At 43.0% G+C, this 70,430-nt stretch overlaps 1 protein-coding gene across 2 annotated transcripts; it reads left to right on the top strand.

The window, feature by feature from the left end:
* Window positions 1-10,718: 10,718 nt before the first annotated feature.
* On the top strand, window positions 10,719-65,988 carry ALDH1A2 (aldehyde dehydrogenase 1 family member A2). 2 transcript variants are annotated; one of them, XM_009948582.2, is made up of 13 exons: window positions 10,719-10,835; window positions 34,418-34,522; window positions 34,708-34,848; window positions 36,446-36,575; window positions 42,402-42,463; window positions 45,200-45,328; window positions 45,461-45,574; window positions 55,612-55,714; window positions 58,673-58,857; window positions 59,595-59,759; window positions 60,200-60,357; window positions 61,170-61,244; window positions 65,916-65,988. In XM_009948582.2, exons 1-13 carry the CDS (start codon window positions 10,719-10,721, stop codon window positions 65,986-65,988), a joined length of 1,557 nt encoding a protein of 518 aa, XP_009946884.1. The 2 variants fall into 2 exon arrangements, with proteins under 2 accessions (XP_009946884.1, XP_009946890.1); XM_009948588.2 differs by lacking the exon at window positions 45,461-45,574.
* The last annotated feature ends 4,442 nt before the right edge of the window (window positions 65,989-70,430 follow it).

The following is a 70,430-nucleotide window of genomic DNA, read 5'->3' as shown; positions in this document are numbered from 1 at the left end:
GCAGATACCTTTTAGTTTAGTCTCATAACAGGTATGAAGGCATTAATGATATTTTTTCAGCTAACAACAGGGCAGTAATATGTCAGACAGAGAAACCTCTACTCATTTGTCCAGATTACGTTGCCCGCCTTTATAACAATTTTCTCTCTTTACAGGGTGGAGAACTGACACAAATATGTATATTTTATATTTGCTTTCTTCAGATTTTTTTCAATACTTCATGGAAATCATACGATTTAACTCCATTAATAAGAACTAATGGAGTTCTTATAAGTTATACCAAAGGTCCTCCTCAACTCCATAACCCAGACTCAAGCAGATGCTCTAAGCAAGTACAGAAGAACAGAGTACATAGGGGATGATTGCTCCCTTAGTAAATCATTCCGGCTTTTGACAATTGGCAATTGCTACATTTTGGAATAATTTTCAAACAGAAAAGGGTGCAGCACAGGATATTTGAATTAAGTTTCTCCTTTTATTATATTCAGAAAGAGGCTCTAAAGACATTTCCTGAATCTAACAAATAGGTACGTACCATTACAAGACAGACAAGTAAAATGTAAAGATAAACACTGTGAAAGCTTTGATGTAAATTACTAACCCATGTAATCCATGCTCTGTGTTACTGCCTTTTAGCGACATGCAGTGGACCACCTGGTTGAACACAGGAAAGAAAATACACTGTGATTACTGTTCTCTGCTGATCTCCTTCACCTGGGCCCTGCTCCCAGAGTCATAATGGGAAGGATACTGGCAGTGCCACCCATAAATACCAACAGCTGTATTGCCTGAGGTAAGAAAATGCAGGCATCCTTCAAAAATGGAGGTTGTATACCAGCAAGAAGCATAGGAAGAGCACAAACTCTGTCACATTAAATGCAGAACCAGGGCTGACCAAAAAGATTTTAAGGTTTTGGTAAGAATGTGGAAGTAATAATGTGAAGTTTTTCAAATTCTATCACCAGAGGAGTCCTGCAAGAGAGTAAGTAAAGCTATAGAGGATAAAAGTGTAGAAGTAGTATTCAAGGTGGTTAACACCACAGCTAAAAATCTAAAAGAATTATTTGCCTTGCTAAAGAAGTGGTGGGCTGAGCGTGAGAAACTGTCCCAAAATGAATTTTTGTTAGGAAAGTCTTCAAGAGAAATTGGTAAATTCAACAGTAACTGATTGCTGGAGCTGTGCAGTATTTCTGCCAAGGGATTCAAATGTTTAGCTACTGAAGTGCTAGTGCCAGTGTTTTTCGCTGAACCTGATCCTAATGCCAGCAAAACAGAACATAGGAAATGTACCGCTGATCCACTGCCCTTTCAAAAGGGTCCTCCAAGGCTGATCATGGGAACTACAAAACTGTCAATGTGACTTCTGTGCCAGGGAAATGAGATGAACTGTTGTAAAGAATAAAATCAATAGACACACAGATCAAGCTGATACTCTGTAGAAGCCTCAAATGGATTCTTTTAAGGGAGGTTATGCCTCACAAATCTATTGGCGTTCTTTAAAGACATCAAAAAGCACGTTGATATTATTGTTCATGCTTGAACGTGTGATCAGTGTAACCTCAGATTTCAAGACTGAGACCCTTGGGACCCTTATCCTAAGGCACTCTGGACTGAAATATTTCTTCCCTTCACCAGGATTCAAGCAGAGCAGGAATTCACACAGTGTATATAACCTAACCATTTTTATAGCAATCTTCACTCCTATAGAAATAGCAAAGTAAAGAATAATACGCATAGCCCACACAGTTTAAATCCCATGGGTAACAGTATGTACTATACTGAATGTTTAATAGTACATTATTCAGAGTATCACATAAATTGTTATTACTGATGTAATAAAACCTAAACTAACACAGCTGGAGAGACCAAGCCTATAAATACACCATATATTTTTTTGCATTGTAATAATATGGGCCACATTATTTTTAAGTCTAAATCTCCTGATTTTAGTTGAATTAGACAAAGTCTGAATGTGTGCATCTACTATGTACCCTGGTCAAATGTCCTTGCCTAGTTTATATTTATGTTTTCATACAGAAACTGCCGTATGGTCCAAAAAGGACGTTCTCTGTTTTATGGAGTGATCCTGCTGCTGGAGAACTCAAATACAAAAGCTGAGGTGAGGAAGATCTGAACACACCGTAACCCAGCAGTCTAAGCTCTCTGAGTACGTGAAACTCCCGTTTCTTTAGTTCTTGTGTTTTCTGATCAGCCCTCTGTCTCTGCTGTAGTCCCTAGTGAAAAAGTTCTCACAGGGGCAAACCTCTGCAACTGGTAGCTCAGGCCTGGCTGAGCCCGCCTTGGAGGGGGGCAGGGCACACATGGTGACCCCTTGAGAATTTTTCTGTTCTTTCTTCTCTGTTTCAGTGTTCAGATAAAACATTTCAGTCCAGATCATAAATATGCGATCAAAACCACACCAGGGATGGGTGTTTCAGGCTTTTTGCCAGTAATCCTTAAGGCCCAGTTCAAAGCTTGTTGAAGTCTACTGTTGCTGGCACTGATTGCAGGGAGAATTAGGTTGGACTTTCTGTAAAGCAGGAGCCAAAGCTTTTCTTTGGTCTCGACTGGCTGGGCACGCCATCACGGCTCAGTGCGTAACTGATGACGCTGTACGTTTATGTATTACACGTACTCAGGTCGCTGAGCGTAGTAAACGTGAAGATTTGTCGTACGGACACATCTGTGTCTGACACAGGCCCTGAGAGTTCCCGAGCCAGCTTGATCTCTGCGGTAGCGGGGCCCAGGCAGCGTTCCCCACCGCAGGGCTCTGCGACAGGCCTGCCTGTGCTGGCGAAGTGGGAACGGGGTTGGGGGAACGCTGGGCGGCTGGTTACGTGCACCAGTGCTCCCTGCCAAGCCGGGCCGCGCTTCCTCCTGCGTGTGCTGGGCAGGGTTCTAGGGTGAGCTTAGCCGGTGGGTTATAGCGTGGGCAGGTCTGACTTTCTGAGTGCAGCTGGAAAAAAGCTGTTTCAGGACAAGAAGAATTTTGCTTTTAAGGAATGGATCAATTTAGTACAGACAAATGCTTTGTGGCAGCCAATTCCCTGCTCTTTTTTTTTTTTTTTTTTTTGCATATTCCTATTTCTCTAACATTTCACGTACACAAGAAGTAAATGTAAGGGAAGACTGCTGACAGTACCTTTTTAAAATAACTTTTGTTTTCCAAATTCTTTACAAAAAGCCCTCAAAATGGAGATCAAAATTTTAGATTCAGCTTTGCTATTAAAAACAAAAGCTATCTTGGTAAATATATCTGTGCAGCACAAAGAAAACCTCAAAGTATATCCAGTGGGCTTTGCAGTGATCTAGTGATCAAAGTACATCCTGTGATCTTTGCAGTCTTCTGAATCCGAACAGCTTACATTGTCAAAACCTTTCATCTTCCTGCAGGGCACAGATTCCTTATGGCAACAGACACCCTGAGGCTGATGGTACCTACAGGGTTGTGAAGGGCAGGAGATCTGAGCCTGCCTAATTAATAAGAGAGACTGAACGTGAAAGCCAAAGGTAATGACAGATTTGAGTGCAGTGACACACGAAGGCCAGGTAGTGTGTTCGCAAACAGATAGACGTAGCTCAACGGGACAGCCAGTTCATGGTTCTGAAGCCCAACTGGGAAGGTGACAGCGTCTCCTGCGTCTGCCTCGCCCGCCCACCTACCTTCAGCTGTCTCCCACCCGACCTGGAGCCCCGAGGATGCTCTCCAGCCACGTTTTGACTCCCTGTTGGAGAAGTATTTTCTGTAAGAGCTGCTGTTCCTGGTGCCTTGTCCCCTCTCTCCTGCAGCAAGAGTCTGTGTTTGTTTTGCCTCCGTGCTCCACTCATCCCTTGTCCTTTAGTAGTGAGGTGCCAGTCTGCCTGGTTTTGGTTCTTTTAACTCCCTTTCACTCAGAATGTTTCACATTTGAATGTTTAAATCCTTCTGGGATTCCTTTTACACATTAAAAACTAACAATAGAGGTGATCAGTTTATCTTGGGCTCCTGTATAAGAATATTGGAGTGCCAGGCCCAGTTCCTTTGGAACTCCCCAGTCAAGATTTTTTAATTGAAAAAAATTGTTCTGAGGTTCATAGCAGATCCTTTGCAGGGAGTAGTTAGGAGCAGACCCAGGCAGCAATCTTTTGTTACTTCTGTGCAGTATCTATGGTCATTAAGGTAATGAAGCTATTAATTGAATATGTAAGTTCAGGTAATTAAATGTAAGACTTATTTCTTTAGTTTAAAGGGTAATAATAAAAAATTTAAACTTGCAAACTAGATCACACATTTAGTGATGATAAATGTGATCTGGAAAGTGCAGTATTCCAATATGAATTAGTTAATTGCATCCATTCATTAGGCGATATACATTAGCAGAAGGTCAATCCATTTGAGGCTTGATGTGCTTTACAAATAATAAATTCAAACAGGTAAATTGAAGAGAAATTCAAAATAGAAAGGGTTTTTTATATATTTAAGTTCAGAACAGAGTCCCTACAACTTCACACTTCACGGCACGTGTTCTTTACAGCCCGCTCCCGAGGCACTGTCACTCCCTGCCACGTCTGCTCTGCGGGAGGAGATGGGGGCTGTTTTACAGAGACTGGGCTAAACCCACCTGGTGGCTGTGGGCTGCCGTGGGTCGCTGTGCACGGGGTGGTGGCCAGCTGAGGAGCAGCTGGGAGCGGGGTGGTCTTGGGGTGGCTTCGGGCTCAAGGAGCAGCGCCTCGGGCTCACCCTGTGACTGGCAGAACCAGCCTCCTGCACAGCGGCCTAGTGAGGGACGTGCTACGGTTCAACTGCCGACTTAAACTGAAATACTCATTTTTGAAACTGGCCCCGTTATAAAGGGAGTCAAACACTGACAGTCTTTGCAAGCGTATTCTGTTTTATCGCTGTTACTGAATTACCTGTGGCTTGCTTAAATCCTTAAATTCAAGTTTCAATCTAGGACTGAATTTACCACAGCAGCAATTAACAGTTCTACTGGGTATAAAATGGCCAGTACCACAGGTGAGAAAACTGATCTGGTTTGCTCATTTTTAGCAAAAATTGTGTTAAATCAAGTTTTTTTCATTCCTGGACTTTCAGTAACAAAAATGGTTGTGCTTGATATCAGCACTTACTTTATTTTTTACATTAATGGTAATGCGGAAATAAGGAAAATAAAAGTAGATTTTCTTTTGTTTCTTTAGAACTTAAAATATATCAAGGCTCATTCTTAAACAATTATTAATAAGATTTATAAAATTAAGACAATTCACTGGGATATTTGAAAAATTTCTGAAACAGCATTTTATAGGATCATCACAGTGCTGTGGGTGTTGCTTTACAGACAATATTGTTTATGTATATAATAATATTTTTACCTTATATATGTATAAAATATCTTTGTCTGGAGCAAGGACTGACACCATCCTGCACACAATTCAAGGGCCATAATTCTTAAAGAGATCTTGAACAGTGAACCTCTTTCAAATGATCAGGCTCAGAGACATTTAGAGAATTGATTCAATTAACCTAGAGGAAAAAAAGTGCTATAATGTGTGATTTATGTTTGCAGATAAATTAAAATACAAGTATCTCCTGAAGAGCATTTGCTGCCATCATGGTCAGTAATGAAAATAGCAGGCAATTAAAACAGGACACCTGAGGCTGAAGCTTTTACTGTATGTATCAGAAAATGAAGTTCAGATTTCCTAAGTGGAAACCTGAGCTGGAAAATAACTTAGTGGAAGTTTCTTTTCAGTCCCTATTTTTCTTCTAAAAGTGATTTCTAAAGGACATAAGGAATGGGAAGGGACATTTACTGAGGCAGGAGGCAAAGGGTACAGAGGAGTAGGCTCTCTCAATCAATGCTGAATTTGTATGAGGAACCAGGGATGTCCTTGCTAAATGGCAGTGGGACAGCTGAGAGAAATAGATATAAAAAAAGAACTTACGGGTCAAATTGAAATAATTTTGGGGCAGGTTTTGAAGTTGATCCTGAAAGGGAAGTGCCTGACAGAACGATGTGGTCCAGGTCCTCCATGGGCGTGACAAAGTGCTCCGAGCCTGGAGCTCGCTAAGGAGCGTGAGAAACCCTCACCGACTGGCAGCAGTACGAGCGAAGAGCTCCGGGTTGTTGGCGCTGCTGTAGCCGCTGCCCCTTCCAGTGGTGTATCAGGATGTGCTTTGGTACAGCTGCTCTGCCCAAAAGAGGTAGCTGAGCTGCAAGTAGTTTCCCCCAGTCCTCTAGTTTTATGATTTCCTTTAGGCAATGGGGGCACAGTAGTAAAGAGCAGAAAAATACCAGTACTCTGACTGAGCAACCCAGGAATGCCTTAATTACATCTGTATTGTCTTCAACAGCGCAGCTCCGGCTTTGCACCCTCTCTAGCTACTTCTCTTTCCGCCAGGTGGTGTTTGTGTAAGCCGTGTCTATGTCCTTGCCTGTAAATAATACCAGTTGCTGGGCGAGGGTGGAGAAATTTAGCCTTCTAAATGAAACAAAGGTATTTCTTCAAATTATACATTCAGATTGATCTAAATGTAAAAATAAAACTCTTCAGGAATTATTTTGATCTTGGCTATATACTAGCCTAAATTCTAACACTGAAGTGAAAAACAAGAGTCGCTTGGTGGTTCTCCATTTTTTCACTAGTCATTTCTTCACAAAGTGTGAAGACAGTAATATCGTTGTCGTTACAATCTGAAATGGAACATATTTGTTTCCTGATTTGCTGTCTAAGTAGGAGTTTAATTAAAACTCATTCATGTGAGAGAAAATAAGCCAGTCTGACTTAACTGCCAGGTGATTTAGTATTGCTAATTCACAAAAACCCCCAGAAACTACAGGACTGCAGTAAGAATAAGTGGTTTCTCTGCCGTACCGAGGTGTTTAGGGACTGCAGAACTGGGGCTGAACCTGGGGTATTGTTTTTGTTCTTTCTCTTCTTGGCAATTGTTGGACTCGCTTTTTCCCTTTTGCAGATTAATTAGTTTACTTCTGTCTTCGTTGTTATTGCTGAGTTACTGTCCTAATGTCCAAGGCAATAAGGGTAGTAATGCCTTCCACAAAGAATGTACGCTCATATTAAATATTCACTTGCAGGATTGGAAGCCGTGACTCCGTTTGCTCTGGCAGAGTAGCCACTGTAGCGCTGAATCATCGCAGTGGCTCACCAAGCGGGATTCATCAGCGTCTCCAGCCCAGCGTCACAGACCTTGCTCCTAAGCCTGGTCAGCAAAGCTGCTGCTGGACTTGCTGAGACCTCGGGTGTGGTCCTGGTGCTGAGGCCTTCACCCTTGTCTTCCCAGGTGTGGAAGAGCAGCAGCCGTTGGCCGCTCGCTGTCGGGAAGAGCAACAGCACAGGTCCACCGTGTCCTTCTGGGCAGCCCCCGAGGCTGGCTGCAGACCAGCAGCCTGCAGCTAGGTGAGTACAGCGCCGTTCTCCGCTTGGGGAGTGCCAACAAGGCGTAGGGAGCAGTTAATCTAAAGGGGTCGGCTCCAAGTGCTCCTGCAAACTGCATTGCTTTTTGGTGGAAGAGGAATGTGGGTTGTGCAACAAGAAGTTGATGGAGGTTGCTTTAGCAGCTCCAGATTCTGTGGGTTTGAACTGCACCTCCACATGCGCTGGGAATCCCTTCTCACTGAAATCTCCTGAACTTTATTGGCTTGATTTAATAACAAAACTGTTATACAGTTTCCTCATTCCTGAACCTTGTTTAAATGCAGTCCCTTTTTAAAGGAGCACATCCCCACTTTGATTTATTTTAAACCAGCTTTTAGAAGGTGTCGTCCTTATGATGAAGTGTTAGGTCTGTGTTGCCAGTGTGCCATTAAAAATTGAATTTCTGACGTTCAAAGAGTCTCACTCATCCCAAGTGTCACAGTTTGACAGCTCTGCATGTCACATTACAGCACAGTATTATGGATCCACTTCCTGTTGGCGGGGGGGGGGGGGGGATGAAAAATGAGAGAAAGCGAAATCTGCAGTAGTCTTCTTCATTATTGAGCTGGAAATTTTTAGAAATATGCATGTTGACCCTGAAATGACTTAAATGGCACTCTGTGTCTTGTGCTGCCTGTCTGTGCAAAAGCAACCTTTTTTTCTGTGCTCCTGTACAAACACTAAGAGAATGCTGGGACAGCCTTTTCATTTGTCCACAAACTTGTGAAACATGAAGCAAGGAATATCTATGGAACCAACAAGCAGATATGGCAAGAAAATCAAGACATGGCCAGATCCTGTTTATTCTTGAGTAGGTCAATAGAAAGGTCATGGGGTATATTTCTTGCTGCTTTGTTTTGCCACCTTTAGACAGCTGTAGCTTTGGTGTCCTTTCCCTGTTTATTTATCTGCAATGTGGTAACTTCAAAACATGACATTTGATTGGTTTCAAAAGGTTGGGAGTGTTTGCATCAGCAAGCATAACTTTATTGATTTTGCCTAAAGTCACAAAAATGGTCTGGGCTTCATATGTTTTCTGTCCCTGTTTTTGACCAGGGAGAGTATAGGGCTTTGACCACAGATTTCTGATGTCCCTCAGCCCAGCCAGGACGCAAGCTCAAGCCGTCCGCTGTGTCCTCCAGCAAGCTAGGATAGGTGTCCACCACGCGTGTCCTGCTGGCTGCACACACACGATGAGTCTGAGGCAGTGAGTGGCGGATCTGGCTCTATTTATTTGGCCGCTGACTTCCCGGTAACCCACTGTACAGCACGCCCAACTTCTGCAGGATGTGGCCTCCCACTAAGAAGGCTCCCCAAAAACTAATAGCTGGGAACAGGTAGCTGTCGCTTGAACACATTATTCTTCCCTTTAGGCCTCTTCGCTTTGCAAAGAACTTTCAAGAAAAGAGGAAGCCCCAGCTGGCCTGCGGGACTTGCCCTCGCAGTGAGCACCTGCTCTTCCTGGCCGCTTGCTTGCTTCAGTTTGGAAACAGAGGTGCCCCTGGGTGCCCTCGCTGCGCGACTCCCAAGCCTCTGGGCTCCCGCACAGGCTGTCCATGCCCGCAGCGGCTGCAGAGCCCGCGGCCGTGCGCCATGGCGGCGGGAGCGGCTGCGGGGCAGTGCCCCAGCGCTGGAAGATGGAGGCTGCGGCGCAGGCCGGAGGGAAGGCGGGACGGCCCAGCCCGTACCGAAGGGAGGAAGCGCGGGACCTCGCCAGGGGATGCGAGGAACGGCGTGCGGCGCTTCCCCGTGCGGGGAGAAAGGGACGCCCCGGACAAGCACGAACTCCGCTTTGCGGGGCCGGCCCGCACGGACCGAGGGGAAGGGCGCCTCCAGCCCCACGGCGGCGCGGGCCCGAGGGCAGCGGGACAAGGAGCGCGCCCAGCGCTGCCGGCCTGGAGCGGAGCGGGGAGCTCGGCGCTGGACGGGGCCCGAGCGGCCTGCGCGGGAACGCCGGGGGCGGCGGCGGCGGCCCCGGAGCGAGGTGAGGGGAGCGCGGCGAGGGGAGCGCGGCGAGGGGAGCGCGGCGGCGGGCGGCGGGGGCCCCCTGCCGTGGCTGCGGACGGCGGCGGGAGCGCGGCCGGCAGGGGGCAGCAGGCGGACGGGGATGGCTCCGCCGGGGCGGCAGGTAGGCTCGGGGCGGTGCAGGGGGGGCTGTTTTCCGCGCATCCATCACTGCCGCCGGGGACGCGAGGCACTTTGATGTCAGTCGCGGCAAAAAATAAAAGCGAGGCGGTCCGGGGAGCAGCGGGCACGTTGTGCGAGCGAAGCCGGCGCGGACGGGCGCTCCGTCGAGCGCCCGGTGGCTGCGAGGGAGCGCGGGTCCGGTGGCGGGAGCGGGGGAGGGCAGCAGCGCGGCCGCCAGGTGCTGCGCGGGGGCCCCCGGCCGGGAGAGCGGGCGGCGCAGGGAAGGGAGCGGGCGGCGGGTGGTGGCTGGGCCGCGGGGACAGGCACCCTGCCCCGGCGGCGGAGGCTTCCCCCGCCGGCCAGCGGCAGCGCTGCGGGGAGGCCCGTGACCTCGCCGCGCCGCGGCCCGTGACCTCGCCGCGCCGCGGCCTGAGACCCGTGAGGGGCCGCCGGCCCCGCCACGCCTGCCCGCCCCCGCCCCGCCGGCTGCGGGCGGCTCCGCGCCCCGGGGGACAGCCGGCCGCCCGGGGCCGCGCTGCCAGGCGATGCCGCCGGCGGGTGGCCGGCCCGGCCCGGCCCTCCCCGCCCCGCCAAGGGTTCTCCGAGTGCGGCCCGGCCTCCCGCCGGCGCTGGCCCCCTCCCGCCGCGGCCGGGGCTCCCCAGGCGGTGGCGGGCCGGGGCTGCCAGGGCTCCCCACGGGATGCCCCGGGCGGGGCGGCGCGGCGTGGGGCCGGGGCTGGCCTCTCCCGGGCGCGGCACCTCCCTGGCCGGCACGGGGGAGCCCGGGGGGAAGACGGCAGTTTTAGCGACCCCCGCTCCCCCGCCGGCGCTGGCCCGGTTCCCCAGTCCCGCTCCTGCGGGGTGGCGGGGGAATCCCCGGGACGGGACGGGACGGGACGGGACGGGGGGGCCCGGCGGGGGCCTGCGGGGCGCCGCCGCTGCGCCGCGCGAGTGAGCGGGGCTGCGCCGCTCCCGGCCTAGGTAGGACGGACCTGCCCCCCTGCCTCTGCCCCCATGTCCAATAAGAAGAGACCCGGCTTGACACCTGCCTATATACAGAGGACGAGAGCGACGTCTTCAGCGCCGGTCTGTGGAGGGGGGGGGGACACCAACCCAAAACACACCGTCAGGTCAGAGCGGGGGGCTCGGTGGCGCTATAAAACCCCCCCAAGACTATGACTTCCAGTAAAATTGAGATGCCAGGGGAGGTGAAGGCAGATCCTGCAGCTCTGATGGCATCTCTGCATCTGCTGCCTTCTCCCGCTCTCAACCTTGAAATCAAATACACCAAGGTAAGTTGTGTTCGTTTGTTCCGGCGGGGAAATTCACGGCTTTCCCTCCAAAGGAGGGATTTTGCTTAAATCGGTTTCATTCTGCCCAAACCAACTTGAGAGTAGAAATAAAAAAACGCTAGAAGGCTGCCTTGAATCTGTAGTAAAGGAAACAGATTTTTACCCTGTAATCAGCTGGAAAACCACAGGATAATAGAAAAGCAAATTAGATCTGTTGGAACTGTCTTTGCCACTTCTCTTTAAATGTATTTTCTACAGAGCTGTCGGGGTTTATTTTCAGTACAAAATCTGTCGTTCTTAAATATGTTTCAGTTGCTTGTGATGCACTTCAGAGGAAGTCCCTGTACATACCTGTGTATCTCAATCAGAAAATAAAAATGTTTTCTTTCTTGAGTTACCCTGTGTGCCCAGGGGACTCTCTTACAATTCCTGGAGGACTCTTAATACTACCAGGCTGTTACAGCCCTGGAACAGGTCTCACCACTAACTTCTGTGATACTTGAATACACCCCTGAACAATATTGCAAGAGGGCATATTTCTTCCTCCTAACCTTTAAGGCTAATTTTCATAAAGAGAGCATTGCAAACAAACCCATTCAGTCCATGTAGAAAAATCTGCTGGTTTTTTATGGTGTATTATGGGACTAAATCGTTTTTGTCGATTAAAATGGGCTTTAAGAACAGTCATTTGTTTGTAAATGCAATTTGAATTTTTAAATTCGTTTATATATTTTGAATTTTTGCATCTTTAGTTAAAGTATCTTAGTATCTTCAGTTAAAGAATGTTTTCATTTCTGTTGGAGAAGTTTCAAATGTATTGTATAAACAGATTACAATGTGTCAGACTTTGTTTCTAATTACTGAGTAACTTAATAGGAAAATGAGCACATCAGCACTGGAAAAAAGGTGATAACATTTTTATCTACTGGAAATACAACTTCAGGAGCTTTAAAGCTGATAGGAAACTCATTTTGGCCGATGTAGTGTAATTTTTTCCTCCATATCATCACTTTAAAAGCATCTCATCTTTTCTCTTTTTTTAAGTGGGTGCCAAAACTAATTTGTCCTGTAATTTGTTGCAGCAATTCCATGTTTCAGAGGAATGTTTCAGAGGAAAGTAAACTGCTTTAGAGTTCATTACATTTTAACGCAAACTGTAGTATGCAAATTAAAAGATGTATATGGTTTCTTGCGTATTATTTCTCTGAAAGTAGCTTAAGTAAATAAGGAGAGTAGTTATTTGATGTGGTGTGGTGTTACACTTTGGGAGCAATCGTACTGTACAAATAGTATTTGGCATGATTTTTGTTTATTGCTGGTTTCAGTGTGAAATATGCTTCCTGAGCGTTTGATGGGTAGTACTTGAGAGTAGTATCACAGTCAGTTTGCATAATAAGTGTACTTGCATTTCTCTGTTCTCAAACTAGAGAATTGGTTCCAAAAATCTTTGAAAGAGGTAACAGCCATCGGCAATCATTTCTTCCTATCTGTGAGAACGTGAGCTGGATAGTAACCTTTAATAATTCAGAATATATGGTGCCATCATCTCAGAAATATGCAAGATGTTACACTTTTCATACTAATGGAACAAGTAAAAGAAAGTTATTTCAATATTAAGCCAAAACCAACGGCAACATGTTTCTTCTAAGCTTGGTTTTGAGATACCGGGTAATTCCTGGTTGCTTTTCAGAGAAATTTGGTTTAGGACAGGTATCGAATATTTCACTTGGCATATCCTCTGTCTCTGTTTTTCTGTCTGCCTCGCTCTTCCCTCCTTTTTCCGTGCAGGAAATACAAGTGATTTATAGATAATTGGAGTCTTCAGCTTGGAGTTTTGTCTTGGGCAGGACTTTTATCCAGGATCCACTTTCCCACCTATTACAAAGAAAAACAATCAGAAATTAAATAATGGATGGTAACTTGATTCTTTCTTTTGAGGGAGTGGTCACTTCATGTCTTAAATGACAAACAACTTCCATAAACAATAAATAACATTAGACTAAAGCACTTTAGCAAAAAAAACCCCAAAACCTCAAACCTTGTAAAGTCAGACATCTGTGAGCATTCCTAGCAGCCTCTCTCTTGCTTGTTAGCTGAGAATTTTAAATACACAACCAAGACGCAGAATTCTTGAACTCTTTATTGCAGCTGTCTCTGAATGTAAAATCTTACCCATTTGGGAGTTAATTCTTTATGAAAAATAGAGGTACCTGTGAACACTTAAGTGAAGTAACTTTAAAATACGTTTTGCCAATTAAATGCCGTTTCTGGAATGCTAAAATTGGCAAATAGACAATTTTGTTAGGATAGAACATGTTAAAATTCCAGGGATCCCTAAACGAGATTTGATAAACATTTGTAATATGTACCAGAGAAAAGTAAATTTATTATTCACTAATCTTTAAAACACTGCATTATCCTTGGAATTACTGTGAAAGCTCCTTCCAGGAATATAAACAAAACAAATGTGATTTTCATGTATTCGATTATTTAGCAGAATTGTTGAAATTTCTGACATAGTCCTCTGGTAGGTTTACTGAAGTGAGCAGAAAACCGTGTGTCAAGTCCTTCGAATCTGTACACCTGATGTAGCACTCAGAGGCAATGTAGTTTTTCATTGGCCAGAAAAAATACATTTAGTGGTAAAAATTACATGATGCCTTGTTTTTATCCAAGATGAGCAGCAGTATCTGTTGTGACTTCAATATTGGGAGTCAGCCTCTGCTTCTTTAAAAAGCCCAGCCATTAGAAATATTTTTCCCAGCTTTTTAATACCTTGGCATGGTCTCTGTGAAAAACAAAGTGGTTTAGATGTGTGCAGTAAGAACTGGTGAATAGGATGTGAACCAGACCTGAAGATGAGGGTTCAAGCACACAGGGTTAAGTTTTTCTGTGTGGCTGGCAAGCACTGAAACTGCTACGTGCACGATTACCTCATTTTCACTGTGATGACTCTAATTCTCTACTTCTGAACGTTAACGTTTGGGGACAGGTTGCATCTACAGAACAGGGGGTCTTCCAGTGCTGCATGGAGGTAGGGGGTTCTGCAGCCCTGTGGCGCAGCAAGCCCCCCTCAGGTCTGTCAGGAGTGCGCTGGCAGTGCTCCCCTCCATCCGTAAGGGAGCACGTAGGTAGGAAGGGGATCCAGCCCTCTGCCTGGCAACAAGTCCTACTCCTACAAATGTCAGCTCTCCCAGAATCGGCTGTTCCACAAATACCAGCCGTGTGAGATAAGCCGTAGCACGACGTCCAGTGAGGACACGTTATTAGCATGTTTTGTAAGGAAGCACGCCCCGGAGTCGGTGGCTCTGAGAGCCCGATGCCTTCTGAGGGCCATTGGAGGGTTCTCAGCTCAGCATTATATTGACACCTCCCTCTTTCACGCTCTCACAGAACTCTGTTCTCCATCCTGAGACTTGAGCGTCTCCCAAGTGTCTGACAGTAGGTGTGGAATGAGCCCAATGGACTGAGCCCTTTGCAGCATTTTCCTCCTGCTCTCTCCGTTTGAGGGGCTAAAGGTGTTTCTGCAGGATGCAGCCGTCCTTCCTTTGTTATCTTTCCCTTCTCAGCCTGCATCATGTCGGGAACACTAATCCAGCTGCATGTTTGACGGTTTGTTTCTTGCTTGCTAACTGATTTAAGTCTGAGAAAGGGTCGAGGAAATTGAGCATAAGGAAGAGTTGAAGAATTGTGGTTTTGAGAGCTTTTTGTAGAGGTGCCCTGAAGTTACAGCGCTGTGGCAGTGAAGAGGTAGAGAATTCTGTAGTAATAGCCTGTGAAGGGGCTGATAACCATATTTTTTTGTCCTGTGTAAAAGGGTTTGCCTCTACTCTTACGCTATGGGCTAAAATCAGGTTGGTTTCTAAACACAGACCAGGTAAACTACCCAGCACTGCAACAGAAAGCTGTACAGCAGTTTGTGTTACGTGTAGGGCACGTTTGTGTTCCCACCTGTCTTTCCCTGAATGAGCTCACTACTTTAATGCCTTTTGAAGTCAGGTTCCGTGACTGGTACTTGAAGAAATCAGCTGGCCTTTTGGGTCAGCACAGTGAGCTCGGTCCAGTTACAAAAGATGGGGCGAGAAAATGAGAGGTGTTTACATGAAGAATAGACAAATAGAACAGCAACTTCTCCCCTTGGTGGAACACTTCAGGATCTGATGCTGACACTAGATATGTCCCTCTGTATCACCATATATGAAGTTTTAGGGTATATACTATATTTAGATTTACTGTTGTTTAAATCTGCAGTTTGAGTTCTCTTCTAGCGTGTTCATGCTTTGTGGTTAGTGTTACAACCCATAGAGTAACTGCAAATTATTTATGCACTTTTTTCCGATTAACAGCCTGAATATAGGATTCTTTCTTTCCTCCCAAACCTTTAAGGTCTTCTGCACAAACCCAATTTACACAGGTTTTGCATGAGGGATCAAGAAACAATTGTTGTCTTATGCATATCCAGTCCCCTGCCTTTGCTTACTGCAACCCAGCTGCTGTAACCATGTTAATTCAAGAGCACTAAAAATACAGAAACTACCAGGCTGAAACTGGCAACGCCGAGATAACTCCTATATTACTGAATAGGTAACTGTTGTAGCAGTGACCTCTTACTGTGCTGAATTTTTAGGGAAAGACCGGATCTTTAAGGAAAATGCAAACCAGTTTAGTGCATCAAGCTGTACAGTATTATATTGCTGGCTAGAGGGAAATTTTCTTCTCTTTGTCGTCTGTAAGGTCAGATGATAAACTCAAAGACAAGAGCTATACAATTAGTGTTTTTCTCGTCTTTGCAAAAATGTTTATGATTTCAAGTATGCCAGTACAGAAGGTGCATGTACTTAAACCAGAAGGTCAGTAACAATCAGAGCCCTTGCCCGAGTTGAAGAGCGGCCGAATTTGTACCCTTGCTCTGAAGCAAACGAAGCAGAAACTTGAATATGGATCTCTGCTTTCTGGTGGTGGATAGGTGCTGATTCTGAACGCTATCCGCCTTTGGCTGTCCTTGGAAAGAGTCTTGCGTTCTCTCCTGTTGGGTAATTCACTTGTAAGTGTTTACGAGGCCTGAGAGATGCCAACTTGATAGCCCGTGGGTAGGACACTCATGGAGGAAAAGTAGGATTCAGGTCTTTGTTCCGAGAATACCCATTATGTTGGACCAAGCAAGGATTTGATCCAAGATCTATGGCTGTCTGGGTGTTGACCCTAACTGTTGGACTATTGAGTTGGGATAATGTGTCTTGAACACGCACTTTCATTCTGACAAAAAAAAAAAATTCCCTCTTCAATCTCCATTCCATTCTGTCCTTCAGAAACGTTTTCCACGGAAGTTTACCAATCCTGGTACGTTTCTGTATTAAATTTCTGTCTTGATGTATCTGTGTTTTCTGATAAATCCCAACAGTCCAAAAATTCTGGATGACCTCTGCTCAGCTTGTCCGTCTCCCTGTCCATGCAAAATCGTTCCCCACAGACCTTAATGGGCTCTGCCAGTTTGAAGTGACTCGCTGCCATAAACTGCTTTGTTCCTGGGAGCACCCCACTGTGGAACCCCTGTATCCGTTTGTCTTCCCTTCGTTACGGTGCACATCAGCAGTTGCCTTCAATAAGCTGTCCCTAGACACTGCAAGTCATTGGGAGCGTATCGTCATCTAAGTCATTTGAACTCCTCCTACCAGCAGGTTTTGCTTTACATTTACTACCTTTGGCAAATTTAATCTACCCTTGAGTTGCCCAAATGACTTCAGCCCTAGTGATACTTTCTTCAGTACTCTGATAGTCTGAACATTTTTATCTGCAAACTATGTACCTTGCTATTAATGTTCTGCAAAAGCAGGTGAACCAAGATATCGATTGGTAGTCACAGTAATGACAGTAATGAAGGGGCATCTTGCTATTAACCTCCTTTCCAGGGAGAATTATCCATTTATTTCCAGTCTTTTTATCTTATCTCTTAACCACTTTTTAATCCATGGCAGGACTTTATCTTTCACCATATGGTTACTAACTTTCCTTAATAGCCTCTTGCTAAGGACTTTATCATCAAAAGCCTTTTTAAAGTCTAAATAAATTATATCCACTGATTCATCTTGGCTCCTCACTTCACTAACTATCTTCCATGAAATCTCACAGGTTTAGAGAGATAAATGACAAAAGATGAGTTCAGTGGTCCATATCATAAATTCTTAGTCAGATCCTGCATAAAGTCACATTCTTCTTTTACAGTTTTGCAGCTATCCTTCCTAAGACTGAACTGCAACATTGTTTAATTCTTTCCACTTCTAAAAAACCACAACTTTTTATCTGTTTGGGTTTTTAAGGAGTAGAACTCACTCTCTGAATCATCACTTTCAGTTCAGCTGAAATAAATGAGAGACAAAAAATGCATTTATACAGAGACAACGTTATAAGGAAGCTATGTAAATACAACATGAGCACAGGTCTGTGAAAAAAAAAAATCTTCAGAAAGTTGCCGTTCTGTGGAGTCTTCTAGTGAGGAATCCTCAGACAAGTGCTGGCATCCCTACTCAAGCACGTGTAAGTGTGTAAATCGCTATGTGAAGACTTACTATTACGTATTATGTGAAGAAAAATGAAGTCTAAAAAGTGATTGCCATCTAAGGGCCTAATCACTCATTACTTTTGTGCTTACTCAAACGAAAAGAGGAATTCCTGTTCAGACTGCATACACCTAATTGGTTTTTCTCCAAAACACACGTTCAATATTTCAGAATTTCTCTAAAACCGTATTTCTGCTGACCAGCATTTTCTGTTGCTTTTAATAGCAATTTACCTTTGCAACAGGAATGCAACACGTGAATTTTAAGTTATGCACTGTAACTGAGCTTTAGGAGCACTTCATTACTACAAGTATGATATGTGAAGCCACATCAAAGCGTTGCTGTGATAGCATTGCTGAAATAGCCTCCAACTGACAAAAGGAAAAAAGGACTTAATTCTTGTTCACTTGAAGTCAGTTCCTTTCCCAGAGAGCCCACTGAACCAGATTTTTACCTTATGACTTGAAACATAATACGTTTCAGCTTTGTTGGACTGAAGTGGGAAAATACTTCAGAGCAGAGACCCATCCACACCAAATTCTGTGACCCAAGTGAAAATGTTTAAGGCCAGCTCAATCTCGGTTGACTTCAGCTGGAGGTTAAAACACAAGGACCACGCTGACCACTAGAGTATATAAACCTTAATCTGTGAGGGATTCCTAGGTAATGAAGACTTTGAACTGAACTTGGAATCTAAAGGGCTGCCGGTGGGACAGCTGTGGAGAGGCCTACAGCAGGTGTCGTGGTTCCAGAAAGGCTATACTGTGCTGAGTTCCGTGTGGATTTCCAGAATGCCCCTGTTTAAAATGAGTGACTTACGAAAATCCATTTGGAAGGTCACAAAGATGTAGGAAGTGTTGCACAGGAGAACAGGCTGCAGCCTCTTTGCTGAATTTGGATGGGAAGAGGATGCCAGGGAGACACTGTCCTCTTGCCATGCTCTGGTCATCTAGCAATGACTACACAAAATCCCTCAGTTTTGACTCAGAAACTTCCAGAAAGTGCCTTTCCTTACAGAAATCCCAGACAGACTTATTTATAAAGGTTAAGGCTTCACTCTAAAGCGAAACTGATTTATTTCCAAAGCAGAGCTATTTACTATTTCAGGTAAATACAGGTATTATTTGACTGTCATATAAAAGCTGATCTTATCCTTTGGTGAATAGGTCAACATGCCTTATATTTGGCCTTAAGTGACTAGAGTGGTCAGAACCTCAGGTCTACATTTCATCTGAAATTGGTCATTCCAACTGGAAGGTCCTTCCAGGTCTGTACTGTGGCATTGTTCTCTCATGCTTCAGTGGGAAAACCACCACTCAGTCCCTCACCATCATCACCGCTGCCACCCCCCTGCTATATCCTTAGTGGCTTTTGGGCAATTCCCGGTGCCTCAGCTTTTGAAAGCTGGAAGAATTGAGACGCATTAGCATTTGGGATTTCTTTAGGAACTTTATCTCAGCACTTTGCAGCACAGTTGGGACTGAAGCACCCTTGTCTAGGACGTGGCCTTTAAATGATCTTCAGTGTACTGCTGTTTGGGGTTTTTTTGGTAAAGATGGTTCCCCACAACAAGTATTTTACCTGTTACCTTCTAGTCTTCAAACTAGTGGCTCTGCTTTTCTGCCCTCAGCCCTGCAATTAGATTTTAGCCAGAAATACAATCTACTTTAGTATAGCCAAATCACGATCCCTCCAAACAAGCAGCCACTTCTGGAAATATCTTCAGTCTCCCTTTTATACCTTTCATAGCCAGGTGGTTGTCGGAATCCACTGACGCTCCCACAGCCTATATTTGCTTATTTATTTAACTTGGGCTTCTCTTGGCTGGTTTATTTCTGTTGCCTTTTTGGTATTTTTCTTCAGAATATTTAGTATCAATTTTCATTTTTTATTTTGTGTTTTGCAGCCTTTTAAAGTTAGCACTTTGTAGGCCAAAAAAGAGAAACATTTCCTCTTGTATCTTCCTGCTTGGCCACCCCATTTATTTTCTTGCTTGTGCTTCCCGTTTTTAGCCTTGGGAATGCAAATCTTCTTTGACTCTTTCACATTCTTAAGCCTCCATGCTGATTCTATGGATTTTAATTTCCTAGCTTCAAGCAGGGAGTTTCTAAGTTACTTCCTCTTTAAAAAAAGTCTGCTTCTTGAAGTTTAGTATCCCAGAGAGTAGGGCTTCTTCATGTGCTTCTCTCCTGCAATGAAGCTGAAATTATTTATGTGGTAACCATTTCTCAGGGGTTCAGATACCATTTTTAGTCCTTGACAGGAGTATCTCAAATGTTGTTTAGATTAGGAGACAGAAGACTCTGTGTTCTCTAGGCACTATCTCAATGCAGCTCTCGCTGAACTAACAGGCAGTTACTTTGGTACCAGTCTTATTGCCTTCATATTCCTCATCCACTTCAGTGCCACTTGAATGTCACTTCAGTCAGTTGCTCTTACCCAGAAGTCAGTATTTCAGTCCTGCTTCATGGTCTGCACTGGCTCTATATCCATGGGTCTGTGTTATGGGTTATGTTTCTCTGCCAAGAAATAGCCACACGATTCCTTGCACAGAGAGCTACTCCCCCCCTCTGCAGCCTGACTTGTCCTCCCCACGTAGCTTACACCGAGAAATTGTGGTATGTTTCTGATAATTCTCATCCTCTTATGCTCAAAAAATACTAGATTTTTTTTTCCTCTTCGTGATACAGTCCAGATCACCCAGTTTCACACTTAGATTTCTTATGCTGGTTTATAGGCACTTGCATTTTTATTTCCTGTCGGATGACCTAGATGAAAATTGTGATCTTATTAGACCCTGTAAAGTCTTTTCAGCTCAACCACTAAAGCACTTCCCATGACGTTACACCTCACTCCTCTTTACCATTCCACTAGTGTAAAAGTCCTTGAAATAGTAATGAGTTTTAAACTGGCTTTAATACTTCTTTACACTGTCAAATTGATTTCAGAAGGCATTTATGTAACTGCCAGTTGGATACAAGGATTTTTTGTCTTCTAAGGAACCACTTCATTTTGTTGTTTGAAACATATTTGGAGTTTATTTTAAATGTTCTTTGCATCCAGGCATGAAAGCACTGTCCTAATTCCACTGGGTATTTTCAAAACTTACCAGTATACCATAACATATGCATTTTACATTTGCTTATGTGTTTTTTTTCAGCTGTAACAGAAATAGTTCAAGTTTATTCTTGAGTAGTTAGAATCTGCCAAGAAAATACCACCTGCCTTTCCAAATCAGGGGTTTTATTTTATTCTCTCCAGTTTCTTCGGTTGTGATGTGTGGTTGCAGCAGGCCTGTACCGGAACGGCCTGCACGGACCTTGTGATTTTTGGGACATCTGGCTAAGCCTTCACCCCCTTTTCCATCAGTGCTCGACATTCCGTTGGTCTTCCTCTTTTTGTCCTTACCGCGCTTTCTTTGCCACAGCTACTTAATGGCCTGTTCTGGCTTCTGTGATGTCTGGGGGATGCCGTTTTCCAGAGAGGTGAGACTCAAGCTCTGCTTTTTCACCTGTCCGCCTGAAATTGTGATATGAGACTAATGAGTTAGCTGTGCTGCTGATGACCTAATCTTGATGGCCCAACCCTTTAACAGTGATTTTAAAATCCATTTGTTACATTACTAAGGACATTTTTAGCTAGCATCACTCAACTGCAAGTGTTAATATTCTGCTTCTTCCATCGAAGCTTTTAGAAAGCATTAATTGATTCAGTCTCACTGTAAAACTGGTGACAAGGCTCCTGCACAGATGGGGGAGTTTAAATTTGTGGGAGTGTAACCATGACTAACTCAGACAGTAGGTCAGTCAGAGGCAGGATCTCTTGCTACACCAGCCAGACTACTAGAAGAGAAAGCCTTCTTTTTTATGTACTACTCTGGGAAGTGGAAATACAGATAAATTTCAGAGCCAGCATTTACACGTGGGTGTACGTCTACACCTCTATTTGGTATTAATTGCACGCTTTTCCGTGCACTCACCTGTACGTGTGCACACCGTATAGATGAAAAGACTCCTTTGTGCTCTTCGCTCTCCTTCCGTGTCCCTTGATCCGGAGTTGTCTTTGTTGTTACTCCCTTGAGTGCTGTCTGGGAGGCAGTGCCCTCCTTGCTGGAAGATCTGCCTAATGAGTTCAAATGAAGCCGGAGCTTGCGGTGCTGCTCCCCTCTGTACCTGTCTGTTGGGGGGAGTATTCCATGGGTGCAGTGCAGTGTCAGCACTGGCAGGCCAGGTGGTTGTCTGTGGTATTGTTTCTGTTCGCTTTCCAAAGGTTCTGTTTCCGTAGGGCCCTCCAAGACGGAGGGAGAAGGAAGGCCCTGCTTCCAACCAGAAGCCCAGTGCCCAGCAACTGGTGCAGCACAGCTCTTCCTGCCGTCAGCCAAGACAATTGCTTTCAATGTTTGGACTCTAGCTGAAACACGAATGTGTTCATGCTCTTGCTTTCTGTCTCAGTTCATTTCTCTCCTTGAGGGAGCAACAGGACAAATCCTCACTAACTTATTTCCTGGTTAGAAGCCTTTACCTGCTTTCCTAGAGTGATTCCCTGTGACTGGGAACCTTTGTAGTCTGCTCTTCCAGCTGTTTGCCTAAATGGTCTTCAGGGAGACTAAAGGCAGTGAACCTGGAATAACAACATTTGACTTCAGCTGGGTCCCATGAGAATTTAGTTATTACTTAATGGATTGAATCGGCGACATACCCTACACCAGCTAACTGCCCAAGGCTGCATGAGATTAACCTTCACAAATGGCGAGTTACTGGCATGCTCCTTGCAGAAAGCTGGGCGTTGGGTGACACGTGTTCACTGTAATTAATACTGGTTTTCATACCTTTACATGCCAATAGTCCAGGTAAACAATTTCTCAGATTCAAGTCCTGATGGTGATTTTAGCCATTTAGTGATCGTGCGTCATTGTGTTCACTACACTGAGCATAAATCCTGTCTCATAAACAGCAGGGAGACTAATGAGGTTTGCCCACATTCTGGTATCATTACAAAGGGTTCCAGCTGAGAAAAAGGGAATTTGGTTAGAAAGGGGAAAAGAAACATGAAGTTTAAAGGAAATGGTGGGGGGAATCTCAGGACTGCATATATGAGCATTTGTTTCTAAGGAAGGCTTTTTATTGACAAGACTTATAACCTACTTTGCTCATTTAAGGGAATCTCTGTATAGATTTTGGTTTGCCTTAGTCCATGTTTTTAATGCTGTATATTTGGCAAAAGTTGAGAGTCATGTTTTTAATTTACACACTCAAAAGTTATTAGTCTGCTTCTATTTAAAGGTAAATAGAAGAGCTCATTTTTCATGCAGGCCTGCACGTCTATATAGAATGGCTTGACAGTCATATATAAAAATGTTAAACTCTATTAAATGTTGTCATTATTTTGCTGTACCCTGAAGTGTTTTATTTGCTTGGGACTGTAATCAGCTCTTGCAAGAATGCTTCACATCCAATTTTAGTCTTAGCACCACAGTATACTTTGGGGTGTAAATTTGTCAGGTATCCAAGCACAGCAGGATACTTTGACGGCTTAAGCCCAGTTCTCCCCAATCAGCCTCATGAATAACAGAAAGTAGAATGGCCTGTTCCAGTTTGGGATATGTAAAGGCAGTGGCTTATCAACAGAAAGAGCTGGAGGAGAAATCAGAACTGAGCTCTGAGGAAAGGAAGCCTAGCTAAAGATTTCTTCTATCCAGAAGAATATTCTAAGGTAAATATATCACCGATTCCCAAGACTTTTTACTGACAAGGATTTCCAGCCTGAGATAGTTCCTTGCAGTATTGAATGAGAGGAGAGGTGTTGGGTTCCTTTGCATCTTCTTGAAGAGCAAAAAGCTTATAAATCAGACTTCTGGGAATTGTTATCTCACAGCTTCTTCTAACAAACACAACAATTTGTTTTAAAGGCTTTCACCAAAGATGTCATGAGTGGTAATCCCTATGTTGTAAGTGGGTACTTAATGTGATTTAACTTAATGCTGACTATGCAAAGCTATTCTCCACCAAAGCCCATTAAGAACATCCAATTTTCTGGTAGACTAACACTCCTGGTTACTATCGTAGAGATAAGTGACTGTTTAACCAGGACAATAAGGAATAGTTTCAAACTAAGGCCACAAAACTGAGTGGACATAGAACTGGTCTTTGTGAAAGTTCAGACTTTGAATGCAAATGTCACAAGCTGGAATTTTTTATTTTTTTTTTAGGAGTAGTTTGAATTTCTGTGTGTACAGATATGTACGTACAGGCACTTTTCAATCACCTTAATGAGCGTCCTGGTGAATATCATTATTTCTGATGTTAGTAAGTATGGTCTAGGTAGAAAAGGGCCAGTGCAAGCCATTTATGAGGATGAAAAAACCTGATAAATACTGAGGTTTATTTCATGTTGCCCTAAAGGGCAGATAATTCTAACAGTTTATCCAAGATAATGCTTCTCATACTGCATGCTTATTTGTTTGTTTGACTTTTGATGGATTCTGTACATGCAGAGCGACATGAAATGGCAGCATTTAGCAAAACATGCTAACAGTAATATTTGAAAATATTTGGGATGCAAAGCAGAAGTGAAAGCAAACTTTCCAGGAGCTTAAGGCTGCTCACTTGGGTCTAATATAGAGTTAGCACTTTGCAGGTCAGTGGCTCTGCTATTTGTCTCTGACCTAACAGATCTGGAGTTCTTCACATCAAAACCAAGTCTTGCTGAGCTGAGATCAAACGTGTTAAGGTAAGGATCTTGCCAGTGATTTATCATGCCAGGGAGGGCGATCAGGCCATAAGGGGCCACTGCAAATGAAGTTGACATTCCAGCAGTTTCTCATGTGTAGTTATAAGGTAATTTTCTCAGATGGAGCTTTTAAGTCAAAATAAATTTGCCCATTGTGTTTTTCTGTGTTGCCTATAGTGAAATTCTAGTAGGAGTATTTATTTATGCAGCATAGCTGATTTCTAAGTAAGTGCTTGCTCCTTGGTGATGAACATTTAAAATGGCTGTTCCTTACAAGTGATGGTCTGCTAGATTCTTTTCAATGGCAGAACATGTTTCCCATGTACAAACAAATAGATTGTGCTATTTTATGTCACAGATGATGCAAAACTCAGGAAAACTGTACAGACCAATACTAGTCTTGTTTGTACAAACCCCCCACAATTTGAAATGAGTGCTTGTGGAAGGGTTTCCAGGATCAAGTTCTCAATAGCCACAACTTCATTAAAGCCCAGTGACAGCCCAGTAGTTGATTCTGTAAACAAATACTCCCTCCTCTCCACTCCTGATTTAGTGGATTTTTAGAAATCTTTCATTATTTCATTTTTTAAGTTGCATTAAGTGACACCAAGGATCATACTCTATAAGTAACACTGCCATCCTTACCCAAATAGTTCAGTGATGGCTTTTCTTTGTTATTAATGGAAATGCAGAGCATACTTAATTTTTAGTCATCCTGGCTTCAGAAGCGATGTTTTCTGATGCAGTTAAGCAAAACAGTGAATGTTCTTCGGCAATTAAAGACAGCACCACAAGTGAAAGGATGAGTAAAGCTTATGAGCTTAGTTTCTTAGCAATATATTAAATATTACCTGAGCTATGGGAAACTGTTATTGCTCCTGTATTGTGCTACTAACAGAAGATAAATTCTTCATTAACTGAAAAAAAAATAAGTAGAAATTACTTTGAGGAAAGCCTTTATGTGCTGTAAGTAAAGTTTCTTCCCACAGGTTTAATAAGGCAGCCAAAAGGAGTAAAATGTTTGTGATGGGTGTAGTTCAACAGACAATACAATCTGAAATTTCTTCTCTTTAGATTAATTTTCTTGAACAACCAGGCGCAAAATAGTCCCTTTAATGAGACTGAATTGAAATAACGGATGCTCTATCAGCATGTGGCACAGTGAGAAACTAGAATAGAAAAGGGTATCATCACAGTTTGGCAGCCTGGGTTTTGTGCACCTTGGGGGGGTGTGTGTGCGAGGAAAGTAAGCATGCTACTGCATGTTGTTAAGACTTATTTAATCTTCTTAACTAATTACTCACACTTCCTAATTCAAAATCATACAAACAAAAACGTTTAGATAAGCTGGGAGTTTTTTCAAACGGGTGCCCCCTACAGCTTAGAAAATAAACATGACAGGTTTCCCCTGTCTGATGTGCTGCCATTTGCAAAAGAACAGACCCGGCTCCCAGAAAGACGGAAGACTAATTAAGACAGGAAGACAGGCAGGTCAAACATTTGGTGTGAGGGATTTGGGACATAGGGGAGAAAAAAAATCATGTTACATTCCACTTTCACAGCAGACTGACAGGAGGCTTCGAGCCCTTTCTCCGATTCCATTTGCTGCTCAGAGACCCTGGGTTCCCCCAGTTTCTCCTCCCAGTCACACCCGTTTCCTAGCATACCGTTCCCCAGACCTATGCTAACTGTGAGCTGGCTCAGCGGGGGATGCTTTAAGCACCTAAACAAGATGTCTAGATGAGTGGGCCAGTGCTACAGCCACTGGAGAGCCAGGCCCTTACGGGGAGGGGGGTGACTGAGCACCTCAGCCGGCGGGTATTGCCCTGAGGGAGTGCTTGTCCCTCTCCTCCCACCCCACTGCGACTGGAAAGAGACAACTTCTACATTCTGCCTTAGATACTGCCATTGGGTACTAGACCATAGGAGTACTCCTCCAGCTTATGTCTGCCACGCTGAAGCCTGACCTCATTTGCACACACTGAAATGTCACTGAGGCTTTGATGTGTTCACCTATTTTAAATACCTGGCTTCTGATCCAAAGTCCACGGATGTCAAGGACTGGTTTTGATTTCAGCAGGCTTGGCTCAGGCCTCGATACTTGGAAGTTACATCCAGAGAAGCTGAACACTTCAGTCTTCTCATCCAGCCGTGTACCCTTGGCACAGGACTCGGGTTGTGTAAACATAATTCCACTAGATTTTGACGTACTGCTGCACTGACGGCGAACCAGAGCAGCCTCATTCACTTCTCGTGCATTTTATTTCCAAATCCACTTTCTTTTGATCCTCCTGCTGTAGTATGTTTGTAAATGTTTAAAATTCCTCAGCCCTCTCGGTACACTCTGAAGTTTGGACTCTAGATTTCTTGAGTGAAATTTCAAGCTTGCGTGTGTGAAGGAAACCCCCCATTTGTGGCAGACCATGTCTAAAAGCCATGACATTATCCCCCTGGCTCAGAGGTCCAAATGAGTTTTAAAAAAGCAAACACCCAAAACACACACAGCTTTAGACAAAAGTTGCTCCTCCTTTTCAAATCTTTTTCTTTCTTTTTTTTTTTTTTTTTTTTTTGGGGGGGGGGGAAGGGTGTGAGGTAAGGAGAGGGAAGGATCCAGGACAACCCAGCAGCCAAAGAAGAAAAAGGAAAAAATCAACATGTTCAGGTTTTGTTTGGCCCTCACAGCCCTCAGGCTCTAGAGCAGGTGTCAAGTTTCCAGTGAAACAGCTTTGTCTCCCAGTACAAACATCCCTCCGGAGGCTGTTGCTGTTCCTTCCTTTTCATCAACGGAGCCTGATTTAGCTCCCACCAAAACCAGTTGGCTTTTTCCTTGTATTTTCCTGTGGGTGGGATTGGACCTCTAGTGGCCGAAAACCGGCTATGTCCGCAGGAGCTCGCGTACCGGCATGAAATTCAGTGCCAAGTTCCCTGTTACCCGTGTCCAGTTCACTGGTACTCTGCTTCAAACAGTGACAGTTCCTCCATGGTTGAAAGGCATCTCATTGCAAGACCCAAACTCTGGACAACTTCCAGAGGACCAAGAGTGCCCTGTGGTGACTATAATGAACGACACCGTGGTAACCGTTCCTGTCGGCACGCTCAAGCCAGCCGGCCTGCCTCGAGGTGTGTAGCTGTATCGATGGAAGGCGCTGCCCAACGAAAGGCTCATTCCTGGATTGCCTTGGGAAGCAGGATTCTGCACTGAGAATATTTGGGTAGTTTGGCCTCAAAGTCTGTAGCCCATGACTCGTGATTTGTGAACTGCCAGCAAGGAGCGGTGACTCTTGCTGTTCACCTGAGCAATCCACCTAAAAAGAAAATAAAATGGCGCTGTTGATCAGCTGCTGGCCAGTCAGCAGCCGGTCTGCTGGGGTTGGCTTGGGCTTTCCTGGTGCCTACTTACAAACCAGGTTTTCCCTGATTCCGTGGCCACCTGTTGGTTCCCAGTCACTCCCCAGAGCGCCCCGCAACACGCTCTGGCTAGAATGTGAGCGATTTGTTGTATCAAGACAGCCATAAAAGTGAAGAAAAACAAAGCTTGAGAAAATAAACAAGCTGCGCCTCTGATTGGCAATCCCTTCTGCTTCATTCCCTTGCAATTGCACTAATCGTTAGGACTCTTGAACTGTTTCCAAAGGAGAGGAAATGAAGTTGCTGAGATGGGAAAGGATATGAAATTTCCTGACCAGACTGAGGCGCAGGTGCCCGGTATCTGTGATGTTATGCAGTATTTACCAAGGGAAATGCTGCTGCTGGATTTTTTGCGTGCCTCTCAAATTGTTGTATGTCCCCACCACCAAAAAAAAAAGTGCCATTATGCATTTCTGAATGCCTCCAGCTATGAGAAGATGCTGAGGGCCGAACAGCTGTGATTCTTTCATAAAGTACTTTGGCATCTGATGCCCCCTCCCCCGTCCTTGCAGATTTAACGTCGAAGGCTCTCTAAGGAGTAAGTCACATATGAAAAAAAGATCTTTGATGGAATGAAACTATAACCAGCTACTAAATCAATTGAGCTAGGAAATTCCCATTCCTGACTCCATTCATCCAGAACCATATCTCCTGTGGGAAGCTATTATTATTTGGATGTTAAAATCCTCTTCCTGTACCAAAAACATTTCTGGAGCTACAACAGCACAAAACCATTGTTTATTAAATCCATGGGAAAATAATTCCACCTCCAAAGAGCTAAATGCTAGGCCACTGTCTGTCCACTGGCTGAAGTTCTTACTTATACAGCTGGGGACCCTGAAGAAAATCTCTGATGACATCATCACTAAGCAATATCGAATTAAAAATGTAGATCATCATTTCACTCACACATCATTTGAGAACATTCTTAAGAAAGGAAATGAAAAGTTATATTGTTGCCACCTGTGTTGATTACTCTTATGAATTAAAGGAGCCCAAATTACTTTTTTCTGTATGTTGTAAGGGAAGACAATACAAAAGAGAGAGCAGTGAGCATGCAGCAATCCCCAGTGGATTTAAAAATCAGTCCCATTTTCCAAATCTGGAGAGCCCTGGGGCTAGCCCCTGGGTGAACGTCAGAGGGAATTTGTAGTGCCACAGACCCAAACCGCGTTCAGCTAGGAGCTGCCAAGGAGGTGTTAGATCTGTGCTGCATGTTAAGTAGTTTTATTTGTACACACCCCCCCAAAGATAGTTGGTTTGTGCGTCTTCAGTGGTAAACGGTGATGAAGACACAAAAGCCAATCCATTTTCTTCCTGCTCTAAATTTTGCTACTACTAGGTTGCAGATTAGACTGTTCAGCCTGGTTTTGTACCCATCCCTTTCTCTTTGAAACCTTACCGCTCCCAATTACCTGCATGGTTTGAAATGAACATGAAGCTGCTAATTACTAGTAAGCCAGCTGGGACAGATGGCTACTTAAACAAGATAGATTATTGTAGTTATTTATTTGCAAAGCTTAATTTGCTTTGCTTTATGCTAGAAACATTTACTCTTGGCTTGATTTCCAAACTGATGAGCATCCAAAAATGCTATTGAACTGAGTGCATAATCCTTCTGAAATACAGGTCTTATGCAAAATGCAATGTATTGGTTCCTTTCAACTATGTGTCAGCAGCGTCTCAAAGGAACTTGAATTTTTTACTTTTCCTTTGTATACTTTTTTTGTATGATTGGTATCTCAAAGGCGCTGAACAGACACATGCCCTGTAGGATGGGTCAGATTGCTTCCTTGATTAGTCCTGAGGAACTGTGTCAGCAGGGCTGTATGTACTTAACCACGGGCAGAATTTGAACCTAGTAAATAGGTGGTGGGACCATTGTCTTGCAAAGTTCTATCAAAAGGACTACGAGAACGTATGTGTGTAACAGGAGGAGTCAGGTTGTTGTCAGCACCAGATGGGATGGGCCTGTTCTAGCAAAATGCTACGTGCTCTCCACCTTTCATTTGGAAAAGAACAGAAATCAAGAGACCTTTACAATGAGATCTCATGAGGATGATGACGCTCCAAGGGCACGTTCACAGGGGCACCCGGGAGCTTCCAACCACCCCTGTTGCACTGTAAGGCCTGTTTGTCCCACACACTTGACACACCTCACCCACCTGCTGCCCCCACTGCTGCCCTCTTCGGCGGGTCGCCTTGGGCAGCGTTGCTGCTGAACAAACCGTATTGATTGTCCTCCTAAGGCCCCCGGACACCAGCTGCAGCCAGATTCCTCACCCGCAAGAGGCAGCGTCTGTTTTGCCAGTTAGGTCTGTGCTTGGCGCCTCACTGTGCTGACAGGGACACCCAAGGAAAAGGGGAAGTTTGCCTTTTCTCTTCCTGCTCTGACATTGCTGCAGTTAGTGGCTCCACTAAGAGTGGATGGCAAACTAAACGTTCATGTGTTCCAAAATCTTTCAAGCGTTCCCTTCTTCCCTTTCCATTTTGGCATAGTTTTGTTGATAGCACCCAACAGGCCCGATTATTTAACTACTCACAATACCACATAGCAAATACGTGACATACTAGATACTTTTCCTTGCTGCAGATCACAAAAGGTAACACCAGGATTCAAACAAAAACAAATTACCTCAGTAACTCCTGGAAAACTCAAGTGGTTAATCAGTTACCTTTTATTTACATATATATGCTTAATGCTGAATTAAGTTGTAAAAACCAAAGGCTGATTTATAGCCCCAGTCAGCCTTAATTAACATTGATTCCAGGGGAATAGTAAACGTGAATGGCCTTCACAATTGAGGTTGAACAATGAACTCACTGGGTGTTGTCCAATTTGTAGCATGATTTACATGGAAGTGAGCCCTTCTTTTTTCTAGGGTTACCCCTTTTTCATCTGGTGTTTAGGATGGGTTATATATAATCCATAGATAGAAACATTTGCTGTCAAATATTCGCCCTGATTTAGAGTTTGCCTTTACCATGGTCACTATAAATAAGGCAGAAAAAACCCAATTTGAGGCTTTGCAGGGATTCCTTGTTCTTGCAATGTGTCATCGCTTGTCCATTTCATGGCATTTTTACGAAGTGGCCATAATGAAAGTCAGATTAAATGTACAGGATATATACGTTTAATCAACAGCCACTGGAGTCAGTAGTGCTGGAAGAGTTATAAAAGCCCCTGTGAATGCAAATTTATTGCAAAAGAATCTGCGTCTTGGTGGTAGGAATATCTGCTGAATGGTACTACCTGACACAGAACACCTAAAACTTTCAAAAGTGAATTATTTAAGTGTAAGGTTTTGCTTGTAAAGCCGCCAGCTGCTGGATTTCAAGACTTGAAACTGTTCCAAAACATGGGACTAGGTACTTTATTTGTGCACTAGAGTAAATACTCTGATTTTACTGCCAATTTAAATCTGCTCAGTTTACAGTAATGAGCTTGTATAGGCAATACCTTGTTTATAGAAAGTGGAACAGGAAGAAACTAACATTAACCATTAACAGTAGCAATTTCTCTTGCCTTCAGCTCTAACTTTATGCCAAATAGATCCTTCCCACGTCCTATCTGAAGTATTTGTTATTACTGTTCTTTTTCTAAATCTGTGGGATACATGAAGCGTTCAATCAAATCATACACCTTGTAGTTCCAGGCAACTTGCATTGCATCTCTTCTGTAATTCCAAGACACCATTTCTTATTCCTATGGTGAAATGGATTTTAAGAACAAATACGTCCTGTGTACTAGCAAACCTGATGATGGGGGTTCATCCCAGCAGAAGGTAGTTAACATTTTCTAATCTTTTTAAAAAAGAACAGACCGCTTCTATAAGGGAAGAGTACTGAATTGAGGTTGCCACCCCTTCGCAGGTTCTTGTACCCAACCTGACTGTTTTATTCTTTCAAGGCAGAGCACATGAGGAACCTATGTGTTTATGTGTGTACTATGACCTCAAACAAACACCCTTACATCTCCTTTGGCCATCTGCTCCTGAAGCTGCAAGCTTTTCTCCCTTCCCCTCCCTCCTCAGTGCACCCACACACACTCTGGGTGGGGAGTTAACTCCCCAAACTCAATGGAAAAGATGACAGTAAAATCCTTCTTCCACACAGGGCTCAGATCTCAGAGTTTCTTTGTTCCACTTACAGGCTAAACAGTGACAATGATACACTGGAGGATTTCGGCTTATAGTGTTAGTCACTAGAGATCCTACTGGGGGTTCTTCCATTGTCTTATGTTGGCTGGGTTAGCTCCAAAATGTCCTAACGGGGACCAGCACTTCAGTTTGCAAAGCAGTGTAGTCACTGAGCAGGAAGGCCCCACCCACGGTCTGAGACAGTCCAAGGGCGTGAACAGGTTCAAGATAAATAGCGTGCAAAGAAAGCGACAGATGGGTAGTGGTGTGGTAGGTCCTGGTTCAGCTGCCTCTGAAAACCAAAACAGAAAGGGGGGAAGTGAAGAAAGGATGGACTCTGAAATGGATGGAAGGGCACACAGCAACGTGGCTGAGGCTAGAGGCACGGGGAAGGTGAGGAACCTCAATGGAAACACATCTCTAACAGCAAAAGTACATGTAATTGTGGGTTTCTGTGCACAGTTGTTACATCACCAGGGTCTTTTCCAGGCAGGCACAGGTTCCTTCTGGCCATGTCCTCCGTCAGCCGGACATGAGTCAGCTCTGAAGCAGAAGCTATGTCACTGCAGTCACTGTGGCACTGCGCCTGAGCTAATAAGCCCTGCTGAGAAGAACACAGCTACATGGCTTCCATTTGGCTTGGGAAATAGGTTGAGCAAACTCATGTCTGGCAACAGAAAACTCCACAGGCGCATCATTGCCTTCATGTGCAAATATGAGTGCGCAATTTCTTTGCTTTCTTTAATATGCCCAGGCACACTGGTGTCCTCACCATGTTCTTTTCTTATAGGGACAATTTATACCCTTTGGTGGTGCAACTCTTCCTCTGGAGCTCTCCCACTGCATTTTCTCTTGGCTGTTTTTTTTTGCTAGAATAGTGTTGGGGTTTTTTTTTCCCCAGCTCAGTTTCTTCTTGTCAATTTATGACTAGCTCTCTACTTGTTTCCTTCCAGATATATTAGAGCTTTGGTGATCCTCTTTCCTTAAACACCCAGCATTTTGACACTGATGCTTTTTTTTTGCTGTCAGACAAGTTGTAAACACTTAAGTTAAAGTAAGTTTTAAACCATGTAGCTGGCAGGCTGCTGTGGCTATCTTCGTGGCACTACTCCAAGCCTAAAAGAATCAGCAGCTGATCTATAATGCTATCACGCTGTTCTTTGACTAGAAAAGACAGGTATTACATCCCATTAATTTCTACATGAAAAACATGTAATTTTTTTCTGCCACATCAAACTTTGCTATAGAGAAAACAAAACCAAAACCAAAAAAGGGACCAACAACATAACACATTTAAGCAAAGTCCTTATGTATGACCTGGCTCCCATTGTCACCCCGAGCTCATCTCGCTGACCCGAGCCACGTACAAAGGTAACAGCTTCTTTAGTGCATGGAAGTAAGACAGCAGAAAGTGCAAGAGTAAAGAGGTGGCAAAGTACCACCCTGGGCAAGCTGTCTGTGATGGTTAGTCTGCCTCATCAGTGGGGCAGACTTTTGTCCCAGCATCTCTGGTGGCTCCGTGAGGAAACTAGAGTGGTGTTTCACAGATCATTCATTCTTGTTTGGTAGCCATGATGTAAAAAGCTAGGCCAGTTTCTACCACCTGAATATCTCTGATTGATTGGAACTGAGAGTCCTGAATCTTTCAAAGGGTCCCTCAGCCTTCTGCTCAGATACAGTGGGAGGATCTGTGTGGGGTATGGGACTTGGCTTTGCTTTAACCAGAGAAAGGTCCCTGTCTCTGTAAACCCAACTTAACCCTCATGCTAAAAAGGGTGGCGAATGTTCCTTCTGTCTAGGGGTGAACTCCTGCCTCCAGTGAAGTCAGTGGTAAAATTCCCATTGATTTCAGTGAGGCCAGAACCTCCCTCTGTGTATTTAAAGCTGTATTTCGTGGAATAAGATGAAAGAACATTGATACCTGACTCCAGGGAACCCACATAGTGCCTGGCCTTTTTGGACACTTTTGTTTTTAGAAAGATTTAGAAAGGACGGGAAGAGTCTGAATACCTGGAAAACCTTTCACTCAGCCATCTTCCTAGAGTGACTTCTTTCATATTTGCTAATAAATAACTGCATCCTGTTCTTGAAAGTCATTCAGTAGAAAATAGCAGGCACGTATGCAGCTACCAGTAAAAATCTACTTTAAATAAACTCATTTGTCATTACCTCTCTCAAGACAGCTGTTGTCAGCACCATTAAAATTCAAATTTGGTTTACCCGTGACAATTACAATTATGTCAACACTGAGAGAATTTAACAATTTCCATTGTTGCAAGCAGATAAGCAAGTTAATTCTGTGCTGCAAGCCATCACTGTAGCCATGTGTATTGAAGAACTGTGATGTTTGAGATTATTCAGCCTTGGCTGGGTTGTATCAGTGACCAAATGTTTACTTACTGAATTGAATGATTACTCCAAATCCTTGTCTCCAGCAGTTTCAAGGCTTTTTCTCTGATACAGGTATTTCTCTTTTTTTAGTTTGCGTGTTACAGTTTTTGAACCGAATTTGAATGTCAGCCACGTTATTTAGAGTTTGAGGTTGCTTCTATAGTAACACTGCCACAGAATACAGAAAGACATCAGGGGCTGACCCTTGGCTTGGGCTCTTAAAACCAGTGGTTTTCACAGGCATAAATAAGTTTCAGCTCTTTTGTATTAGAATCTGCAGCCTTTCACAGGAGTTTGTTGTTAAATACATTGCTGTTTGATCACGTAAGAGGACTGATGACTTTTCTTCCTTTTCTAGATTTTCATCAATAATGAGTGGCAAAATTCTGAAAGTGGAAGAATATTCCCAGTATATAATCCAGCAACAGGAGAGCAGATCTGTGAGATCCAGGAAGCTGACAAGGTAATGCATCCCGTGAATGGGCAGATCAAAGCAACAGGTCCAGAACAGCAGTGTTAGAAGGTCCTTTTATTAATCACAGTTCCAAAACCCATCGTGTGACTAAGGTTATACACCAGCGAATTTCATGAGCCTGGTAATGTTATTTACCTCCTTGCCTTTGTTTTTTTGTTCTTACTCCTTGACAGGTTGATACCGACAAAGCAGTGAGGGCAGCCCGCCTTGCTTTTTCTCTAGGTTCGGTCTGGAGGAGAATGGATGCATCAGAAAGAGGCCATCTTTTGGATAAGCTGGCAGACTTGGTTGAAAGAGACAGGGCAATTCTTGCTGTAAGTGGCACGTGAAAATCAACAGTCAAATCACCTGTTATTCTGAGAGCAAGTTCGTTCATAACTGTGTTAATATGAATTATATTTGAAAGCTACACGCGGCTTGATGGCTAAGATCGCTGTCTACTTAAGACCTGATCCAAAGCTCATAAAAGTCAACAGGAGTCTTCCAGTTGACTCAAATGAGCTTTAAATGGGACATCAGACAGATGAATGGGTGTGTGCACACGTGTACGTCTGTTTTACGTGCTTGTAACTGTTCTGAAATAAAAAATGGAAGAGTGAGTGAAGTGGTTTGTGCAGATGTTAATGAAAAGGCAGGTGAGATGCTCAGTGACGCTCCACTGGTGACATGAATTCTGGGTACTGCGCTGTTTCGCTTGCGTATGAAACCACCTAAACGGTGGCATTGTTAATGTTGTTTTCCGCATGTCAAGTGCTTTGAACTAAGCTGGTGAACATCTTAATTCCAGCTTTGTCAGCACTTAAATCATCTTACTGCCAGCCTATACTGTAAAATCGCCACAGGGAGAAGGAAGTGCACAGCAAATCAAGTTTGCTCTGCCTGTCATTTGATTTTTATTTCTAGAGCCAAATTCTTTACTGAACCGCACTGCAGGCAGTGCCATTAATTGCTCTTGGGGATCTAAGTCAGTGCAGAATTAGGCCTCCATTCTTCTCTATAGAGACTCACTTGATGGTTGGTGCGTTACACGTGGGCGTACTTGCCCATTCTTAACGATTTCTATTAGACAGCTATTGAGAATGAGTTAAGCTACTCAATGTCTTAGGGTATTTTATTGGATTCTTTTTGCTAAATGATCTTAGGAACCTCTAAGAGGATAGCTTATAAGATACTTTTAAAAATAGGAATATTAACTTAAAAATAAGGACATTAGCTTGTTAATTTATGAGCTTCCCTAGAGGAGAGTTTGTTTATTTGATGGCAATAAATAAACTGGCTGTACAGTATAGATATCTCAGACCTCAGCAGGCGTCTTGGCAGCCATATAGAGAAATTTTTATATTCACATCAATTATGTAAAGAGGGATATGTCCATTCTTCTCTTTATGGATTCAGATCATTAATATGGGGTTACAAGGAGCCCCTTCTCAGCTGTTATCATTAACATAACAGAACCTAGTTTGACAGGCATTTTTATCTTGGCTCCTGATTAAAGCAATTTAGCATTTATGTATTTGGACCAAACGCAGTGGCTATTAGGTCCAAAATACACACAGGCACATGGACATGCATGTGGATACACACACAAACCCACAAGACAGACAGGCACGCGCGCGCACACACACACACACACGCATACATTCTTAAAATCACAGTCATTCCAGACTACTCCAGAAGGAACCAGGTTGTTTTTTTTTTAAGGAAAATGCTTTTTGTTCACATTTGCAAAAAGAAATACCAAAGGCCGTCAGAGAGTTGTTCTGAACCTCCTGGGTTAGGACGATGCCAAGGTGTAACTTGTTGGTCTTCATTAAAGTCTTTGTCATGATTGAGGAGCTGTTAAGACAATGAATACTTAAGTACACTAGTCTAAAAATGCTACTTATGTCTCAACTTTTTCTTGTCCTCTAGACTATGGAATCACTGAACAGTGGCAAACCGTTCTTGCAAGCTTTCTATGTAGATCTTCAGGGAGTCATAAAAACCCTGAGGTATTATGCCGGCTGGGCAGACAAAATCCATGGAATGACCATTCCTGTAGGTAAGGGGGATTACAGCACAGGTATGCACCTACACCTTCTCATGGCCAAATGGCTTAAGGGGTTACAGCTTCGTGAAACGTAGAGGACAACCTCGTTTTGGTCTTACAGCGTGCAGTGTGTCGCTGAAGCAGGGGTTTACAAGTCAGCAAGGGCTGCGCTAGGTGACCTGCTGCTGTTCTGCCCTACGTACGCATCCCAAGAGTGTTTTGTTTCTTCTGCCTGTGTCCATCTGAGAAGGAGGTAGCTCGATACCTACCCTTAAGTGTTGTTATAAAAATGGATACGCTATAAGCCTGGCACATGCCTCGGAACCCATGAAAACAGTGTTAGCTGCCCGTTTAAGAAACGGTATGCTTACGTATATAGCGGGTTTATATGTCTTGTTACTGCCTGGGCAGATCACTTTACTTGGGACTAACACTGGATCCAAATTCCTTTATACTTTGTCAAAGTTTATAATGTTGCTATAGAGAACTGCACATATGTGTCAGGTTATTTTGTTACATATGCTTCTTCACATTATTCAGTGGGATGTGGTTTATATTGTATGTACGAGATAAATCTGTATGAGTGCTAGGAAATTGGCTATTCTGCCCTTATTTTTTGCTAAAGACATAAGAAAAGAAAAACTGCTTACCATTAATTTTATTTAACAAGTCTCTTCCTCCTGCCCATCCCTCCCAGCTGTTCAACAGACCCAGGCTGCATTTTCTGTTGCATATATATTCGTTTGCCGTCTGGACTAGATGTACCAACTGGTATAATTATGCAAAATGGCACATGACAGCAAAGAATTATTTAATGCAGGTGCAGTCATAAGATAAATGTACTCATCTTTTACCTGCATAAAATAAATCTTTGGAAAAACAGTAAGGAAAGCCAACATTTATTCCCTGGATTCCTGGCTTCATGGTGCACTCTGTTCGTTGCGCAGACATGTTCATGGCACTGTACTGAAGGAGACCGGGAAGGCGACTCACCAGTAAATGAATTTTGCTGTTGCCTATCTATTTCCATAAAATCACATTCGGTAGCACCACCTCTGCAGAACGCTAGCTTGCCTCCATACAACAAAGCTCAAAACTACCAAAGCTGGGCAAGCAGATAAAGTGAAAAGGCAGCCCCAAAATTTTCAGGAGGAAAACAGATCATGTAACTCTCCTTGCAGCATTACTCATCATGGTGTTGCAGCTTGTTAACACTGCAGTCTGTACTGACTGATGTTTATCAGCACTAGTATATTTTCACCAAAGAAATGACACTATTTCAGGTGTAGACTCTCCTGTAAGGACTCTTGAAGATTTCCACAGTCATTTAGGTAGAGATTCATAAATCCTGGGTTTGCTGCTTGCATTTCACATTTAAACATGCAGAAGTGCAGAGCACACCATAAATTCATATATTCTGCAAATTTCCTGTTCCCTAATCTCTTTCTCCCTGGTCAGTGAATGCCTCCTTCTCATTCGTTAGCCCTGCAGGTACACAGAATTTAGGTCAGTCACCAAAAGGCATGGCCAGGTTAATGAGAATAAATTTTCTCTGCTTATTCTTGTCCTCAAGTAGCATATCAGATGAAAACCTTGATTTTTTTCAGTGGGGTGGGCTATGCTGGCAGAGAGGAAGGCACATTATCGGCATGCCTTCCTAAGTGCAAACTTCAGTGCTAACAAACACAGTTAACCAGCAGTGTAGAATCATAAGTCTATTCACAGGTTTTTCAGGGTATCAGTTAGTTCTTCCTCTTGGTTTAACACTCCTCTGTATTCCTTTAGTTTCACACCATAAATTTGTCAATCTCACAAAGCTATTTTAGAGCAAGGCCAGTGTTAAACAGTGGTGCTCCTTCCGTTCACTTACCGTCAGCTTATCAAAGGAAACCAAACAAGACAACAAAACCAAAATAAAACCCCTATTAAATCTCCTCTTTCTGTTCAGTGTGCTAATAAATCTGAAACCTCCCAATCTTTCATCTGTTTCTGTTGAGGTTTTCTTTTCTTCTAAATAAAAATAGGCAAGTGATAGACAAGTAGAAGAAGAACAATTCATTTTGCAGTCACATTCCTTTTGGTCCCGGAGCTGCTAAACCTTCCGACCGCCCTTTGCTTGCTCCCATGCGTAAAGCCTTGATGAATTAAAACAGAATGAGACTCGACTAGAAACTGTTAAACTAATAAACCGAATGCAAGCAAAAAGCTGTAAATCAATATATGATATGATACAGCTCAAAGAACCAGCTCCGCTCTCCTCACCCACTTGTTTGCCATGTCCTGCTCTATGGGCATGTGACTGTATTATGATAGTTCTGCAAATAAAATACCCAGGATGGAGACTGCTGATGGCAACCTGAGCAAACACATCTGTGGAAGGTATCGGTGTCCCAAAGTGAGGTCGCTGGATAAATGAGGCTTTCCTTCTGATTGAAAAATAAAAATCTTTGGGCCAGGTGCTAAGCAGCTGCAGGTTGATCTGGCTCTATCAGCGAGGACCGAAGAATGCCAGTTTACATCGGCCAATTTACATCAGCTGAGGCTGTTGGAAAAAAACCTTCTGAGACCAATTTTTAGATTGGACGTGGGATCCCTCTCGGGCAATGCTCCTCTGGCTGCCAGCTAACAGAAGGATAAAAGTAACAACCATCAACAATAGCATCTTAGAATAAGTGTCTTTAGCATGACTTGTATAAACTGATCTTAAAACTCTAAAACGTTTTAAAAGTCTCCTGTTTAATTTCTGAGCACAGGGGAGCTTTCTATGCTCACTGTTCAGAAAAAGTGATTCACTTCATCCATCTTGAGTTATATTGCCATGGTAACAGCTTATTTTATGTTATGGACAAGGCGTCTCGCAGGTACATCTTTGGTCTGTCCAGAGGCATTTGAAGCTTCTCAATAACTTCAAGTCACGTATGTTCGCAAAGATGCTGTTAGAAAGCAACCTCAAAAATCCCATCTTACAGTAAGTCTGTGGGTGATGAACTTTGGGAGTAGGTGTCAAAAAGGGCAGCTGTCTAGAGTGTAGTGGAAGAAAGCAGGGCAAGCAGCTCTGCCTGGGAGGTAATGTTCTGCCTACAGTTGGTAGAATGAACCACGATTTGTCTGACTTTTGGCAAGCGGGTTCAGGTTATCTATAACTTTATGTTATGAAGCACGCAGGCATGTGGCAATGATTATGCAGTGACAATCTAAAGTCAGACAGTGCTAACCTAACTGTGTTACTGTTATGTTGTCACCATCCTTCTGGCTGAGAATCCACCTCTCACAGTACTACCGAGTACAAACTGGTATTTTTAACTGACTCCTCTGTGTTCCTCTTGAGCACTTAAGACAGTTTTGCCTGTATATACTTCTCTGTATTTTGACTTCTACTTCGCTTCTGTCTGGTCTGATGATTCTTCCTATGGTCTGTGAACCACTGCTAGCATCCATGAAAGATGACCTAGAAAATCCAGCTGATCAAGTCAACCATTTGTGAAACAAGTATTCTTATCTCCACTGGGAAGTTGTTAAGCATCTAGTGACCAAAACGGTGCAGTGACATTTTGTCAACGCAGAGCAAACTGACTGATCAACTGTTTTCTTCCTCCTTTTCTGATGTGAACTCTCTTCTCTCACTCCCTCTGTATTCCTCTGTTCTTGGTTGCAGGCTGTCGTTACCTTTCTCATAATTGCTCTGTCTCTGGCCCCCAGCTGATGTATTAGCTACTCTAGCTCAGGTTTCTACTGAGCAAATCCTGCAAAGTACAGAAATACACAGACCTGAAAAGAAGTGATTTCCAATCAAATTCAAGTTGAAGTCTTTACTTAAACCCAAGAAACTTTATGGATTAACCCATTTATTGTTGCCAGATGCACAGTACAGGACATTGTAGCAGGTTCCCAAGATGGACGCTCCACTGTGAAGTTAGGTCTTTCCCCGGTGTTGAACCAGGCCGGCTGCAGCTCCGGACTGAATGGGGCAGAGGCCGCAGCCGCCTGCATGCTCTGACACCGTGTGAGGGAAGCACATGCCCCTGCCTTGGGCAGTGTCAAAAGGAGCAGAAGCACTGTAATCTCCCCTCCTCTTACTCCCTTCCCCCAGCTGACCATTCCTATCCCGGTAAATCATCTCCTGGTTTTGAGCCTAGGTAACCTCATCATTCTCATATATTTAGCTGAAATTATGTTTGTAAATAAAGAGATTCAAGTTTTTCTAGTTGCCCAAGCACTACAGGCCAAGGGCCACATTCAGCTCGTGCCTTTAGCATAGCCCTTCCCTCACCTGTAGCTGCACTGAAAAACATTTGACCTCAATTCAGAAGTGGTTTGAGCCTGGGCTGCTTTATACAGCTACAAGACTTAACTGAGGTACAAAAGTGCTGTACAGCTGCTTTGCACGGATGCAGGCCAAGCACGCTAACAAAGCTGATGGTTAGACAGTACCTTAACCGCTCGCCACACAGAGCAGGTCAGTTCCCTGCTCGTTATCAATTGGGAAGAAACCTCCGTGGTACCACAGCATGTATAACCTCAGCGTGTGCGCCCAGACCACAGCCAAGTGCTGAAGCAGCTGCAACCCGGCAGCTCTGTGACACCACGCGAACTGCATCGGCCCCCGTGACAGTCACTTACAGCAGCCGTGCGGAATGAGCCAGCACAGAGACCTGCCGTCCCAAGCAGGCCAGGCCAAGTGAAAGCTCCCCACAGCCCCCCGGCCTGACCCCAAATCACAGGTCTGTTTATCTCGTGACCTGACTCAGGCTGCCCTGAGCTCAACAGTGCTTGGGTTAAGGCCTGCAGAACTAGCGTAGCACTTGCAGTAATGATACCTCTCACCCCTGGAGCTTTTTGCCATTTTTGTTCATCAGGATCTTAAAAATAATTACCAGGTCAGAGAGTTAAATTAAGTCATTCCGTTTAGCCTCGTACCATACACACCTGCTGTTTGTGAATATGCAGTCTGCTTTTCCTGCATCTTTGCTGTTAGGATCAATCTTGGTCCGCGTTCTTATTTCTGTCAAAAGTCCAGTGAGAAATGCCCATGATCTCCAAATTTCCAGTGACTTGGTTCCTTTATTTATTCACCTCCACCTTGCCCAAAAGGTTTGTGAAAACTTTCCTTACTCTCTGCTGTGTTGTTTCCTAGCTGTGTCCAACTTTTCTCCGTCAACTTAAGTTGGCTGTCTGTTTAGCTTGGGGCCACCTCTGATACAGGCCTTGTTCTACAAGTCAGCCGTCGGAGCATGGCTGTATGATGACCCCTTTAGTCTCCCTCGTGTTGTCTTCTGCGGTAAATTATGCTCCATTACACATCAGTCACAGGCTTCCCCTCTTGATTCCACACCTAAAGACTGTGGTGTACCATTCTGTTATTCAAACTGCCTGTGTCTTCGATGGAAGACGAGCAAGATGTCCGTTACTTTATTATCCCCCATCTGCTTGTGTATTGCTTGCTTGGTGTTCCTGTCTTCCAGCCATGCCTTTCAGGAAATTGCCTTTCTCGCCCTTCCTTCACATCTCTCACCCTGAAATCAGCAGAGGCCAGTAAGTGGCTTCCTTGCTCTTGCCCTTTTTTTGTGCGGTACAGCTTGTCCTCCTTCCCAAGGAACAAAGCAGGTTACTTTCTGATGGGATGCCTGCTTCCTTTGTTCTACAGAAAGAACAGTTAGGTTGCTCCTGAACCTAGGTTTCCCATGCTGGCTCATGAAAAAACATTTCCCTGACTTCTTTATTTCTTTTACTGCCATCAAAGGCTGATCCTTAGAGCTTTTTTCCCCCCCTCTCTTTTTTTTTTTTTTTGTTCTGCCAAGTCAAACTGCACTTGAGAGTAACCATGCGCATCTGTTTCAGATGGAGATTATTTTACGTTTACAAGACACGAACCCATCGGAGTGTGTGGACAGATCATCCCTGTGAGTATCTCTACTAGCGCTTTCTATTTATTTTCATTTGAACCAGCTCTCTTTAAAGACACATAAAACATGGTCCTCAGCGATGTGTGTTTTCCATTACGAAAAAAGCTGAGCTCATATTGTTGACATATCTTTAACAGCCTCCCTGCAAATGCTTATTTGAACATGCTAATAGGGTTTAGGCTCTGTTATTAGGAGTTAAGTTCTCAAGTCATAGAATTCTCATGATTAAAACAAGCAAAGCAAAACACAGTGTTAATATGCTGTCAGTGGTTATGGATGTTCACACAACTTATGGAAAATTGATGCTTTGCTGTGGTAGTCTTTTTATTTATTTAGCTTTTACTGTGATTTAACAGGCTCCTCCGTTCCTGGGAGAATGTGATGCATTTTAATTCCATTCTTTCCTGCCGTTTCTTTTACAAGGCTGGAGGAGAAAAGGAAACTCCAGGAGACATATCATCACAATTAACATTGTGTAGCTAATAAAAGATATGAAATGTTTGTTTTATTTGTTGTGAGAGAGAAACACAGCATTTCATCAAATCTAATACTCCCCCTACACCCCAATATACATATTTAATACACTCTTGCTGAACACTGCATGGGAGTGACACTGAAAAGCTAACTTTTTCAGAAGAACCAGTTAATCGGCTTTGGCAGAAATTTCAACGGGAGGCTCACATATAGCTATTAAAATATTGTGTGGAAGCTTTTTTCCTTGACAAAGCGCGGGGGAACTAATCATCAGGACATTCTCTGAAATTTTTGTTGAGGCTGTTTTTCTATTTTGTTGCTATTAAACACAAGCCACTAAACAGCAACATGCAGCAATGCCATTGAAAGAGGAGCAGCGAGACAAGATACCTTTAGCAATGTTAAGCCCTTTTTCCCTACTTATATTTGTTGTTATTTCATGTCTTTGTCAAGGAGAGGCTGTTGTATTTGGTGCTCTGTAGAAACTCAGAGAAACATGCAAACGACTCAGGGAGTCTATGGCTACACCTGTCCTGCAAACACCCACGCACGCTCCCCCCTTGACTCGTGAGTGGTCCTTACACCCGACTGATTCCACAGCCCTGTCCCCAGTCTTCAGACGAGCACATGGATAAGTGTTTGCAAATGACAACTGCACCATCTAACCCCAAAGTTCCTGGGCGCCTCTGAGGCTTGTCCTGTTGCGCTTAACTGACCTGTCTGTTGCAGAAACTTGGCCACAGGCTGCAGCTCGTGACAGAAGCAGGATTTATTTCGTTGAGATTTGTAAACCCCTTTGTTCGGGGTACCCAGCCGTCTACCATACTTGTTCATTCTCCCCCCGAAGTTTGTCCTCCCGAGCTTCAACGTGGCTGTCACACGCGCCTATTCTAACACTGCTGCTAATCTGTTCGGCATTTTCTCCACAGCTATCAGTCACAGAGTACGGCCTCTGGGCCGCTGCATGCACTTAGCCATTACACTAGCAAATACGTTATTACAAAAATCAAATGAAACAGCAAGCCTAACACTAAGCTCCTCATCCTCTGTCACATCCTAGCGTCCATCAAACACATGCTCTTTGGCAGCTCCATAGCATAAACAGGGCCGTATACTACCCTATAAAGCTCGTTAGAGCTCTCCTCGCAATACCATTAGAAGTGCAGGCTGTCAGCACGCTGCTGGCCCTGTAGCTCCCCTCCCAGGTTTATATACTGGAGATGGAATTAAAACATCACTTTGTCTCCAGAGTTTATAAACAACTGAGGGGGTAAAAAATTGGCTGTTCGGTGAGGGACAGACAGTTGTGTATTTTTTCAAGCTAGCCAGGGGCTAGAGAGATGTCCGTGAGAGTGGCAGCTGATATGCATCAGGCAGGAACATGTTCTGGCCAGTGGCTGACTCTTTGTGACTGATATTTTCTGTTTTCTTTCCAAAGGAGATTATTATATGCATTTATAAGAGTGACTGTGCAAATGCAGTTATATTTTATTACTTTGGCATTTCCACTGAAATCAGCGGGACTGTCCACTTAACCTGTTAGGATCAGACCTTGCTGCAGAAAAGCCTGTTGCTCTTATCTTCATCCACAGCATGTTTGTGCATCCAGCTAATATAATTCACTACATCTTCTGCTGCAGTTAAATGAAGTTGAAATTAATGATGATACAAAATTTTGTATCAGCAAAGAGTGTTTCCCAACTTGTTCCGTACTGTTCTTTTAACGTCTTCCATATAAATTGCTCAGTAAGAAGTTTTCAAGAAAATGAAATGCTTTGACCAAGCATTGACATGTTTTTAATTGTAATCCCATCAATTAAAGATTATATAGCTTTGAGTATAAATTTTATATCTTAAGATGTATTCAGGGATAGGAAATTTACATCTTCAACATGAACAAACAGTTCTTTCCAAGCGTATCAGAAGCAGAAACTATTTGTCATGGGGAACTAAAAGTGCCAATTGCAAAACAGTAAATGAAATAAAAAGTTGTGACTAAAAAAATTGCGATAACAGAAGATTCTTTTATGGAGGCTGCGGGTGGGGGCTCTGTTTCTTTGAACAGGAGAGAAAGAACTAAAAGGTCACTGTTGTTGCTTTCTTAATGGCAGTAATTAAAAAAAAAATCCTTGCTTTGTGCTGGGAAAGATTTATGTTGAAGATCAGCCTGAGAAATAAGTGAGGTAGCAGCTTGACATCTTGAAAACAAAACACCACTGCAATATTTTTCCATCTATCAACTTTTATTTTTTCCTACAGTGGAACTTCCCCCTGCTGATGTTTGCATGGAAGATTGCTCCAGCTCTGTGCTGTGGCAATACAGTAGTTATTAAACCAGCAGAACAAACACCACTCAGCGCTCTCTATATGGGAGCCCTCATCAAGGAGGTAAGAATAATTGACAGAAATAATGTCTCTGTCTCTCCTTGTGGGGAAGGAAGTACCAGCACATGCCTGGTTTAACATGCTCTGTCAGTTTTCATAAATCATGCTTCCCTTCATTCATTCCTATTTTGACAGGCTGGCTTTCCACCAGGAGTCGTCAATATTTTGCCAGGATTTGGTCCAATTGTTGGTGCAGCCATAGCATCTCATGTTGGCATTGATAAGATTGCTTTTACTGGATCCACTGAGGTAAGGTGATTCATGGGTATGTGACTGTAAAATGTGAGTAAATACTTTGGGAGATATTACTGAGTTCTTGAGCTCCATTTCTCACTGTCACCGAGTAAAAGAGCTGCATCTAAAACCAGTGTCCTTCCCAGATAAACTGATGTAGCACAGTACTTCCAAAGCAGAAATGTCTCCTTTCCTCCAGCCCCTGCTGTGCTCAGCACCTCAGCACAGGAGATATGCCTGGAAAAATATTGCTGGGATTTCCTGTGGGCTTATGAGGATGTGAATCACATGCAAGTAGGCAGAACATCCCGTATATATTGCAGCACACGTAAATGCTGCTTTAGCATCCATAATTTTTGTATCTTGGTGTACTTGAGGAAAAGGGGAGAGTAAGGGGACAAATTTGGGCAAATGTACTTCAACCTCAATGCCACATTCAAGTATATTGAAGATGAGGAGGAGGTCTAAAGAGGAAGGAGTGCAGGGAGAAAAGGAGATTGGGCACAGTGTCTGTTCGCAAAGTGATGGAAAGAAGCTTGGCCACATGAAGGGAGTGAGTTGTCTCCTGGATGCCAAAATGTCTTGCTATGAGTCTGTGATAGAATCATAGAGTTGTTTTGGTGGGAAGAGACCTTTAAGATCATCGAGTCCAACCAAACCCAGCACTGCCAAGCCCACCACAAAACCATGTCCGTAAGTGCCACATCTACGTGTCTTTTAAACACCTCCAGGGATGGTGACTGTACCACTTCCCTGGGCAGCCTGTTCCAGTGCTTGACAGCCCTTTCAGTGAAGAAATTGAAGAAATTTTTCCTAATATCCAATCTAAACCTCTGCTGGTGCATCTTGAGGCTGTTTCTTCTTGTCCTATTGCTTGTTACTTTGGAGAAGAGACTGACCCCCCCCCGCCTCGATAGAAACTCCTTTCAGGCAGTTGTAGAGAGCAATAAGTCTCCCCTGAGCCTCCCTTTCTCCAGGCTAAACAATCACAGCTCGCTCAGCCGCTCCTCATACGACCTTTCACCAGCTTCGCTGCCCTTCTCTGGACACGCTCCAGCACCTCGATGTCTTTCTCGTGGTGAGGGGCCCAAAACTGCACCCAGCATTCGAGGTGCGGCCAGTACTCACCAGTGCTGGGTACAGGGGCACAATCCCTGCCCTACTCCTGCTGGCCACACTGTTTCTGACACAGGCCAGGATGCTGCTGGCCTTCTTGGCCACCTGGGCACACTGCTGGCTCACGTTCAGCCGGCTGTCAACCAGCACCCCCAGGTCCTTTTCTGCCGGGCACCTTTCCAGTCACTCATCCCCAGCCTGCAGCGCTGCGTGGGGTTGGTGTGACCCAGCTGCAGGACCCGGCATTTAGCCTTGTTGAACCTGATGATGCAGATGTTACAGAGGAAATTGTCTGAAGACAAGGCTGTAATCTACAGAAAGAGTAACGAAGCCCTCAAAACTCAGATCGTGTCTCGCTCTCAAATATGTGCAAAGCTGGCTGTTATCAGGATTGGGGTGGGGATGATAGAAGTACTCCAGACTGAAGTCACAGGAGAAGGGGCCTTATCTCATCGACTGAAGGCAGACAGAAAGGAATCTCAGTGGGAGTTTCAGGGCTGGTTATATTTAGAGAGTGCTAAACCCGTCCCTTTTCAATTCAAAATCTGACAAACTATTGTATGGAGGGAGCTAAACCCCAGGGACCCAGTCTCCCTTTGATATATTGGACTCCCACTCATGGCAGTGGGAGGCTTTATGCATCCCAGGGATACTGCTCTTCACGGTGAGTCAATTTGGTTTTGATTTGAGTCAATAAATTCACTGACCAAGCAGCCCTACTAGGTATGTGTGGGTATCTCCCTGGTGGGCCCAGGGATTGCAGGCACCAGCTCAGTTATTTCAAATAAATTATTCTGGGGGAATTTTCTTGTAATCAAGTTTGGAAGTCACCACACATGAGCCTAAATTGCCAGTAAAATGTAGCTGCAGTAGTGTGGCTAATTTGTACACACAGAGTTGTTTTGCAATTACTATAGGCCTGCACATGAATTTTTTATGGCAATTTTAATTACTACATACACAGGTTACATTCTAAGTCAATGGCAACATCAGATTTCAGATTATTCTGTGGGATTACTATAGTCATTACATCTTCTGTAACCAATTTATATTAGCATCCTGGAATACCGAAAACTTTAATGTGAGCTGATTAACCCCCATAAATTAAGTTGAAACAATTGTTTTCATAAAGATATGTGGTCTCTGTTTAAGATAAATATTCTATTATACAGGATGTTGCACTGTTTGGAGGAGGAAAAATACAGATGGGTTAGGTTTCAAAGTTGTCTTTTGTAGCCAAAATAAATTTTTATTGTAGTTCCAGACAGCTTTAGTTTTAATAGGCGTTTAAACTCAAAAGCTGTGGGTTTTATACTAACTCAGTGCCTACCTTTAAAAGCCTTACTAATAGGAAGTGAAAAGCATTACAGAGATGAAAAAGCAGTTGTCTAAGAACCTAAAGCAAGAACAGATGGAACATTTTAATGCAGAGTTAGTGTAAACTATTCCATATTGTTTCTGATTTCCTGTAACACTGAATTTTTGTACCAGCAAGTCAACATCGTAGCGTTTTAAACACAATGCTGTGATAAGAGCTGTACTACAGAGTCTCTGACTTCTCCAAAACAGATTTCAATTTCTAATGAAATAATAATGGAAATATTTTGTCTCTCTGGTCTTGTCTGAGGCATGTCAACTGTGCACTCCAGTGATGTGGATTTCCGATAGCCATCAGATGTATAAACACCATGGTACTAACTTCCATTCCCCCATGTCATCCAGGCGCTAGGTAAAGCAGTTAATACTTTCAACTTGAGCAAGTTGATGATAAAACCTATCAGTACAAAAGCAAAAATCAAGTTTAGATGTCCAAAGCACAGGTTTTTCTCAAGTTTTCACCATGAGGTTGTCCCGGAAAAAAATATAAATTCTATATCTTTGAAGTATATACTCCCCATTTGCCTGTAAAAATCACAAAACCCAGGCTATTATTATCTATTTCCTGCAAAGTTTTTTTAAAGGCAGAAAACAGACTGGTCTTCCTACGAAAAATTTAATGCTAATGTCTTCTGAAATTTGTGGAACCCAGTCTGTAGAAACATGAGCCAAAAGGCCAAGTTCATGACCTTAACTCAATAAAGCCTGAAAGAGCCAGACCAAAGATCCATCCAGCCTAGCACCTTATCTTGCAGCATGACCAGTAACAGATGCTTACGGAGAACAAGAGCATGTGAGGAGTGATCCTTGCCTTGCTGTAGCCTCCCAGCTTCTGGTAATAACCATTTAAAGACTTTCTGAGCCCAAAGGTGCACGTGGACAATCGCATTTCATAGCGACCAACAGCCTTGTCATCCCTGCATTAGTCCAGTACCTCTTGAAACTCGTGACTATTGCGAGGCCTCAAGCCCACACCTACGCAACGACAACCCATAAATGACTGCTGATTTATGGTACTGATTTCTAATTTATGACACTGATCCAGTTTGCACTCTCTATTTCTTTTCTGTTTCTTAGATTCTCTAGTGCTTTGAAAATGGGTTGTAAGTACTACTATTTACTTTTCACACACCACCCCACCTCCCAAGTAATATGTGAAAAAATCATAAAGAGCTATTTTTCTGTGGTACCATCACTGTTCAATTTCACTCCTCTCCCTCTGTCCTTTTGATCCCTCCTTTTATGGGTCAGCTCATGCACATTAAGAGAGTAGTCTGCCAACTCTTTCATCCCTTAGCCTGCCTACTTCTTACAAAACACCCTCCCATGGATCACCCCCTCTCCCAGTCCCCTAGTGTATGGCTGTCAAAACTCTTCCCTCTACAGCTCACTAAGAAGGGTTCTGCAGACACCCGGCAGGCTATGAATTTCACTTTGACAACTGTCACACTAAAAGAAAGAAAATCATACTGAGTATGGAAGCAAGCCTAAAAATATTGTGCCTTCTAAGATTCCAGCAGCTTTCTTGGCTTCTCTGCTTGCTTTGGTTCATACTCGTCAGCAACTTGTTTGATACGGGCATCTTAACGGAAGTGTTTATTTTTACTGTGTTGTTTTTAGTGAACCAGGGCTAATCCGTGATCCCCCTTAATTACAGCAATCTCCTCTCAGGCTTCACTGACAGGTTTTTTCCTCGTCTTCCACAATCAGATGAAACTTAAACTGCCCAAACCAATCTTTCTTCCAGCCAATCTGACCATGTCAACACTTGCTCCTATCCCTTTCCTACCTTCCCTTGAAGCTCATAATCAATCTAAATATCTCATTTTGTCTTACTGTATTTCTCCTTGATCTTTCTGGTCCCTAGCTGTAGGGTGAAACTCTCACTCACCCAGACCCTGGGAGTCGTTGCTGTAAAGCTCAGCTATCTCCCACACCATCCCAGTTGCCCACTACACATGCCTTTCTGTTTTACGTTGCCCCTCTCTGCCTCAGCTTCTTCACTGTTCAATGGACTCCTGCCTATTTGAATTCCTTTTAGAAAATTACTAGCAACAATTAAAAGAAAACTCGGTCGTTTATGTTTTCTGAGCTTTTCTGACAGCTCAGGCTGTCAGGCTTTACCCATGTGCCTGCTATTGGGCTGCAGAGCTCAGAAGTACAGGAGAGGTTACACAGGTCTCCTCTCTTCCCCAGTTAAATGAACAGTGGACCCTATTTATTTCCAAGACAAGTGCTGATGAGGGGACAATTTTTACACAGATCAGAAACGCAGAGAGGTTCTTCATTTTACCTTCTTATTTTCTGAAAGAACTTCTGCTGAGTGGCAAAGGTGAGAGGCCTTCAAATAGCAGAGAAGAGCAGCCATCAGAAGCTGCTTTAGTCTTTCTTTGCCTTTGTTTCCACTCAAGTCTGTGAATTCAGTTACAGGCTTTGCCCATACAGCCGTTTGGACTGCTGCGAGCTGTCTGGCTGTGTCTGTGTGCTCTAGCTGAACAGGGACTGCACAGCCATTAAGTTCCTGGTGCCCATGGAACAGTTGGGTGCACTATGTTCTGGGCTTGAGCTTAGAGATGATTGTGGAGAGCAGAAGTTATACATTTAAAAATATGTGCATTTAAAGCATTGGCTGGAATAAAAATTGTGTTTTGCTTGTTGCAAAAGTTTAATGAGTTCTAGTAACTTCTGTTCAAAACCAAATGTGCTACCTCCAAACCAGAGTGGCTTACAACTCTCTCCAGTTGTTAAACGCTCTCTAGATGAGAATTATAGATAGCACACAAAACGTTTGAAGCCCTGGCCAACAAGAAATGTATCCCAAGTGGCTGGTTTCCACTTTGTTCAAACTATGACCCATTAAAATGCAGACAGATTAAAGATAGGATTCAGGTCTGTGTTCATGCAGTTCTGTAGGGTAACGCAAATAAATATCCAACAAATTGGTTTGGATGCCTGTGTAAACAAGAGGTCTATAAACAACTGCAATAAACCCCAGCAAAAGAGTCTGCATTTTGCTTGGCAGAATGTTTTCTTTATGCACTTAGATTAACAAACCATGATCTCATCATTAGTCAACAAGATACTAGAGAGACCATCAAAGCAAACTACAGGAGAGTCGAGATTGATTCATGCCAAACAAATGTTTGTAGCTAACAGCTGTATTACCACTGATTCTAATTTACTCAGCAGGATTCTGCTTTCATTTCCGAAGTGAGATGAATGTCACAACGCGTGATGTAGACAGAATGTCTACCTACTGCATGAGCAATGGGTTGTGTCAGCTCTCCTGGATCACACGATCTCTTGCTGCGTTTGGGTACCATGAAGAATTACATCCTGGCGTTTTCTGCTTTAGCTCACCAGGCTACACACATGCCCTGTTCAGCACAGGGAGGGTTTAGGGAGGCTACATGATCATTCATTCCTGCTTCTGCTAAATCTTTTTTTATCATATCTTGGACACCTTGTGCCTCCTGAATGAAAAGTAGTTTCCCTTTTCCTTCCTTGTTTTTTTTTGGTAGAATTTCGGGAGCTGTCTTTGGACAAGTGTTGTGCCTCTTTGCCTGTAAAACGTGCATGTCAAAAGGACTCACCTCCTTAAAACTGAACCAAATAGGGTGGTGTATCAGCCCTGTCAAAGTTAACAGGAGTTTAGCTGTGGTCTTCATGGGGCCAGGTTTTAACACGAGGAACAAATGAGCCATTTATAGCTTAGGATTCTCTCCAGGAAGTTCTATTTGGGATTGCCTTTTTACTTGTGCTGCGCTGTTCACTGTGTTCTTTTCAGGGCTGCTCCTGACACAGGGCATTACACAGTCACATAAAGCTGCTCTTCTTCATGTCAGTATTTCAAAATTCACTTGCCTTTGCTGGAGGCATACCCTGAACATGCCACATGGTCCTAAAATGTTCCTCAGAAAGATTTTGCATACAATGTGGAATTTAAAAAAAATCAGGCAGACTAAGTAAGCAGCAACATGGGTTCGAAGGTTTTGCCAAAACACTGACATTCAGTGCCTCAATAGCTGGAGAGAGAACACTGCAATTCCAGAAAACAGAACGTTTCTGTCTGCTCATACCGTCTCCCCAAAACTTAATCTCTTGTAAGTTAAAACACTTACTGTTCTTCAGATATCCTCTCAGTGTCCCAAGAAAGATATAATAGCAAAGACGAGCAGCCCAGTTGCTTAAAATGCCAAAGTAACCAAAGAGGTACGACTCCTCTGTCAATTTTTGGACTGTTTATGGAATCCTTTAATCTACATAGCTTCCAGTGCAGTCATCTTCACAGCCTTCCCTGTGGCAGTGTGCAAGAAAATTACATGCTGTTCAGCTAAACTGCTATTCCCCTACATTCAGGTGTTCCCCAAGGACTTAACATGCACCTGCGATCGAAGGAAGGTTCAGAGCAGAGGTCTACATTCTGACGGAGCTGTCGAGGAAGTATCACAAACCTTGGAGGTTTGCTTTTGACTCGTGAGATTTCCAGTGCTTTAACAGCAACAGGCAAACCCAGCTGTACCATTTAGAAACATTCATATCTGTCTGAAAACAGAAAATTAAGAGATCGTGAAGGCAACAGGCTTTTTTGAATTTCCGCACAAAGTATTTAAAATGTGGCTGTATAATCCTCCTCTTGAAAGAGGCATTAAACTCCCAAACACAGAAGGCATAAATAAACAACAATTAAATGTTTTATATCATTACACACTCTCAATGCCTAACGTCATACAGGTCACAGTCCAGAAACAGAACCTTCCAGGACTGTTCTTCCAATTGCTTTTTTGCACAGGAGTGCTGCAAAATGCTTCTTTAACTTTGTTTGTTGTTCTGCATAACAAATTGTTTTCTTTGAGATGGGCCAAATTGCATCTGCCTCGCCCTCCATGCAGCTTACAGGGTTACGGTACTTCACAAGCTATCCAGGGATACTCCTGATATCAATCTTGAAGCCTATTCAAAACAAGGATGGGGAGTCAGGGCTTTCTCTGCCAACATTCCTGCTGCATAATCGCTCGGCTCCATTATCTGTGGGGGAGTCCTCTCTTCCAGTGTTCCCTCGCCAGGCTGTACTGCCTGTTGGGAGCTCACAGATCGAGCGGAGAGACGCCGCGGGAAGCATGTACTGAAAGAGCAGCACTATCACTTATCCCTTTCACGCTGTCTTTCTCCACAAAGGGAGGTCACTCACAATAGGCTGCCTTTGTCACTAAATAACCGCAGCGCTGGTGCCTTCCCTAAGCCTTTTCTCAACCTGTAAGTGCACAGGGCACAGTAGGAGCACAGTGAACAAAAGTGCTGAGCAGCATGAGCCCCACCATCCTGATGTCTGTACCAGTTTCTAACGGGAAGGACATAGCGAAGCTGTCTGTTAAGTTTATACTTGGGAACTTGACAACAATCTCCCTGTATTAACAATACTCTGGACCGTACTTTTCCAAAGTAACACCATTGTCTGCAAGCCCTTTGGACTTTAATATTCGCCATGTACATACTATTTGGACTTGCATATTTGCCAGTCGTTTGTTTGCATAGAATCCTTTCAAAACCTTTACTGACATGGACAAAAGAGTTTTGACATTAAAGTGGCAGAATGGAAGGCAGAGAGATGGTAGGCTGGACACGTTGCTGTGGCCTCCTTGGTCTGTTCTGCTCTTTGTGAATTTTTGAGAGGCAATAGGTGGTGGTTGTTCTTTCCAAGAGGGAGGTTCAAGGCGGTGAGGGTGTGACTGGCATTGGCTGGCACTGGCTATAAACACAGCACTCTCACTAGTTCCCAGTGTACATTTTCAGCACAGTTTGAGAGATTGGAATTTCCAGATGACGTGCTCGATGTATGTGGTGGGGGTGGAGGGCAGAAAGGGTCCTTCTTTTTCATGTTCGCTCCTAGCTGTCAGTCAAACATAGCAAAAAAATCAGCTCCAATTAAGGGGATATGCAAGGAATTTCATGATAATGTCAACACTCCATTCCATCAATACAGAGGTAAAGGAAAGAAGCTAATTTTAGATATTGGTATTTTTTATTTTTTTAAGAAATAACCTCAGTCACAGTCGACTGTGGTATCACCAGATAAACAGTTAATCACAACAGTACATGAAGTGGTTGACAATTCCTTCATTATCCTGTGGGGTTTTTGCTTTGTTTTTTCTGTGGGGGCCCTGGTTTCTGTTTCATTTGCTTTCTGATTACTCCAGCGCTGAGTTAACTTTCTCCTGCAGACTGCCTTCAGTTCTCCAAGAGGTTCAGCTTCTCATCCATTAACCCCTTCCTGCAAGGAGTCTCACTCACCTGACCTTAGAAAGAGAAAACAGCTGGAGAGACCAGAGTACTATGTGGAGAAAACAGTCCAGCTCTGGACTCACTCCCATCTCACTTCACATCTGACTTTCTGTGTGACCTTAAAACATGTCCCAGTTAAAAGACAGCAATGGTCTCAAGCTTCTCAGTATTCAATAGAGACTTTTAATCCTGCGTTTTGCCAGGATTACTTCCTTGGCTGCAGAATGGGCATAGTTACACTGCAACAGTATCAAATCTGATCTATTTTGGATTTATTGATCCAGGGAGGGGAGAATTTCCAGGGAGCACAGCTGCCTTTCCAACTGTACTGATGTGGAAACACATCAAATGTGTAGCTGTCAGATTGCTACTCCATTTAATCTACCTCATGTTCCTTGGCGAAATCTGCAGTGTGCGCCTGCTCCAGCCACAGGGCTGCACTCTGCTCCAGCTGACCCCACAGTCCACAAAAGACATTTTGGAGCTGCTTTTGACGTCCTCAACCCATTTGAAGATTATCTGTGGTGCAGCTGAGGGTCAGGTCTGGGATGGTGCTTTTGTAACTTCTTGCCCTCCTTGGTGTTCTGCCATGTGCTGTTAATCCTGCAGGAAAGGCTGATGGTTTCATCAGGATTTGACATATTCTGGATCATGATTTCATGGCCAAATTACTTAAACCTTTGGGCACTGAAAACTGGATTTTGAGGAGAACAACTGCCCTCCTACAAACAGGTCGGGTAGCAGTTTAGTAACTATTAGTAAGAGTGAAATAAATTCTAAAAGCAGTGATCTATGACACCTGGACTATATAAAGCAGTATGATAGCAGTGATTACTAATGAATAGTAATAAGCTTAACACATGCTTAATACATACTCAGATATCAGATCTATTTTTTCCCCACTAAAAATTATATAACTAAACCTCTAATCTAGTTACTAATCTAAAACCTTGTGAATGTGCCAGTAGTTTCGATGGGAGGAATTCTAGTTCCACCAATTTCAGAGTTTTAATTCAGCCCTCCTAAAGCACCCTACCAGAAATCCCCGAGCCGTTTTAGCATGGATACAAATGGGTGAAGGGTACAAACACTGTGCATTATCCCCTCTTGATTTCTAGAAAAAAACCTGGAAAGCTGTCCACTGCTGACGAGAATCTGTTTGGATTGAAGAACCTGCTGGATTATTTAAAGCTCTGTTCCAGTGACAGCCAGCGTTGGCTGTTGAAGTGAACTGTATGACTACATTCCCTGTAAAATGTATCTCCATTTCCTTTCAGGTTGGGAAGCTGATCCAAGAAGCAGCTGGAAGGAGTAATTTGAAGAGAGTTACACTGGAGCTGGGTGGGAAAAGCCCAAACATTATTTTTGCAGATGCTGATTGTAAGTCAGCACTTCCATATTTTTCTTAAAAACATGTTTGTGTGGTGTCTTTTTTTCTTTTTTTTTCCATTTTAGGGTATATATTTCATACAAAGTGAAATGGACCAATATAGCTGTATCTAATTGCACTTTTTAATCTTACAGAAGCAGCCTAAGGTGTGGTAGTTTTTATAAAAAGGCATTTGCACCCACAGATCCATAGACAGTAAGAAAACAGAAAAAGTTATAACCAAGCATATAGAAACAGTGTTATTCACAGTCATGGTCCCATACACATCTGTCATCCTAAATTCTGCAGCAAGGTCATTTAGTGCTTTAATTCTGGGAATTCTGTGATTTATTTTTTGCTTCACAGCAATGATAAAAAGGGAGGGCTTTAATTTACACTTGAGTTGCTAATCTAGTCAGTGCAGTATTCCTTTTTAAGCTGCTTTGGTAGTACCTATAAATGAAGATTATTCAATTTTTTAAATTTTCACAACTGAAGAATTGTGTATTGAAATATTCTCATTGCCACTGTCAGCAGGGAGCTCAAGAGTTTGGCAGCTGGATGATGTTATGCAGCTGAGATTTTTGGCACCTGAGAAGGTACAGGACAGCTGTTTAGGATAGGATAAAAACATAGCCTGGAAGTTTCTGCTTAAATGATTATCAATGAAATAGTTAAAAATGTTGATATTTAAATTGTCAGCAGGAGGTTTTGAAGTTAACACCCTATTAAGATCAATGGGACAGTTCACACCTTGCTTTGAGCTATCCTTTCAGGCTGTGTGCAGGCACACTGTACTCAATACATTTTCTGAGACCTCTGTAACCCAAATAAATGGACACATAAGGATTTGGTCTTTTAATTTAAAAGGGGAAAGCGAATAGCAGAATGATTTTGAATAGCATGAATTGCAAGAGTTGGTTACAATCCTATATTGTTTTCAAAACTTACTAACGTCTGAAGGACTAGGGAAAGCTTGAGAACTTTCAGCAGCTTTTCTACATAGAAATATTTTACCAAGTTGGGGGTCTAAATTACAGCCGCAGTCATCCCGATAAGCTAAAAAGACTCCTGTCAACCGGAGCCAGATGCAGATGTTGCAGCCATCTGTAGTTACTCATCTCTATCTCCCACCAGCAATCACTAGATCTCAAATGTCCCCCTAACCTACTAACTCAGACTGGATCACCCAGACACTTCTGGTAGAGGGATACGAGATGGAGGCAGGTCTGTGGTATGGCCTTCCACGGGGGAAGGACGAGTGCTCCCAGCTGCCACACAGAGCTGTAGTTTGTCTGTGATCTGCGCTATCTGCCAAATAAGGCTGAGGACCCGGGGAGAAGTCACAGGCAGTAAGGGAATCACAGGGCACGGAGGAGAGCACAGTCTTGTTCAGGACTGTCTGTTCCACAGTGTATCATCCCAAAGCTCTCTGGTCTTCCCGTAATTACAACCACCAGCACTTGACCTGAGATTTGGACTTCAAAGCTCTGATTATTGAAGAACAGCGGACGGTTTGCTCACCATTCCAAAGAAGCTGTTTGTTCTGTTTGAGGAACGCTGTGTGCCAAAAGTTAGCAGAAAGCAGGACAAAGTTATTGAAAGTTTAGTGCACCAAAAAAACAGGGAAGAATGGTGCACCCTCATGGTGAAAAAAAGGTGTTAACAATAGAGGAAGAAATATCAGTGAATCAGTTCATCAGTTCTATCCCCTAGTGTTTTCAATCTCCATGAAGCTGTCTGGGAAAATTTGAATGTGGTCCAGGGAACACCCTATATATTTTTTTTTAAAGACCACACTGAGGGCAGAATAAGACCTTTCTGTTAGCTGGAGTTGTCTAGGACATGCTGAAAGTAAAGCACCACTGCTTTGTTTATTCCATAAAAGATTATACTTTAAGCAATGTTCCAAAGTGCTACAGCTGATAACAGAGTTATTACAGTGCTGTAGGGCATCACTGTTTAAGGATTAATTCAACATTTTTCTCTAGTCAGCTATTGCACCCAATGGGAGAATTTAGCTCTGAATGCCTAAATATGACTGGATCCTCTCTCCTGCTTGGACAGCGGATGTATTAGTTGTACATCCAAGGAAGTTAGAGTAGAAATCAAGGGTTGATTGTTCTAAATTGACCTATATTTTTTAAGCCTTACCCAGTCACCTCTATAAGCCAATAAGATGTTTCTGTCTTGCAGAAAAGTAATGTGGCTTTTTGGGAAGTGTAGGTCTTGCCATGACCAAAGTCAAAGTGTCCCAAGTACTTGGTTGCCTGTAACTCTCCCATATGCAGTATTAAACCCAGTGCAAACTTGGCACCACAGACAAATTTTCCCCACCTATACTCACCCCAGTCAGACAGACTTCTATAATGCGGGACACAATCTGCTTCCTAGGGTCTCCTAAGAGTTTTAGTTGATAAATCACATGTTGCTGGCATGCAAGACATCGGTGAAGTGGTTCTTTCATACCCTACTCCTATAGACTGCTCAAGTGCTGTCTTGATTCAATTTTTGCAGTGGGATATTAAGCAATATTTTGTGGCTTGTGTCACAAGATGGCATGTGGAATATATTACCCATGGACCCTCCTTTACCTAGACAATGCCTGAAGTCCCAAGTGGTCCCTTGCAATCTAGTGTTTCTGAAACAGTTGCAGTGCTCCTAATATCCCTCCAGTATAGCTGTGTCCAGGGTGGAATAAATGTGGAAAAAAAATCAGCTTTAGACATGTCTAAAAACTCGGTATTTTCACAGGGATTGTGACACAAAATGAAATGAATCTTCTTCCTATATGACCTGACACAACAGTAGTATGTTTTGATTTGGTCACTATTTTGTTTTTTTTAACCAAATCCTACTTCTGCTCTGAAGTTTTGGAAATGTGGCACTATGTAATACCTATGACACTGGTGCAATAGCAGATGTGTCAATGCTGTTTCAGAGCAACATATGCTGTCTTGGTTTTTTAGTGGACTATGCTGTGGAACAAGCTCACCAAGGGGTCTTCTTCAATCAAGGTCAATGCTGCACTGCAGGCTCACGGATTTATGTGGAAGAATCAATCTATGAAGAGTTTGTTAGAAGAAGCGTGGAACGTGCAAAGAGGAGAGTTGTGGGGAGTCCTTTTGACCCAACTACGGAACAAGGTCCACAGGTAAAGGAAGAATGCTTCAGCTCTACAGCCCAGCAAGTGCCTGGAAGCATTTAAACTCTACTAGGACAGAGGTCCGTCAGTGCATGCTCACTCACAGCCCAGGGTAGCTGACATGATAAACATTTTAAAGATTAAAATTCTAAAGGAGTAGATAATCTGTGCAGCTCAGAGGTGTTTCTTGTTAGGTAAAAACTCATCTTAACCATCAGTAGGTTTGCCTCCCAGCCTTAACAGCAAGATTCTGATCTTCAGCCTCCAAGATACAGCTGTAAACTATGAGAAGATCTCAAAAGTCTGCAGGCACTTGTTTTCAAGAATTGTCTACAACCATAACTGTGCTTGTAGACCACTAGAAAGACAGGAATTCTAAGCAAAAGATGGACAGAATTAGAAATAGGTCTTTAAAAAATGTTTCTGCTGCTGATAACCAGCTGGGTTTATACCATTTTCAGGAAGTTAACCTGGGACAAAAAAGAATGATCTGCTTTGTTTGTGCTCATAGACCAGGTTGCTTAGCAAGAATGTGGGTTGAGCCACACACATAAGGGGACGTATCCTTACGGAGACTGAGGCCTAGGTTACAGTCAGCAGCTACTTATAGATCTTTGGCATCTCCAGCTCAGAGTAGTGAATTAAGCGTGAGTCTACTCACTGGGACGTGATTGCCAAAAAAACCAATTTTGATTTGATCATCAAGTGCACGATCTGCAAGTCAAATGGCTTCTTCTCTCTTTCAGATTGATAAAAACCAGTACAACAAGATCTTGGAACTGATTCAAAGTGGCATTACTGAAGGAGCAAAACTTGAGTGTGGGGGTAAAGGGCTGGGAAGAAAGGGCTTCTTCATTGAACCGACGGTGTTTTCCAATGTAACGGATGACATGCGGATTGCCAAGGAGGAGGTATTCACACACACTGGCAAGATGGCCTAAACATGATTTTTTTTTCTTTTGTTTACTTCCTGAGACAAAAGCTTTAGAGCGAAAATTACACCTATGGTAAAAAAAAAAAAAAAAAAAAAAGGCAAAATCTTTTCAGAACTCCGTATGCACACAGCAACTGATGACATCATTTGGGTAAAGGAACTCAGGTTTTGTCGTTGGCTGTGAAGTCTCCATCCTCAAAGAAGAAATAAGGGAAGAATGGATGAGTTCCAGTGAGGCAACAGCTTTGGGAAATTCATGCAGTTTTACAGACAGCTATTACCACTATTAAATGTTGCTGTGGGAATTTGTAAAGAATACAACAGGAGAGAGAATACAGTTTAAAAAGCAGAATAAAACAGGAATAAAATGCCTCTGAGTAGGCTGGTTTATTAATTAATGATTAATCTTTGTTGCAGATTTTTGGGCCCGTTCAAGAAATACTGAGATTTAAAACCATGGATGAAGTGATAGAGAGAGCCAACAATTCTGATTTTGGGCTGGTAGCTGCTGTCTTTACAAATGACATAAACAAGGCCCTCACAGTCTCTTCAGCAATGCAGGCTGGGACAGTCTGGTAAGGCAGAAGTTATCATGCTCCTGCTCTTGGAGATAGAGAGTTTGACTCACTGCCATTGTGGCACCTCAGTTTTGCACTCTGTGTCTGAAAAATGTTTATCTAGACCATCCTAGTGGTGAATCACGCACGACCCGCGATAGGGAACAGCTGCAAGGAGGTGGTGTGACGCTGCTCCCTGCGGGTGAACGCTTTGGAAAATGGGAAAGCGCCTTGCTTGACTTTAGCATGGCAGCCACGCTGCTGAGTGACCTTACTGAGAGCAAACAACGCAGAGTGTAAACGCTCCTTTCTGTGGAGCAGAGGAGTATTACGAGTTCTCTGCTAAATGCACAGAGAATCGTGTACTTTTACAACATTAGGGAACTGAGGGGACACCTCTTCTTTCTAGTCCCTAGGAATAGGTAATGCCACCTCCAGTTTAATAGCATGCCGTTTGGTATGTCAAGCCTGGGTAAACTAAAGACCCACAAGAAATCAGGGAGAAAAAGGACAAATTCAAATCTAATAGCTCTGTGTTATAAACCAGCACTGAGGCTTGTCAGCAAATCCGCAGTTCATTACTAAAGCTGCGTCCAAGTGTCCGGTGCCCTCCTCCGGTCCCCACAGGCCAAATCCCATTCTCCGTATGGGTAAGGAGCAGATAGTTGGGTTTGGGGCATAAATCCTTCCTTTCTTTTTCAACATGAGACAAGTTTGTTATTACTCGGAGGTATACGGTGTCCTTAGCTCCACAAGCTTCAGCCTCTCCCTGAGTTGTCCAAAAGTCTCTCTGACAGTGCAGCTGGACTTAACACCTCTTCCTGTTACAGGATAAATTGCTACAATGCCTTAAACGCCCAAAGTCCTTTCGGAGGATTCAAAATGTCTGGCAATGGGAGAGAGATGTAAGTATGACACTGCTGTCTTCTAAACTGTTTTCAGCTCTGCAACTTAATAAATGTTAGTGAATCCTTCCATGCAAATTAAGATCAGGAAATCTCCCATCTGAGGATCAGGGCATAGTATAAGATGACTGATAATCATTGCCAGTTCTAAATGCAATTGATTTACATGGTAAGAATATGTTTCTGGAACTCCCTTCTTATTCTGAAAGGAACTGAAAATTTCTGAGTATTTTTTCTGAACTTGTAACCTGTGTTTCTGAGAGTTTTTCTTAGCCATATTAACCAGAACTTTTGCAGAAAGATTCTCTTTTTGGTACTGCTGTGTGCTTGTTGACTGGTTCAGTGTGCTCGTTTCAGAGATGTTTTGCCATATATTTTGCCACTCTTGCTATTTTTTTCCTTTCTTTACTTTTCCCTATATTTTTTAATATAGGTGCAGCTGAATTTTATTAAAATGTTATCTAACTCTTCCAGATATATAAACAATGTTAAATTAAATCAGGCCTAGAGAAGGACAGACAAAGGTGTTTACATCCTTTTCAAAAAATCACCATCCATTACAAAGCTTTCTGTCTTTTCTTATTTCATTTAGAACTAAGTGCCAGATATTTTGAAATGGAGCTCCACGTTCAAGTACTGTCCCGTGTACCTAATCTAAAGTCTTACCAGTTTCTAATTCTCATTACAATCACACGGAAGTTTAGCAATTGCATCAGCCCCAGATCGGTTTCGCGTACAAAGGACTCAATTAGTTGCTGTGCAGGAGGCATGTACACCAGATAGGTCTCACCTAAGCTTTCAAAATAGCTTATGGCTAATGGCAAACTCAGCAGTAAAACTAAAGTGAGGTCAAACTCTTTAAAACTTTAAATATGTGAAGTATACAACTTGATCTATAAAATAAGCTCTATGTAGCCTGAAATACTTTCCCTCATTAGGGAGTACTTTGAATAACACATTCATACTATTCTCCACATTCATGAGTTATGAGGTGATCTCACACTGGCATAAATATGTCAGCTCATCTAACTCTTATCATTGTGAAAATATTCTAAAACTACTAAGCTAGATAGAGCACATGAGTAACTCGACACTCCAGAGTGACCCCATTGACTTCAGGGAGGTTGACTGGGCAAGCAAAATATTCACGTATTAGTATCGCAGAGTTTTTGGAAGAGGGGAAAATCAGGCAGCACTCTATCTCCCATGGAAAAACCTACAGTAGTTGTACACTTGATTCCCATCTACAGCTTTGAAAATATTAATCATAAACAATAAATGTTTGGAATGGCAATCATCTCTGTCTCACAAAGATGCCTGAAAGCTACTTATCAGTAATTATTCTACTCCTTTCAGAACCTCTTTGATCAGATATGAACTTCTAATTCACGTTCCCCCTCCCTGCATTAATATCTGCATACTTTATATTAAAATGCCATGGTTTCTTAGATCGCTGTTTTTAAGGGATACATATTACAGCATAAATAATGTTGACTCAGGCAATTAAAGGAAAAAGAAAAGAAGAGAAGGTGTTCATACATACATGTGTCATTGCTAAGCTAATATACGTTGAGCTAATATGTTACAGCCATATTTTTTATATATATATATAATTAATATATAAATAATACAGCCAATCATAATTGTGCCACCGTGCTGTCTGTGCTAGCACTGTATTACCTGGCACTTATTTTGTTCCTCCATTTAAATTCACAGATTTTTATCACACATGGAGAAAAAAATGAACACAGAAAGTTGAGCTCTGCTATACTCATTTTACGCTCCCACAAAACGTCGCAGGGTTATGTGCATACCAGCAGAGAACCAGAACTCACATACACAATACAACGGATTTCTGTTTACATTCAGGCTACTTACAATATTATTGTATTCTTAAAGGAGTCTAAAAGAGGGATTTGTTTTACAACTACACTTCTTTAAAGCTTATCACTACCTGAATAGTGTCAAATTTAATTCCTGTAACTAAAACTTGGGTAACTCATCCCAGATAGCCACATGTATTAGAACCCCCCCAGATTCTGGTCTCTGTCTGAATGTCTTCGAGAGAGGGAGGTGCCATTCTACTTCAGAACTATCCTTTAGTGTAAAAGGAGATATAATTGTCTGGATAGCTCTGAGGTACAGCAGTGCATAGTTGCATTCCCAAAAAGAAGTGCCAGCAGGAGAACAGCTTGGCATTATAATTCTTTTCCTTATCTTTTTTTCTCTTGGGCTGAGGGAGGGAAGAGATTATGTAATACTTCTTCTTGAAGAGCAGTTTGTTCCCCTTCCCTCACACCTACACAACCAAGGGATAGCATCGTGCAAACTCAACCCTTTTCACAGACACAAACCTTATTCTCACCCTGATACAAACTGCAATCCAAGAACACCCAAAGTGGCCATAGCACGGCATGTTATTGCTCCCTACTTCCCTATATGAGGCTTTGGGGACAAGGGAGCACTTTAACTGAACACACACTGACTCGTCCTCTCTGCATGTCTGGAATAACCCATCTTCCTATTCAGAAAGAGCAACTTTTTAACTTTGGAAAAATACTTGCCTTAGAATTCATCACAGTTGTCTACTTCTAGACTTTTGGCCAGAAAACAAACGCGTAAGGCCCTGAAGCCTTGAGCTGAAGAAACAGACGATAAATATATTTAATTTTGTTTGCCAGGCCAAGATAAGAAACCAACAGGCAGTTGGAACATGCATAAAGGCGCTGGATACTCTGTTGGCTAGGTTATCTATTGACTTGCACAAATGTGTCCAACAGGTGTCTGGAGCCAAGCCGAAGCCCTACTGAATCCAGCAGAAACTTTGACGCAGAGAGACTTACTAGCATTAGTTATTGGGCTCCATGCGGCTCCTGGTGACAGCTTCCACTGAGCCATAAGAGTATGGTTCTGGGACTCATCTGAGCCTGATAAATAGCTACATTTTTTGGTCATTCTTTGGAGACAAATCCACCACTTTTTACTGAAAGCTGGGAGTAGGGTGGCCCAAATCAATAGGAACCCTTCACACGTCAAAAAATCTTTACTAATATATTTCCTTGCAGGTGCTTAGACTCTGGTAAATCTTAAAATGCCTACTGAATCATCAGTCTGAGTAAAATATCAACCACTATATCACATGTAAGGCTGACCAAGCCAACAGACACATCAGAAAGTTTTCAAAACTGCAGATGGAGTGAAATGGGCTAGTAAATGCCAATATTTCTGCCCAAATGGATTAACTTTCTAAGGAAGGTTACAGGAGTTCCTCCCCTGATGTTATATTTTGTGTAAAGTTTATAGTGTAGAGGTAAGTACAAAGTAGACTATGCAACAGCGGGGGCGTACAGAGCGTAATTGCTTTGAACAGTGGCCCCTCCACTCCATTCTTAAAGCGCCAGCTATTAGGAGGAGGTTCTGAGGAATTCCCCTGAAATAGTCTTTGGGGTGCAGCTGGCATTAAATTCTGCACAGGGCAATCCAGAGGGAAGGCAGTGTCAAACAGTAAACGTGCTAACATGATACTCATGTCAGCACTTTTTAGATTTTAATATAAGGGAGCAGTATTGTGTATGTTTTAGGGGTAGGGATAAGAATTTAACCAAGAAACAACTGTCTGTAAGAGTTTGTGCAAAAGAATCCTTGTATGAGTTTGTATAGAAGAGAGACTCTACTTCCAGACTCTACCTGTTCTGAGGTGGGGACATTGTTCACTTTACATACTCAGCGTCCGGCAGACATATTAGAACTTAACTAATGACTTGACTAGAACATGCTTCCCCATTACTCAAAGTCCACAGCAAAATGCAAATACCTACACTTCAGAGAAGACAGACATAACTCCCAAGAAGCCATGCAATATCCACTCTAAACCTCAGCAGTGCTGCCTAAGAGACGAGCCAGGCCAGAGCTGACTACAACAAAATCTACATTTTATAGCATTCACAAACACCCATTTCTTAGGCATAATTTATCCAGAGAAGAACATGTACCCCTCAAAGCCATGGGTCAGATGACTGGGACCTAGTAAGTGGCTAGCTTCTAGCAGTGCAGAGGATCTTAGGTGAGGTGCTGTGCCAGGAGAAAAAAGAGGTCTTCTACGTAAATCTAGTGGAAATCTGGGTAAGCTGAACACCCTTTCATGGTGTGTGCCAATGCCAGTTTCTGCTGCTGGATATTTTGTCAGGTAAAAAGGCTCAGTGGGTCAGGCGTCAAAGCTCATCTTTAGCCAGGGTTGTGAGTAGTTCACTCTCCCTAGGACTCAGTTTGGACCTTCTCTTTCTTGAGTGCAAATGTAAGCAGTAATTTCACTGGCTGGTGGTCTAGGTCTTGGTGTTTGGACATTTTCAAACTCGGGAAAGGACAGAGGACATCTCTTCACTCCCAACAGGTCCATCAATGGACAGTGAGTATTTCTGGGCTGAATGTCATTCTGTATCTCCTTATCAAATGCAGGAGCCATCCATTGTTCTTTTGACCTAAACTGAAACTTCACCTTTAGGTTTTCTGAGAGATGACATGAAAGGAAAACCTGTACAAAATCATAGTACAACAGAAACCTATGCCAAGAATTTTAGGTTGTATCTTAACTTTATCAAGGAATCACTGCAGGTTTTCGCTCGATAAAGAATTAATGTCTGGTGTAAGCTGATGCTGTGATTTGTTTTTTAGGGGTGAATGTGGATTGAGAGAATACTCTGAAGTTAAAACTGTGACAATAAAGATCCCTCAGAAGAACTCCTAAAACGACAAAGGACCCTGTTGTGCAGAAGAGCACAGGATGCCACCCTCTCTATCCCTTATGGAGACCAGCACTCAGGAATAAAAAGTGTTACACAATATATATTTAAGAAATTAAGTTGCAACACATATACTGGGCACATAACTGCGTACTTAATGCAAACCAACTCTGCATGTTTTCATAAAACTCCTGAGAATCGTTACACCTTTATAAAACAAATCATAACGAGACAAAATTGCTATTGGGCATCAGTTGATAACGGTTCTAGCTATAAAACTGTTAAATGCGAATGCATGCACACACACATTTATCTCTTCTTTAAATAAACAAAATAAGTCTTAATGCTTTCAGCTTGCCTTCTCAAACAGACCTGCTTTGTATTGACATTCAAGTTTCAATCAGGGCTTTACAAGCCAGATTTTACCCAAAATGTTAGTGATGAATAACATAAACAAGGATGATTGATATTCTTAAAAAATAAAAGACTTTGAACGGTAACGAACCAAAAACTGGTATATTGGCAACTTTCCAATTAGCATGCTCACATAAAAAGGTCAAACTGGGGAGGGACTCAAACCAGCGTATGGACAATGAAATCCAAATACTTATCAGTGAGATTTGGCTTTCATGACCCACAGCGATTTGGTTTTCAAAGCTTATTTTCATAACTACTTTATGTCATGCTCTAAGCAAAAATCCTCCCTCACTTAGAGGAACTTCAAAGGTTTTACCTGCCTGCCAAAAGAGCATGGCAGACAGGGTGGGAGAGTGGTAAGGAGAACAGGAACAGATCCCAAGGCTTCATGGAATACTTCATCTTTCACTGCTTGTCTAGTTTTGTTGTTGTTGTTACTGTTGTGGTTTTTCACAGTTTTTTAAACAATTATATGCACACACGACTCCATTTATTTGTCTGCTATTAAACTGCCTGTGATTACACTGGGAATTATTAAGTAGTTGTTACAGCGGGAAGAACCCAGCAAAAGCCCATGTGACAAGAAGTCAGCTTGACTTTAGTTTCTTACCTGGGTGATTGATGGCTTCCCATCCTCACCATGCTTGTGAGCCTCAGGTGAGCTTACTGGCTGGTACTGACTTTTCAGTTATGTCTGTTCCTTTTTTGGTCCAGGACAAAAATACGAGCAAGGTCTTTTAGAAGTGAGGTGTTTAAAACCTGTCACATCATTAGCTGCTGCCTACAGAATCTCTTCCAACTTGTAACTAACAAACTGAATACCATTTCTTTCTTCTTTCCAGCTGCAGAGCTCACTGGTTCCCCAGACTTTTTTTAAAGAGGTTTCATTTTGGTTTACTCAGAATTAAGAAAATTTATTTTAAAAGTACAGTAAATCACCTACACTGTACAGCGACATTATCTGGGGTATAAGGACAGAATTACGGCCTCAGGTGTAAGTTTTCCTAGCTGCAAAGTCTATACTATGAGCTGTTGAAAACTCCAGACCTGATCAGCAAATCATTTCTGCACGTTCTTAACTTCCTTTACTCTCTGAGGAATTCCTCTTAGATGTGTGTGTCCTTAAACGTACCGCTGGATCAGGGCAAGAGGATCCAGCACTTTGTAGTGTGGTGGCCCTCCATATTTTGTATTTCTATCTCATGTCATTCTGTGTTTGTGTTTTGAAAGCGATGTGGATACATGATGTTATTCAGAAATGGCAGTACATTCACAGACATGGAGATGAATGAAATGTTCCTGAGTTGTTAAATGCAGGTGCCATATACTTCTACTGTAGTGTGTGTCAGAGTGAAAAAAAAAAAACCAACAAAATACAGCAAATAAGAGATTAGTTATCTTTTAAATTGCAATATAAAATGTGAAAAAGGAGATTTTACTTCTTTTCTCCTATTTACTTAAAAGAGAAACTTCCTGTGCTAACAGCATTTACACCGTGTACTCTTTTGTATTCTTTTTGTGTATTTTATATGTCTGTGCTTTATACCCAGTACATTCAGGTAAATAATAGAGAGTTGCCATTGTTCTCAACCCTGTCACTGCAGCTCCATTTGATGTACATGGATTTGTGAAATCCTCTTTTAAATGTACCATCTGCATGGATCCAACAAAACATCTTTCCAGTCCCCGCAGCTTTTTGTTACAGTTTTTAATCATGTATATAGTTATATGTTATTAAAAAAAGTAAAAGGATATTTTCTATGAAGTTTTTTCCATTAAAAAGGTTTAGAGAAAGACTTTAGACTGTGAGACTCCTTTATTGTTGACAGAGCTATAAAAATATTAAAAAAAATATTTTCTTAGCAAAAGATCTGCTCTCACAGTAGCTTTATTTTCATTTGCAAAAGTGAATGAAGTAAAAGGCCAGTTACGTTTTCTGGAATATTATTGCAGCTGTATGAAAAACACTTGAAAATTGCAGATCTAGGTCATAGCCAAAGTTCATCCTCACCCTCATGGTCATAAAGTTTACCTATTGGGGAAGGTCTGAAATCATCAGAACCAGTGGGGCACCCTTGCAAACTGCTGCATCACAGCTTGAGTTTTGGATAACGTTTTAAAAAATCATGATGCCTGTAGATGAGTCACAGAGATGATTAACACTCAGATCTTTTATGAAGGGATATTCTACTTGTCTTTGATTTCAAAATGCTAAAACAGGGGAAGAAGATAGACTGAATGTTATTTGACAGACAGTAAAGTTCACATGGCCAGGTACTGTACAACTCTCCCTCAAGCAATCCCTTTATTCCAGGGTTACTTTCATTGCCAGGAACAGCATTCCTCTTTCGAAATGGTGCCTCAGTTAATAAGGCTAAGCCACTTCATTGTATGGCAGGCAATGGTTATACCTCAGTGTCACAGAATAATACTGGTGGTTTAATAACACTCGACAGGAAACCACAGTAGATAAAGTAACTTGACTAAAACAGATGGGATAAAAGAGAGTAATAGGAGTGAAATTGCATTCTCAAAAAGGAGTACTGTTCCTGAAAGTCTGGGATATCAGGAACATATTAAGCAGAGCTTCATTTCTATTTAACTAGCGGCATGGACAACACTCTGTCACAGGCTTGAGGGGGCAACTAGCACTTCCCGTATTCCCCAGCTCTCTGACCTGTTTGCAGCCTGTCTCGTGACGCCAAGCAGTCACATAGGCACAAGGAATGGAGTGCTTTTCTGAAAGCAAAATGCATGAAGGAACGTTATTCTGGAAGCCGCTGACAACAAGGAGTGCTGTCATCTAATGAAATAAGCCAAGTTCAGTCCATAGTGAATAAGCACTCTGTGGAGCCCCAGCCAGAGAAAGTAAATTTACCGATAAACGTGTATCCACAGTTTGGTAATAATAGCGCATTTCTTCCGGGAAAAGGATGTGAAGAAAGGCAAAAAGAATTTCAGTTCTGTGGCCTTCAGACAAAGTGATGGGTGTTGATACTACTTGAAATGCATTTATTGGTGCCTTGTGACAAAGAACGCTCGCTCTTCCTCCCCACAGAGGCCAGATGAAAAATCTTGCCTTGCACATGCAGAGGCACTGTGTAACAGCGACCTCCGATTTCTCAGTTCTGTCCTGGAAAAGAGAGAACCCATAATAATGCAGTTCAGGGCACCAATTTAGCTAGAGAGGAAACCAAAGACAAGCAATACACTGTACTGTTTACTTACGGCGTGCTGCATGGTCACACCTAGAGCTCTGGAGAGCTACGTGTACAACCACCTTCATTTGCATCCATACATCTCCCCTCACTGCAGGCTGAGTCCATCAACACAGGAAGTGATTTTTCTCCGAACAACTTCATACCACAATGACTGATAGTCGCAGTGCTGTGTCTATCAGGAAGCAGGAAAAGCCTCTGTGGCTATTCGATGCCATCAGCGTTCCCAACCCATTCAGACAGACTCCTCTCAGCCCATTAGACTACAGCTGCATAAAATGCATCTTCCTTCCTTGTCCTCGTTAAACACATAGTTGATTAATTTTTTCTGTATATTCTGTGTCCACTGACAGCGCACAGGTATTGGGGAACTATGGGTGGCTCTGCCAGAAGGCTCAGAAACTTCTGAAGCAAAGTGGGGGACTTCAGCACGAAGTTGGGCCACTTATAAGGATACATTAGGCTGATGTGAGTAGTGGTATAATTTCATGTGACTCAGTGTGGCTAGAATATGCCTCTACTAGGGCTCCATGTCCCACTTTCCTCTTCCACCCAGCACAACATGTGGAGCACGGGGACGCTGGTTGCAGTAAGCACTTGCCTAGTGTTTCTCAGCGGACTGGAACTGACATGCTGGAACTCAGTCTTAACACGAGCAATAGATTATTACAGCTGGCTGCAGCGCAAGTTCAGTCATTTTACTGGTGAAGAGCAGGTTAAGCTGTCTGTGTAGCCACAGCTGCTACACTGGGGTGGTGCTCATAGCCAAGTGCTTCGTTCTCTAAGATTGAGGCCTAGAGGTTGTGCACACA

This window comes from Leptosomus discolor, chromosome 11 (assembly GCF_034619465.1).
Source record: "Leptosomus discolor isolate bLepDis1 chromosome 11, bLepDis1.hap2, whole genome shotgun sequence".
NCBI classification, from domain to species: Eukaryota; Metazoa; Chordata; class Aves; order Leptosomiformes; family Leptosomidae; genus Leptosomus; species Leptosomus discolor.
This window is presented reverse-complemented; position numbering and strand designations above follow the sequence as displayed.

What these genes read in the sequence shown, in the direction of transcription:
- ALDH1A2 (XM_009948582.2), top strand. Translation starts at nt 10,719, where the DNA reads ATGACTTCCAGTAAAATTGAGATGCCAGGGGAGGTGAAGGCAGATCCT. An exon ending in ATGCAGGCTGGGACAGTCTG is followed by an intron (nt 60,358 to 61,169) that starts GTAAGGCAGAAG and finishes TTCCTGTTACAG; the next exon opens with GATAAATTGCTACAATGCCT. An exon ending in TCTGGCAATGGGAGAGAGAT is followed by an intron (nt 61,245 to 65,915) that starts GTAAGTATGACA and finishes TTTGTTTTTTAG; the next exon opens with GGGTGAATGTGGATTGAGAG.